Source organism: Silurus meridionalis, chromosome 4 (genome assembly GCF_014805685.1).
Source record: "Silurus meridionalis isolate SWU-2019-XX chromosome 4, ASM1480568v1, whole genome shotgun sequence".
NCBI lineage: Eukaryota > Metazoa > Chordata > Actinopteri > Siluriformes > Siluridae > Silurus > Silurus meridionalis.
Genome location: NC_060887.1, coordinates 8,092,670 through 8,164,294, shown reverse-complemented (window position 1 = coordinate 8,164,294; position 71,625 = coordinate 8,092,670). Strand labels below are relative to the sequence as shown.

General features: G+C 41.2%; 4 protein-coding genes across 8 annotated transcripts in view; 2 read left to right on the top strand and 2 right to left on the bottom strand.

Moving 5' to 3' along the window:
- The first annotated feature begins 2,760 nt into the window (after positions 1–2,760).
- Positions 2,761–6,881, top strand: snai2 (snail family zinc finger 2). The gene is made up of 3 exons (XM_046847439.1): positions 2,761–3,041; positions 5,494–6,027; positions 6,114–6,881. Exons 1-3 carry the CDS (start codon positions 2,963–2,965, stop codon positions 6,293–6,295), a joined length of 795 nt encoding a protein of 264 aa, XP_046703395.1. The 5' UTR covers positions 2,761–2,962; the 3' UTR covers positions 6,296–6,881.
- Positions 6,882–39,256: 32,375 nt separating this feature from the next.
- On the top strand, positions 39,257–57,636 carry sntg1 (syntrophin, gamma 1). Its single transcript, XM_046848605.1, has 19 exons — positions 39,257–39,778; positions 45,265–45,411; positions 45,492–45,541; positions 47,061–47,195; positions 47,280–47,336; positions 47,415–47,472; positions 47,568–47,611; positions 48,217–48,258; positions 48,339–48,441; positions 48,526–48,608; positions 49,601–49,731; positions 50,011–50,140; positions 52,427–52,465; positions 52,875–52,991; positions 54,015–54,086; positions 54,186–54,338; positions 54,418–54,510; positions 55,668–55,778; positions 56,021–57,636. The coding sequence occupies exons 3-19, from the start codon at positions 45,515–45,517 to the stop codon at positions 56,201–56,203; spliced, it is 1,578 nt and encodes a 525-aa protein (XP_046704561.1). The 5' UTR covers positions 39,257–39,778; positions 45,265–45,411; positions 45,492–45,514; the 3' UTR covers positions 56,204–57,636.
- A 606-nt stretch (positions 57,637–58,242) lies between these two features.
- On the bottom strand, positions 58,243–66,969 carry pcmtd1 (protein-L-isoaspartate (D-aspartate) O-methyltransferase domain containing 1). 2 transcript variants are annotated; one of them, XM_046848469.1, is made up of 6 exons: positions 66,751–66,969; positions 61,186–61,630; positions 60,989–61,091; positions 60,730–60,901; positions 59,959–60,082; positions 58,243–59,795 (listed from the first exon to the last, which is right to left on the bottom strand). In XM_046848469.1, the coding sequence occupies exons 2-6, from the start codon at positions 61,490–61,492 to the stop codon at positions 59,407–59,409; spliced, it is 1,095 nt and encodes a 364-aa protein (XP_046704425.1). In that variant the 5' UTR covers positions 61,493–61,630; positions 66,751–66,969; the 3' UTR covers positions 58,243–59,406. The 2 variants fall into 2 exon arrangements, with proteins under 2 accessions (XP_046704425.1, XP_046704426.1); XM_046848470.1 differs by having other exon boundaries at positions 66,624–66,758.
- Positions 66,970–69,278: 2,309 nt separating this feature from the next.
- The window catches only part of st18 (ST18 C2H2C-type zinc finger transcription factor), a 59,537-nt gene continuing 57,190 nt past the window's right edge, over positions 69,279–71,625 (bottom strand). For 2 of the 4 annotated variants that reach the window (XM_046847359.1, XM_046847362.1), the window contains one exon: positions 69,280–71,236. In XM_046847359.1, the coding sequence (XP_046703315.1) occupies positions 71,078–71,236 (159 nt within the window). In that variant the 3' untranslated portion in view covers positions 69,280–71,077. Of the gene's footprint in view, positions 71,237–71,625 lie in introns of all 4 variants that reach the window. The other 2 variants (XM_046847360.1, XM_046847361.1) reach the window with 2 other exon arrangements.

Sequence of the window (71,625 nt, the reverse complement as noted above, 5' to 3'; positions counted from 1 at the left end):
GTGGAAAATATATATATATTTTTTATTTATAAAAAAACGAAACACTCATTTTTACATATCATTTTATTACTATTATTAGAAAGAAATTCTATAAATAAATGGAAATTAACAGTTAAGAGAGAACAGTTAATTTGCAGAAAACTGCCATATGCTCTGATCCAATCTGAAAATTCACAACAGCAGTAGTCATAAGATCCAGTCAGTAAACGTAACAATTTATGGATAAAAAAATCATAATAAAAAAGTAACAGGTGACAAAATAAGCGGTCAGTGGTTACATTCCATCATATAGATATATGATTTATAATAAAGAACAATTGTTCAGAGAAAAATCGTGCCATACATCTGTAAATATACATTTATTGAACCAGAAACAGCAATTATTTTTATTTTACTATCAGTAACCATTTTCAGAGAAACTCTCAATGTTATGGAGGAGCACAAACATGATCTCTTAAATAATCTAATCTTTTTTTGGTTTAAAAAACAACCCTCAAGAGTGAAAGTTGCATGTAAAAGTATAGAAAAATAGAAGAACAAATATATATAAATATTATATATATATATATATATATATATATATATATATATATATATATATATATAATTAATAAAAACTTTTAATAATATTTTTCATTAAATTGGAGGTGAAAAACATGTTTTCTTTTGTGTGTGTGTGTGTGTGTGTGTGTGTGTGTGTGTGTGTGTATATATATATATATATATATCCTATACATCCTATATTTATACAACAAAATTTGAAAATAGGATGTAAAATTATATAAAATCATTATTAATAGATATTGTTTCTATTATTTTGTATACATTTATAACAAAAAAAATGTATATATATATATATATATATATATATATATATATATACACACACACATACATACTGTATTTACACCCTTTAGAAACAGTTATGAAGTTGTTGTTTTTTTCGTTACACTTTATTGCCACCAGATGGCGGTGTTTGCTTTGGAACCAGAGTGACTTCTTGGAATAAGCAGGGAAAAAGTCTTATAACATCACAGCTCATTTGCATGAGAAATTATTAAAAACATTAAATTTTTTTGTGATTTAGATTTTTTTTTTAAATGGCATATGAATTGGGATATGCAAATGAGCTGTGATGTCATAAGACTTCTGCCTTTTTCCAAAAAGTGAAAAGTCACTGTGGGTCCTAAAGAAACACCTCCATCTTGTGGCGAAAATGTGTAACGGAAGAAAATCTAAACGTAACATTCAAACTTGTTTATGTGTGGAAATATATAATTTATTTTATTTATATAAAAAATCTGAACACACATTTTAACATATCATCTTATCACTAATATTAGAAAGAAATTCTATAAATAAATGTTAATTAATAGCTGCACAATCGTGCAGTGCAAAAATAAATAAATACAAAATAGAAATTAATAAAAAAATAAATAAAATGACATCAAATCAATACAAGAACCTTGTAAACAAACAGGTCTCAGGTATGGAAATCCCAAGAGGTCATGCATTGACTTAATTTTCTTTGTGATCTCGGCATAACAAATATTGTTTCTGTACTCAGAAAATCCCACAAAAAATAAAAAATAAATTAAAAACAGAAAAAATATAATGCTGCTATCAATAAAGTGGTGAAACATTACAAATGAAACAGAATCTGCAGTTTTATTTTGTTCTCCTGGTTAAGACATTGGACTTTTGACCAGAAGGTCATGAAGCACCAAACTAAGCTGCCACTGCTGAGCCCCTGAAACCTGGATATGATTGGATTTAATGCTACAAATGAAAGGAACCTTTTACATTTAAATTTAACTGCACTATTTCTGTATAAACCTACAATTTTGTGATACTGTCTTCATGAATGTTTTAGGCGTTTAGTGTGTGTTTGGTATATTTGGGGGTGTGTTGAGCATGTTTTGGGTATTTAGACGTGTTTGGGTTTTTTTGGGGGGGTATTTGGGATATTGGAGTGCTTGTGGTGTGTTTGGGGTATTTGGGGGTGTTTGGGGTTGTTACTGGTATTTGGGAGTGTTTGGGATATTGGCATGCTTGAGGCGTGTTTTTGGATATTTGGGAGTCTGGGCGGGTTTGGAGGTATCTGAAACCGTTGGGTGTGGGTGCGACCACAAGAGGGCGCCAATCCACCGTAATTAACAAGCTCCACTGCTTTATGCTTTATCACAGGAAGTGATTTGGGTTTTCACAGTTATTTATGATTTTTGAAGCGTTACAGGATGAAATGTGGAGAAGAATTGTCAATTTAATATTATTAATATTAATATTGTTGATATTAGTCTGTAAAAGTTAATACATACTGTTTTTTCAATTTTAATTGGAGATTTGCTTATGAAGCTTTATGAAGGAGTAAAAAAAAAACACGCATTGCGTTCAAACGTGTAATAGCGTCATCACAAATGGCAATAGTAACGCGTGTGAATCACGTGATCACATGGAACGCAAATAGGCTTTATATTAAATAGTGACAAATGAACTGTCTTGAAAATCACCATTAACAGATTGTTTTTATTTGTTTGAACTCATCAAACTTCTGAAAAAACAACAACCGAAAAAAACACCTGTCTGCCTCTTCGCAGTGCACATTAAGCTCCTCCCACTGAGCATGACGCGCCAATAGGAGGATCAACAGCACCGTTATGCAAATTACTTCCGCAATACAACCCCGCCCTCAGAGCGTGATTTGACAGAGACGGGCATGGGGTTATGTAAATGAGATGAAGCCCCGCCCTCTGCACCTGATTAGGGAGTATTTGATGGGGCTGTAGCGGTTCTGGAGAAGTTTTTCCGCCTGGGATGTAGGATGTGTTTGTGTGTGTGAGTGTGTGTGAGTGTGTGTCGGATTGCGCTCTGAGGATTTAACCTGCTGTCGGGGATTTTCAGCTTTTTTTTATTTCTTCTTCTTTTTTTTTTTTTTTCTTGTCGTAAGGAACCAGGTCCAAAGATGCCGCGCTCGTTTCTGGTCAAAAAGCATTTCAACTCCTCCAAGAAGCCCAATTACAGCGAGCTGGACTGTCCTACAGGTAATCAGCACCATCTGATCTTTTAATCCATGATTTCCCTTTGGAACCGATCTTCCAGAACGCGCTCGGAACGCGCACTGGTCACGTGACCTGTCAGGACCACGTGAACAGCAGTGGGCCAGGGTTCCCGAATGAAACCATGAAACCAAAACTCCATGCAGAAGAGTTCTCCTGCTGGAAGCTCTTTGGGAGGGTGTAGAAATCTGGTGTGGAAACAATCTTCACCACTCAGCAGGTCCACTCAGAGCTCACCTTCAGTAGGACCCTGTTCCCCAGGGAACCTGGTGCACCTTTGATCCCTGGTCTGAGACATTTCTGGGTGAAAAAATGTTGGTAAAAGTGAAGTAGTGCAATGAGAGAGACCCTTCATTTAAATACACAGGGGAAAAAGACAGGAGGACGAAACCCCTCACTGCTGCTGTCCTGCACCTTTAATGAGAAGCTTCTACCAGGAAGATTGAGGAGTTAGTGTATATGGAGTAAGGGGTTAGAGTGTGTAGTGTGGAGTATAATGTATAGTGTATATTGTGTGTGTAAAGGGTATAGTGTGAGTGTAAAGTTTATATTCTGGGATTCATCATGGAGTAAGAACAGGAGCTTTGAGGATGGAGTTGGACTCAGGACTACTTTACGCTTCTGATCACCGTCACTGTACCCCGCAACATCATATATCTGTAATAAATGGACATTTAGTGAAACCCAGATGAGGACGGGTTCCCTCTTGAGTCTGGTTCCTCTCAAGGTTTCTTCCTTATGCCGTCTCGGGGAGTTTTTCCTCGCCGCAGTCACCACCTGCTTGTTCATCAGAGACAAACTTACACATAAAGAACATCTTATTCCTTTTTATCACCACGTTTGATAAACAACCACATCTGTGTCTGCTTTGGGACAAGCGCAATAGAAATAAAATTGAATTGAATATTGTGAGTGTACAGCATAGAGGTATAGTGTATATTGTGAGTGTACAGAGTGAGGGTATAGGGTATAGTGTATATATTGTGGTGGGTATAGTGTATATTGTGAGTGTATTGAGTGGGGGTATAGTGTATAGTGTATAGTGTATAGTGTATATTGTGAGTGTATTGAGTGGGGGTAAAGTGTATATTGTGAGTGTATAGTATATGTTGTGAGTGTATATTGTGGGGGTATAGTGTATATTGTGAGTGTATAGTATATGTTGTGAGTGTATATTATTGGGGTATAGTGTATATTGTGAGTGTATAGTATATGTTGTGAGTGTATATTATTGGGGTATAGTGTATATATGTGAGTGTATAGTATATATTGTGAGTGTATATTGTGGGGTATAGTGTATATTGTGAGTGTATAGTATATATTGTGAGTGTATATTATTGGGGTATAGTGTATATATTGTGAGTGTATATTGTGAGTGTATAGTGTATATATTGTGAGTGTATAGTATATATTGAGTGTATATTGTAGGGGTATAGTGTATATATTGTGAGTGTATAGTATATATTGTGAGTGTATATTATTGGGGTATAGTGTATATTGTGAGTGTATAGTATATATTGTAAATGTATAGTGTGGGGGTATAGTGTATATTGTGTATAGTGTATATTGTGAGTGTATAGTGTATATATTGTGAGTGTATATTGTGGGGTATAGTGTATATATTGTAAGTGTATAGTGTGGGGTATAGTGTATATTGTGAGTGTATTGTATATGTTGTGAGTGTATAGAGTTGGGGTATAGTGTATATTGTGAGTCTATAGCGTAGAGGTAAAGTGTCTATTGTGAGTGTATAGCATGGGGTGTAGTATATAGTATGAGGTTATAGTGTGAGTGTATGGTGTATATATTGTAAATGTATAGTGTGGGGGTATAGTGTGAGTGTAGTGTGAGTGTATGGTGTATATATTGTAAATGTATAGTGTGGGGTGTAGTGTGTGGGTATAAGGTATAGTGTGAGTGTACATTGTGTGGGTATAAGGTATAGTATGTGTGTATGTATGTATGTATGTATGTATATATATATATAATATTGTAAATGTATAGTGTGGGGTATAAGGTATAGTGTAGGGGTATAGTCTATATATTGTAAATGTATAGTGTGGGGGTATAGTGTATATATTGTAAATGTATAGTGTGGGGGTATAGTGTAGGGGTATAGTGTATATATTGTAAGTGTATAGTGTGGGGGCATAAGGTATAGTGTAGGGGTATAGTGTATATATTGTAAATGTATAGTGTGGGGGTATAGTGTAGGGGTATAGTGTGGGGGTATAAGGTATAGTGTGAGTGTATAGTAAATATTGTGATTGTACATTGTGGGGGTATAATGTACAGTGGAGTGGGTTAGAGCAGCTTCACGTTGGAGTGGTACAGCGATGAAATGTCATACAGGTGTTTGCTATCTGCATCCATAAAATAAATCATGTTCATTGCTAAATGTTGATGCACACGTTTTTTTTTTTTTTTTTTCCTGCAGCGTTCGTGTCTCAGCAGCTCCTTAAAAGCCTGGTGATGCCCGTGATCCCGCAGCCAGAGGTCCTGAGCCCGGTCATGTACAGCCCCATCACCATGTGGACGGCGAGCGACTCTCCCCCTTCGCCGCTCCCCACCGACCTGTCGCCTGTGTCGGGATACCCCTCGCCCAAAGACGGCCACGAGATACCGAGGAGCGACGAGGACGAGCACGAACATGAGCACGAACAGCCGGCGTCCTTCACCTTCACCACCACCACCAGCCCGAGTGGCGCCTCGGACGTGACCGAGAAGTTCCGCTGCGCCCTGTGTCACAAGTCATACTCGACGTACGCGGGCCTGCTCAAACACAAGCAGCTGCACTGCGAGGCGCATGCACGCAAGGCGTTCAGCTGCAAGTACTGCGAGAAGGAGTACGTGAGCCTCGGCGCGCTCAAAATGCACATACGGACACACACGCTGCCGTGCGTCTGCAAGCTGTGCGGAAAGGCGTTCTCGCGACCGTGGCTGCTCCAGGGACACATCCGCACACACACAGGTGAGGGGAAACAAAATATAAGGGGAACGCTAATCAAAGTTTCAATCCTTAACAAGTGTGTGTGACGGTTGCGTTTTGTTTTTCAGGCGAGAAGCCGTTCTCGTGTTCCCATTGCAGCAGGGCGTTCGCCGACAGATCCAACCTCAGGGCTCACCTGCAGACGCACTCGGACGTCAAGAAGTACCAGTGCAAGAACTGCTCAAAAACCTTCTCCAGAATGTCACTCCTGCACAAACACGAGGAGTCGGGATGCTGCGTCGCTCACTGACGCCCCCTAACCCCCAAAATAAAGTCCAACCTACACAGACTGCTCTGGGAAAAAAAAATTTCATGGTGCCTTGAAACCAAAAAAAAAAAGCAATATTTGTCCAAATATTTTCACACGCAGTATTTTTTACCATTTTTTTTTATATGATCATGCGCTCCATCATGTGCTTCCTATTTGTACTTTTTTTTTTTTTTTTTGACCTATAATTTTTTTTCCTTCCTTCTGTGTACTGTAAGAAAAGGAAAGTTTACTCAACACAGGACGAAACCGCCGAAACGTCCCGTATCCGATCCCCGTACTGGATGTGTTTAGAAACCAAAGACTTCTAGGATCAAATAAAGCCATTTTCTCCAGAGGGAACAAGTGCAAAGTATTTAAAAAATTTACAAAGACAATCAGCGTTTTTTTTTTTTTTCCTTTCAGAGCTCTGTAATCGTTTATTATTTTTTAAATACATATCTGAATGTACGTGTGACTGAAATGATTGTATATTGTTTGTACGTATACATTTAAATGGAATGGGTGATTTATTTTTTGTATGTGTTCCCTTTTTTATACACTTTCTAAATAAAAAAAAAAAAAGTTCCTTGCGATTTTTAAAAAAATGTTTTACACTGATGTGCTAGAAGCGCCGAGTCGCGTACTAACGCGCCGCCTAACCGAGGCCTTTTCCGAAAGACGTAAACCCCCGCAGAGGCGTCGAACCCTGGCGCGAATTACAGGTGGTGTGTTTTAACTTGCTGTGACAACGCTGGCGCTTGTGCTCTCGTTTCCACGGTGGTCACGCGACTCACCGGGCGTCCACCCGATTCATAAGGTAGAGATGTTGCGCTAGTTTTTCCAGGTTCCTCGTATGACTGTGGGGAGACGACTCACGAGGAGTCGGGACACATAGAGGAAGCGATCGGAAGCGATTCTGGTGAGTATATAAAAGGGAAGCATTGTGTAGGAGACGTTTTGGAAATGAGTTGGAGTTTGCCGATTCAGCTTTCTCTCTCTCTCACTCTTTCTCTTTTTGAACCTGTTAGCAGTCGCCAAAAAAAATGTCACACTTCCTCCCTATGTAGCTCTCGCTTCCCTGCCAAACGCCCCAGGCCTCTTTTTTTTTTTTCTTTATTTATTTTTTTATGTCATTAGGACATCTCAGGCAGAGAAAACAAAAACCCCAGATGATTCGATTAATAGCACGTGCTCCTGGTCAGATCTCATGACTTTCTCAATGGCGCCTTTCACGCGAATATTTTTAGAGCTGCTATGAATGAACACTTGTGTCGTCGCACCCTGGGGTAGGAGCGTACGGAGAGATTTTAAAGGGGCATGACTCGAGGTGATGAGGCGCACGATGCAGGTGTTCCACGGGACTTCAGCTCGTCGACTCCGCGTATGCTAACATGCGGAATCGATGCTAAATCTCCGGTTTGGTCCGAAATATCCGGGAAGAACTTTCTCCTTGTTCACCTGAACCGTCCAAACTCTTAATATTGTTAAGCAATACATATTCCTTAAGTGATATTAGCATGCATGCTAGCTCTCTGTCAACCTTGTTACACGCTACTGAGCAACTTATGCTAATGATCCCTCTGTAAAATGTTTCTTGAGATACTTTCGAACGCCCGTATTTTTGAACTCGAGCCTTGCTGTATCTCCATGCCTGAGACCTCGTACTCGTTAGCATTTCTCTAAGGAACAGACTTTTACTATCTCTCTTTCTCTCTCTCTTTCTCTCTGCCTGACCACAGCGTGATCTGGCGAGTCGAACCCGATGAGAGAGCCGATTGTTTTTTGTTTTTTTTGTTTTTCTCCCCCCGAAAAGCCTGGAGGTTGATCCACTAGTTTACGCAAGTCAAACATTCTGCTTTCTCACAGACCTGTGAGCTTCTAACAGCTGCTTCTCACATCTTCGTTGCTTGGATCAAAAACCGTTGACTCATGAAACCCTGTAGAGATCTCATTTTGGAAACTTTTCTGTCAGAAAAATCCTTTAAAAACGTGGTAATGCGACGCAATTGGCCTCGAAGGCGCATCGCTTTTGTCTTACGCATAAAAACTGGTCCAGCATGTGACCAGGAAACGAAAATCACATGCTCGATCATCATATGCTCCTTTGCTCACAACTCCCTCTTTTTTTTTCCTGAATACTTGAAATGTTTTCGCTTAGAAAAGCTGGAAACTCGATTCTGGACTGAAGTAGGATCATGAAGCTACAACATATTCCTTCTGGAGTCCATGTTAATGTACCGGTGCATATCAGCTGTGAGGTGTCGCTTCTTTGGAGATGGTTTTACCTCAAACCGAACGACGTTATGAAGAGATGTTTCTGGTTTAATATGAAATCCTGTGGAGTCGAATCCGGTACTAAGTAATGGCGATTTATCAGGAATTAAAAATTCTTTCTTAATATAGCCTAGTGTCAGCCATGATACAGTACAGTGTTAAGGGCCTTGCTCAAGGGACCAAAAATGGCAGCTTGGCGATATCAAGCCTCAAACCCCCTTACCTTCCTATCAGTAACCCAGAGCCTCAACCACTGAGGTACTACTTCCCACTACAGGGCATCTCTGAAGGAGGAGAAGCTGCTCACAAAACACTTGTAACCAGGACAAAACCAGAAAACGTTATGGTTGTGTTGGATCAAAAATTGACTGTACTGTGCAAGCGTTTTTCAAAAAGAATAGCTTCCAGGTGATTTCCAATTTTTTATTTATTTTTTTGACATATCTGTGATGCTTATTTCTTTTATTTTTAATTATAATTATAACATTTTTTACTTTTTTAATTTGTATTTTTTTTATATTTTTTTTTATTTTTTTTTAATAATTTTATTATTATTATTATTATTATTATTATTATTATTATTAATAAAAAAGACTGACACATTGTGGGTGAAAGGCCAAAAACAGAGAGGAAAAAAAAAAGTATTAAAAAATAAAATAAAATAAAGCATCTTTAAATAAATAAAAAAAGTAAACAAATACGTTCCCTGGTCTGATGAAACCATAAATTGAAATATTTTACATTTGTTGTAAGACAAAAATGTGAAAAGCTAAAAAGGGGATTACATTCAGATTTTTTTTTTTCTTTTTTTTTTTTCTAAGCAAAAAAAACAAACCAAATCCAATCCAATATCTGGCTTTTAATTCTCAGCTAATGAATGAAACATCCTTTATTTTGTAAACACACCGAGTAAAAAAAAAAAACACCACCACGCCAAAGAAAATTTCCCTTCCAGCGATTCTTTGAGGCTTCTGTTATGCTAGATCGATGTCAAATCTCACATGAAACGAGACCAGGAAGTGATCGATTTACATTGCGGCCCAATTAAACCGGCGCCTGTATTTACTTGTGCGAGCTTTATCAAGAGACACAAAAGGATCCTTAAACAAACAGCAGGCCCCTGAAAATATTCCTTACATCCTGGCATTGTAGTGGAACGAACATGCCTGTGCAGGACTCGTGCCGGTACACGAATCTCAGGCCGGCATTGCAAAATATCAGGTGTGCCCCGTTCACTTCAGGATGTGTTCGTACACCTCGGCGCTGCCTCGCTATCTGCTCGGAAACAAAAGCATCGGGGGATAAAAGTGCCGGGTTTATCAATCTTTTGAGATTTCTGTGCTAGGACGAGCTAGCATTTAAGGTTTGAACCGTGGGGGCTTCCTCTGTATTTGGTGGGTCTGGTGGACGCAGTTTCTGGTGGAGCTTCAGCCTTCCAGACCCCTGGGTTCAGTTTAACACATACTGTAGCTCAAGGGCTTTTACGACAAGGCGAGTTTTATGTTCCGTGCAAAAAAAAAAAAAAAAAGTAATTTTGTCGTTCCAATGCAAAAAAAAACGTGCAACATTGACCAAAATAATACATTTGACTATTCATTTAAAAAAAGTATATTTTATATGTATCGAATCAAAGCGTTCTTCTGGAGTTAGCATGAACACTAGCGTAGCATTTAGCTAATCTTTTTTTTATTTTTTTTATTTTAAGCATTGGGTTTTAAATTAAAAAATGTATTTAAATGATTTACTTTCTTTTGATTTTTGTCCGATAAATACTAGTTTATAACACTACTATTCGTTGTATTTGTTAATTAAAGATTAAAAAAATTGCTTCATTATTCGATTTTTTACATTTATTTTTATTTACGTTTAATTTAATTTTGGCGTGTTGATCTGAGTTGATGCATTGTTCTGGTGTTTCATTTGGATTAAATTCCCACAAATCGACCCCTTTTTAGCTTTTCACTAACATGGGCCTAACAAGGTCATACTTTTACTTAGTTTTTTCTCAAATCATCCTTAATATTTGCCTTCAAAGCGCCTTTCTCAAAACACGTTGTATAAGCGGCACAACACAATGGATTTCCTGCAAAAGCCTGTGTTTTACTCAAAATCCTCAGTCCATCTCTCAAAAGTAAATATTTGTGTCAACGAATATCTCATTTCCATCGGATTTGAAAAGTCCCGTCAAAATGTTTAGCCGTGTTTTTAGTGTGACGCTGCACAGTTTCAGGATTTCTTGCTATAAACTACGGTTTGGACTGAAAATGCACCAAATGGTGCTTTTTGATTCTTTTTGATTTGATCGCATATTTGATTCATATTGATTGCAAGAGACCCGAACAGGATCGACACTGTCTGGATTCTGTCTGTATTCACTCTCCAATTGAAGCTTCACAAGATTGGACCTGTTTTACAGAACCGGTTGATCATTGGTCGATCCGATAGCGTTCGATTGCCTTTGTCGCTGACATCCAAGATTCGTCTTTCAGATGAAAAGATTTTAGACGACGGATTCTGACAATCTGACAAAAAAAAAAAAAAAAAACGGTTTAACAATTTCGTATGCGATGAAGTGATGCTGAGATGTTTTCAGGGGGAAAAAATATTCAGGTGAAACGCTCCGAAGCCACTGAAAAAAACTGTAATGTATAAATTTCAGGTACTCTTTTCAAATCTGCCTTATTGAGAATTAGAAACACACCCCATGCCTATGTTTCATACAAGGTCTTTGATTCAGACAAGGTGCATGCTTCGGACATGGCTCATGATTACACAAGGTCCACGATTTAGACAAGGCCCATGCCTCAAGCAAAACCCATGATTCAGCTATTCACACATTACTGTATGTGGGATATTGATCGTAAGAGACTGGACAGGATTCACACTTTTTTATTGGTCTTTTAATAGTGGACTGACTGAAAAATTACAATATAATGTCATTGTGATAAAAAATAAAAAGACACAAATGAAAATTCCAAAAGGTAAACATAGGAAATGGCGTACTATACAGTGCAATCAGTCTCTACCCCCCAGACGTCCCAGTCTGTCTGGCCACAGATTTTCATCCACATCACAACAGATATCATCCCATGCAATACCATTGTGAGGCCATGATTGACAACATGGTCCAAAATAGTGGCTCTAATTTCATCTGAAATGTGTCTATGTCTCTGACCTCTTCTTTCTCTTCCTCTAATTTGCCTCCTTACCCTTCCAGCATTCTTCGGTGTACAGTGTAACGGGTGAAACATGTTGTGGCTCCTTTAAGAGCAGAGCGGCATTTTGGGAATAGGCTGCCCGCGCATTTTTCCGGTATTACTGCATGTGTGCAAGACCAGGAAATATGTCCTTATTATTTTCTGATGCTCATTTCTAAGTTTCTTTGACTAACCCGTAACGCTGTTGCCAAGAAAAATAAAAAAGCTTATATGATTTCTGTTGTAACTGGAGTTAGCGAGCTCTCCCTTCACCCAGACTCCACGCGTTACAACGGCTTGTATCTAAACAGTAGCCGACCAAGAAAGTCATTGTTCACTGTCTTCCTCCTTCCTTTCACAACTATTTCTCTCAGGAGTTTTTCTTTTGGCATCGTCGTGCGTTTAACAAAATGTTTTTACTCCCAATGCCGTGCAGCTCAGAACACAGGTGAGGTGCGTTTTTTCGTTTCCGTTCGGAAATTTCATAGGTCTAATGTGGGTAAAAACCCAGGAAAATTTCATAAATTAGCCGCTTCGTTGTTTAAGCCGCGGGGTTCAAAACGTGGATAAAAAGTAGTCCGAAAAATACGGTAAATGATGTACAAAAGCATTCGCAATTTGATCAACGAGAAATGTTCTTATGTTGAGAGCAAATAACTAAACTAAAGGAGTTTGAACAAGTAGTTTTGAGAATTTCATTTCTGATCTGAGAAACGCTCCAAAGCGACTTGGAAAAACTGTAATTAGATTCAGTTCTTCTAGTTCTAAAACACTGAACGTTCTAATCGCTGGAAATCGGAACCCCCAAAGCAAAAAACTCTGTGTTTATTTAAAACAGGTTTTCCAAACAAAAAAAAAAAAAATTATCGTATTAGAACGCTCGTGCCTGAGCCTCATGGCACGTTTTATCACCTTCCGTCCATCTGATTGTATTGTTCCTTCCAAGTATGTTATCTGATTTTACACGCATTCACTTCTTGGCCGTTTTATTGAAATATAAAAATAAAGGGACATGGTGCTTAGCAAGATTTCCTATGATGTTTCTCTATTATTCACTCTGTGGAAGGAATGTAGCACAAGCAGTATAGAGCTGAACCAAGATCTTGTGTTCACCTTTGACCTACTACACACACACACACACACACACACACACACACACACACACACACACACACACACACACATGGAATGTCTATTTCCTTCAGCATTGCTGTGTGAAGCAGCAGGTGCTCACTCAGATGTGTACATCAGTATGAGTGTACTGATTGTACGGGTCTAGAGTGTGTGAGTGTGGTGTGTGTGTGAAAGGCTGAGATTCAGCTGGACGAGATCTTACTCATTAGGATGTGGCTCAGACATCGCTCCTCATTGGAGCAGCTCTTGCTCAGACACGACAACGGGGAGCCTCCCACCATTTCTCAGCTTTTCCATGAGGAGCTATGAGTCAACAAGTTTTTTAAATCTGAAGTAGGACTAGAGAAACAAATTCGCAATGACAGAAGGTACGTTTTCAATCCAGAACCCTTGAAGACCTCTAACGCGGGGACTTCTGGAGAACGTGATGAATCCGTCCATCTCGTGTCCTGCTAAAACGCCTCTCAGTCATCGTATAAACACGCCTCAAGGTTCCACCGTTCCAGTTTCCGTCTTTGACACTGCAGAAATGCGAACATAGCAAAAACCTTCGTCCGGATACCGTTACTGGTATTGTGTGGAGGAAAGGCAATCTTTTGTGAAAACACGCGACGGCGCCAAAAATAGTAAAAAAAAAAAAAAAAACTAATCTGGGAGATGAGATTCCTAAGTCCGGAGAAACTCTCTCACAGAGAAGGCAACGATGCTGGATGCTGAGTTATCTGTTTCTCCTGCTCAGGAAAGCTGAGCATGTAAGGAATGAAACATGACAGGGCGTGTATTTATGGGGAAAGGTTTTTAAAACAAAGCTTTGTTTCCAAGAATAGTATACAACAAATTGTTATAAAATAGACTTGCTAGCTGGAGATCTGTAAAGATTCCAGTTCTGTTTAGATTTTCTTAACTTACGAAACTTCTTAGCTAGCTAGTTTTCCATTGGCTGCTACGGATCCTAAGAGGCGGAGCTCTGTGTACACCGGTTTCTTCCAACCTCCGATTTTTCCTCAGTTGAAATTTCCAACCTAAAGCTTTTCTAACACCCATGAATAAAGAACCCTCTCCACTGCTAAGTACAGGAGAACCCATTTCGGAAGCCACCAGGGTACCATGCTTTTGAAGAACACATTGTATAGCAGTAATATTTTAGTGCGCTTGCGAGACAGAGTGGCGAGCGCGTGGTCTGGTTTTCCGATTTGCTTTTTCACTGCTCGCTACGTCCTTGACTCGAGGATGCACCGCGATGTATTGAGGACATAGACAGATGTTTCTCCGGAGGGCTATATAACCTTTCCTGGTTAGCATCAGCTCGCCAAGCTGTGACGCAACACAGATAACGTCAAGCGGATTTGTGACTCCAACCTCTCTCCTCACGGAGTGGTCTTTCTTCACAGAGGAAACCTAAAATACACGGCAACGACGCCATCAATACAAGAAACATCACCCCGCGGCTGGAAAAGACCTGATTTCTAAAATGTTGTTTTGTGTTTTATGGCCTTGGAAATGTCTACTGGAGACTTCAAAGTGTCTTTCAAGTGATATCAGTTGTGCGTTTCTCCTTAATCTCTCGTCTTTGGAGTTTTCTCTTATCGTCGGGAACTTTTTCATGGTTGGAATTCCGGACGTCTGATAATCTTGGCCGTAAAACACAAAGGACACTTGTCCAGAATATGGCGAGAAAACTATTTTGACATAATAATTTTACAGGTGTGAACTGTACAGGTGCTCTAAACTGGAGATTTCCTAATCTGAATCTATTATCAGACAAAACACGTTCTTATTTGTCAACAACGATGTCTCGTTTCCCATTCCACAGTAGACGAACCCCAGTTCTGAGCGCGAAACTCTTCGTCTCTCGATTCTCTCTTCGAGATCTGCTTCTTTTCTATGTTTCTCGCTGCAAAACCCCCTGAAAAGCGGTCCAGCGAGGTAACATAGCCGTATGGTTGGAGCTGAAGAGCGTCTGACCTTGTCCTGGTTGCTGTGGGTCTGCGGGATCTGGGCCTGGGACAGGAACTCCCAGCACAGACACTGTGTCTGCAGGCCCACAGCTCGCTCCACAGTGGAACACTTTGTTCGCCGCCACCAAGGAAAACTTAAGACAACAAAAACACACACATTCTGGAAAAATGAACATTTGAGATGGGCCCCCTCGACTGTTACCCCCACCACACACACACACACACACACACACACACACACACACACACACACACACACATACACCCAAGCTCTCGTTTAAATCTTGTGCTTGGCTTTTGGACAGTAAATAATATTCCTGTCCTCTCCAAAGGGGTAACATTAACATAACTTTCAGTGAAAAGTGCCTCCAGATAACGGAGCAGCAGCAGCAGCGAATTCATAAATCACACAGGACCGAGTTCCCAGTGCGGTTCAGTGTGTTATTCTTCTTAATTATCTCTTTAAAGACTCAAAACATTTACTGGGTAATAAACTTTTCCAATTTTCCATTTATATATGTGAAGAATATATATATATATATATATATATATATATATATATATATATATATATATATATATATATATATATAACTGTGAAGCCACATGTTAACGCCACAATTCAGTTTTATTTCTAGAGCACTTTTAACAATAGACATTGTCCCAAAGCAGCTTTACAGAGATTTAGTGCCTATAAGTTTATCCCTAATAAACCAGTGGCTCACTAAGGATTCATGAAGGAAGAAACCTTTAGAGGAACCAAACTTAAAAACTTCATCAGGTTGGTAACAAATGCCGATTTTCTAATATTTTTTTTATCATTTTGTTTAAGTGAAAATCTGTTCTTGCAAACTGAAGTCCTGAGGTAAATCCAGGATAGTTTTTGAGTTGCTCCATAACTTCATAAATGTTCATGTGGAATTGGATCTTTTTTTTTTTTTTAACAAGATACATCGAATAAATGTATATATGTATATATGTATATATACATTTTTCATTCATTTTAGATTTCTAATAAATCCTGTGGAAAAATATGAATAAAAAATAAGCAAAAATAGACAATAAAAATGCGAACAATTCAAATGAAATAAAACGTCCATGCAAAAAACTGATTTGCTTCGGGTCACGTGTACAAACGTGACACGTATGAAATACGCGTGTAACGTGTTAATGGCTCTATGAGAAAAGAAAAAGTCGGGGGTGAGTGTGTTCTTGCAGGGAAGTGTGTGTGTGTGTGTGTGTTTGTGCAGAGAAAGGTGAATGTTTGTGCAGCAACATGCCGCTTATTGTGATGTGAAATAGACAATAATTACAGAGATATCAAAAGTACACTGTCCACACCCAGGCTTTTAGAAAGCCCTAAAAAAACTCAGAAAGAACAAGGGAGAAAGAGCGAGAGAGAGAGAGAGAGAAAAAGAGAGAAAGATTTTTATTCCCCCAGGCTACGGTTATCCATCTCCACCCAGTTGTTAGGGCGGGTCCTACCTAGATGTTGAACTATTCCAAAATGGGAATGCTAACATTGGCTCGAAACGCTTTTTTTACATCGACACGTGCAAATGCGACCCCCCCGTTGTCACCTCCTTCGCTTGACACTTTGCGTTTTCGGGGGATTTTTTTTTCCATGATGGAAGTGAAAAGATTTTGCTGCATTCCATAGCGAGTCATGTGTCAGAAGAGATGTGTGGGGAAGCAGGTTACCTGTGTATGGCGTGCCGGCACGCGCCCTGCTGCACCTGATCGTCTCGCGCTGCATTCCTTACCTGTATGCCACGGTGTCGAGGCAGATTTGAGGAAGGAGCTCGGGCAGGTTGGAGCACGGCCCACCCAGACACTCATACACTTGTTCTGCGGGCTGCAGGTGTAGCCAGGAAAGACTAGCTATTAGCGCTTTTAAACAAAAAGCATATCTAGATCTCAGGGGTGCAACTGCACATTTTGTTGAAGGGTATGTGAGATTGCCATTAATGTTGCGCCCCTTTCCTTTCAAAAGAGAGGAAGATGCAGTGGTACCCCCATGCACCATTTGCGCCCCAGCTGCCAATTCTGATTGGCCTTGAGTCACACATATTTCCATACAGTACACTTTTACTCCTGTACTAACCCCTAGCATGGGGGGTGAAGGTCAAGGAGGACTGCAAAATACTCTGACCCTCATACATCCATCCAGAGAGCTGCGAATTCTGATTGGCCTTGAGTCATGCAAGGGTGGTGGTGGGGGGTTAAAGGTCAAGGAGGACTCCAAGGAGTCTCCAGTGAGGTATAATCGGGTATAGACACCCCGGATACTCTGGGTCTACATCCTGACCCTCATACACTTGTTCTAAGTGCTGCAGGTGTTGCTAGGATCGACTACCTGGTGGAGCTCATTCACAAAAAACATATCTAGAAATGTGTCCATCTAGAGAGCTGGGATTTCTGATTGGCCTTGAGTTGTTTCCACACAGTACATTTTCACTCCTGTATTAACCACTAGCACAGGGGGGGCTTGGGTGTGGGTGTGTAGGTCACATTGCTCCAAGGAGTCTTCGGTGCACAGGGCAAGTGTTTTTGTCCCAAGAATGAAGGGTTTACATGGACCCCTCCCTTGTAATATAAATAACATATAATATCATAGGACAGTCTTCGACTCCGTGGTTGATTCTTTGGCTTTCTCTGCAAAAATGTGTCGTCTGTACACACTTCAGGTATTCGTCACCGCCGCAAAGACGGCGGCCAAAGGAAACTGGACTCGCTCTTTCCTCGACACAATGTGTACATTTTCTTTACCACGACTACAGTTTCACACCTCCAGGAAGAGATAGTAATCTGCATCGCATTCCTGAGCGCCTCTTTTCCGTCATTTACGCTTTGCCTGAAAAACGACTCCGAGTGACCCCACCCCGACTGACCGTTCGCTGACAGGATCTCAAGTGCTGTGGCGGAGAAGAAAGAAAGAGAAGAAGGACTATAAACCGAAGTGGATCTTACATCACTGACTCTGGACAATAGCTCCCGAGAACTCAGCCTGCAGGCTGTAGGGACCAGGGATTACAGGACAGGTTGTTGTTTTGGCAGGTTCAGACCTGTGTGTGTGTGTGTGTGTGTGTGTGTGTGTGTGTCTGTGTGTAAGAGTGTGAGATAGAGCGAGAGCACTTGCCGTGGCAGGTGCACAGAACAGACCTACAGATTCTCTTGTAGAGGTAAAAAGGAATCCGGACCTGCTAGACGCCACTGGGGCAAGTCCGAACTCACACTCATCAGATAACTGATCTGCCATGTTCACTGTATGTAAGCACTTGATTTCTTCACATACTTACCATATAAACTCGCGCATTTGAAAAATTTAGGGGTTTTAGACATTCGGACACAGCTATGCATTTGTATATAGGGATGCAGGCTACATTCCAATAAATATCTCTTGTATTTACAGAGTGCGCATATTTAATTAGGTTGCGTTCCCAGGAATTGGAGAAAAATTACAAGTAGAGATTACGATATGAATTGCATTTTGGGTGTCTTGCTCGAGTTTTGTAGGAACAAACATTTCTGCCGGTCATCTAATCTGTCCACAAAATTTGATATAGTTCTTCAGGAAAAATACTTATCCAAGTGTGTGTTTTGTCGCGTCTGCGTACGAGTGTGCGCACACACACACACACATACACACAAGCTCCAATCTCGTCGGTATGCAAGTGTACGTGTCTGGTCCTGCATCGGTGGCCCCCTGTAATCACTCCCTGCTGAAAATCACCTGTGTGTGAAGGCCAATCAGAGTCATCAAACACGCTGAAATCCAAAGCGTGAATCATCCCGCTTCGGGGCTCACGCGGGAGGACTTTTTTTTCCTGAAACGCAGTGGGAAATCAAAGGAAATAAGCAGTCGCTATTTGTTTGTTTGTAAAATGCTCTTAAAGGAAATTATTTGAGATTAAACCAGAGCAAGGGGTTGTGTCCGGGATTCGCATTTCCCCGGAGATTAATTCCCTTTAACAACCGGGAAAACGAACTAAACGTATTCATTGCTGACTTTCTCAAAACACTGTTTTGTTTGTAGCTACAGTATAAGCAGCGGTAAGGAAGGAAAAGTGCGATACTTCTGTCACATTTACACCATTTAATGCCGAAGTTTGTTGGTTTAGTTCATTGTAGAATGTTTTGTCTATTTGATTCAATCACATAAACTGATGATCGTTTACATTTCCACTCAAAATCAGTAATAAAAAAAAAAAAGCAGTGGTGGGCCATCAGGGTCAGAAGAGCTAATTGGCCTATCAGAATCATTGACTTATGTTTTAATATACTTTTTGTCCATGAATAAATAGTCCAGTCCATTCTTTTCGTAGCATTTGACAAAACAGCACTGCGGGCACTTAGATTCAAATCTATGTTGCTTGAAGCTGTTTCTTTAACCTATCAGACTGCGATCTGGTCACTCCGAGGCCTAGCATGCGCCCAGTCACGTCAAGATTTTAATGCTCTCTGAGTGGACGGTCAATGAGCATGCGCTAGTCAGAGCTCGCAACCCGCAAACTGCGCGAGAGGAAAGTGATTTGGTTGCAAGGACATTTACAGGTTGGACTTTTCAAGAAAAGCTGGACATCGTGAGGAAAGGTTAGCTCTAGATTTTTGGATAAAAGATACGTAGTAGTTAAGGAAAAGTTTTAAGTACCACCTCTGGGCAACCAATTCAATAATACTGATGTCTACAACATGATGCGCCCTCTACCATGCTTCTTAGAATGAGGAATTTTTTAAGATTGCCATCTTTTCGTAAAGTGTTTACTGGACTGGATCAGGAAACCTCCCTCTTTAGACCAAATTAGATGCATTTCTTCACTGGATCTTTTATATACTGAATAGCTTTTTCTCCACCAGGTGTAAAATAAAAAAAAAAAGGAAAACAAAAATAATACATTTGTGTCTTGATTTTATTTAAAAGATGACTACATATATGAAATAGGTGCAGGTGGTAACTCATTTTCTAAATTGCCTTTTGCAGAGATTGTTTTTGGGCTCGGGTGAATTAAACCGTGTGGTTTCACATTGAAAGGACCTGTTTGAACCTGCGATGATTTCAGCCCACTGTAGAGATACTGGACCCACATACTGACAGATTATAACATGCATAGATAAGGAATGGACAGCGCTGTCGTATACGGCTGTCGGATTTGACTCTTTCCCATCTCTTGCGTTAGAGTTTACCCCCACCTTCGTCACCCACCTTTGGAGTTTGCAGGAAAATAGTGTGAACCTTTACTAAAACCACATTTCGCTGCAATTACAATTGCAAGTCTTTCTGCATATCTATTAGCCCGGATAGATTTTTTTGGACCCTTATTTTAATTGTAAGATTGCTCAAGCTTTGTCAGACTGAATAAGGGCTCCTGGGAAAAAGGAATGTTCTGTGAAAGTGAAAAGTCTTGCCACAGATTCGCAATCGGATCGAGGTCCCGGGCAATTTGACTAGGCCAAGAACGCTTTCAGTAACCACTCTAGTAGAGCTTTGGCAGTGTGCTTGCGGTCGTCTGAATGATGAAGCTCTGCCCTCTGCTCTGTAACTTTCTTGCAAACTGGAAGAAGTTTTCTTCTAGGATTCTCCTGTATTTGGTTTTCCCAATTCAAAGCATTCCCAATCCATTATGGCAACACCACCATTCTTCAATGTATACACAGTGTTCTCAGGGCACGCAGCAGTGATATCTTTCCCAACAAACATGGCACTTTCAAACAAGATCTTGTAATGCGAAAAAATGTAGAAAAAGTTGGAGTAACCAGAGGAAGTCTGTGCATTCATGCGAAACCACCGTGCACTGGGTCAGGTATCTGCGTAGCGTGCTTGCTCCCAGAGCCGAAAGGTTAAAGCCAGTGTTGCTTATCAGCAGGCATCAGAACATCACCTGCAGCGGTCTTCCACAATCCCCTGCTGCAGGCCAAAGCTTTTGTTTTTACAAATTTACTTAAATCCCTCACCACACAAGAGGTCATCGGAACGAACTTCCTTTCCTCCCAGATCTTTCCATGTGTAAGTCGTGAGCATCAGCAAGGCATCTTCGACTCATGGACTATGACTTAAATTCAATACCCTTTAAACACTTTCCTCTCCTTGGTTTTAGAAGGAACTTCACACTGGCGTTGAGCTTTTGAATGGGTTTTTGATTTGGTTTATCGGAATAATTATTAATAATGTGCCCTTGAAATGCGTTTCCATAGTAAAACATTTACAGACAGAATCTCCAGCTTTTGTACAGCTGTAATGTCACAGTTTCCACCACAGGAACCTCCTCCACTATGCTGTACCTTCAAATTAAGTGATGACTTCAGCACCGAGTGATGTGTGCAGCTGGAATATACGCAGAGATAACCCGACAAAACCTGAGAAAATCTGATGGAATATCCCTTTTTAATGGGAGCAAGAAGTGGCATGTCTGGCGTCGTCCCTGGGACGCATGTATGTTCAAATGCTAATGCTTCACGTTTTAGCGTAACAATCCGGACCAAGGACATGTGAAAAAAAAACATTTGTAGGTTATCATCAGTAAACAAACCACAGCGCACACAAAAGCTTGCTTGTGAGAACGCAAAAGGGAGAGAGAGAAAAAAAATCTTTTGTATATATAAACAGAATAAGTGCTATTTAGCGCAGGACACAAACCGCAAAGACAAACACTCATTACTAATGATGATCATAACGCGAACATGCGAAACCCTCCATTTGCAGACTCCGGCGCAAACACAGCCGGGGTGTTCTTCATGGCTTCGTGTGAGTGCTCTGCTCTAATGACAGAGGAAAGCCAGGCGAAGCAACACACACACGCACAAAACACAACTCACATACACACACATACACATACACACCCATCGGCTTGTGACAAGCCTTTTGCATTCCACAGCTCCAAGCAGCAAAACCCCAAAGCAGCGCGGACCGCAAGTTAAAACACGTCGTTTCCAGTCACGCCGTTTTCTCTCTGCGCTTGTCGAAGGCATCATAGCTCCGAGGCTGAAGTAAAGGCTGTGCGGTTTAGCTGACGTTAGCACAAGTGGATGGAAGGGATGAGGTGTGCACCTGTTTGAGTTAAGCGTAGGGAACCAGCGGTGGACGAAGTACACAAAACATGTACTGATAACAGAGATACAGTAGGTAACATGTGACTCCAGTAAAAGTAAAAGTGACCCTTTAAACTTTTACTTGGGTAAAAGTACAAATGTTTTTGCCTTCAAATGTACTTAAGTACCCAAATACTATGATTTGTTGAGTTCGAGTTCCACTTGCTCTTGAACCGTCTCTATACCGTATGTCCGTGTTAAGTAGATACCACCAAGTGCCAATTTGGAGGATTTGGAGACCTCATGCATACACAACTTTATCTTTTGCACGTTTCCCCTGTTGTTCTTCCCCTGGGCTCCTGAGGGTATAGAGCTTTTTTTGTCATCCATGACATGAGTGAGGGAACTTCTCCGGGGGGTGGGTGCACACTCCGAGTCATGACCTGGTTCATTGACTGGGACATGATATAATAATTGAACATGCAAATAAGCGAGTAAAAAAAAATAAATAAAAAAGACGGGGACGCCCCGTGCCGAGGTTCCCCTTTTCAAATCTGTGTAAGTTTTTTTTTTTTTTTTTGACAAAAATGCCGTTTACAAACTTATCTGGATGTGTGTAGATGTAGGCTGAGATGAAAAAAAAACAACAACAAAAAAACGTAACTGCAATGTGAACGTTCATTTTGTGGCAAAAAATCCCAGGTTCCCCTATTTATTTGATAGTGTGACCTGATAAAGCATGACATCAGTCTTATAACTATGGCGACAGAGGAAATTCTAAGATGTCCATATTTTTATTTCAGATAAAATATCGCAGCAATAAAGAAAACCAATGGGTGCCACGCCAAACCCCCCTCTTTTGGGCCCCTGTGCAAGCCTTTTAAACCCATAGGTGCTTAGTTGTATGAACAAGATCGGTTTAAGTCACTCCAAATGCCATAAATGTAAAAAGAAATGGACTCGAAATCAAACCATGTGGGTCACCGAATTGAACTGAACCAATTTCAGACATTCATACAAGGAAATAAACTATTAAGAGATAAGACTTCAGTTGAATATAGTGTCAGTAACATGCAAAACAGTTTATATAGATATTTACTGTACTGTAACAATTAGCCACCTCCATTAAATCTAATTCTAGGAAGCAGGGGAGAACACTTGTCCAGAAAAACACCTGCTTCCATTAACACACACACACACAAAAAAAACTTTCACACAAGTATGTGTGAAAGAAATATTGAAAAAGGGGGGAAAAAAAGAAAGTGTGAGTGTGTGGGGAAAAAAACTAGCCCCTGTAGTCACACCAGAACGTAAGGACTGAAGAACATTCCTCGTCTTCTAGAGAGATTTTTTTCACCATAGCCTCAGGCTGAGGTTCTATCCGAGAAACTTCTCCTTTACTCTGAAGTGTTTGATTTCTTGTATGTTATATATGAATTCGCCACATACATTTTTATTTCCTTTTTCTCTCTTTTTTTAAACGATGAAGTTGTCCTGCAGACTTTCCCGTCGACTTTGTAGATGCGATAAACATTCGACATAGCCGTAGTGAGATCTCTGTGTCTTGATGCCACCAGCCACCCATGAGGTGTACCTGCGGAGGAAAAAAACAAGGCCCCAGTGTGAAATTGCGTAAAAACAAATCACTCACGTACCGAACGGCTCCGGAGGAGCAGGTGGTTGAAAAGCGAACATGCTCCGAGGGTGTGAACGAGCTACATTGTGGACAGGAAGTGTTAGACAGGAAGGACACTGCCCTTACTCTTCCTCTGCCTCTGCTGGCATCCTGGTTTCAGTGGACCCTCTTGATAAACACCACTTATGTGTTTAATGAAATTTTGATGTTAATTTTTTGTTTTTATTTTTATTATTATTTTCACACGTACGGATTCCAGGGTGAACTTTTTTTTTTATTTTGAGAGAGAGACAAAAATGCTAAAATGCTAAAATAGCCGATGTAACCATAAACCAATTGTTTTTTTTTACAATTTTTTTTCTAGCCATAAAAGATTTTATTTGAGCTGTTTTTTTTTAAATTTATTAATTATTTAATTTCTTTTTTTATTATTATAGTATTATTTATAACTGTTATTTATTTATTACGACAACACGCATGGACCGTGGACACGATCTCGATTTTGTTTTTAGTTGAAATGCTTTATTATTAATATATATTAAGGAGGAATTAAATGGAATGGAATTTTTTTTTTTTTTTTTTTTTATCTTTTTTTTTTTTAGTTTGTATCTTCCTATGATCCTAGCTAATGAACCCAAATAAAAAAAAAAATAATGTATATCTCAAGAATCCTGAAAAAAATTCCCAAAAATGTACTGGGTATAAAAAGACTTTATTTATTGAAATGTATTTAAATTTTATGCTAATTAATTACTGTTGTATTCAAATGTAAACTAGTCGTTCGGTGGACGCGTTTCCTGTGAGGTGCGAATTTAGCTTCGGTTTTCGAACATTTCCACGCATTTCATGGTCAAATCAATGCACAGGAAGTTGTGTTTCCCAAATTGAAGATGTCTTTGTTTGGAATTCGAACAATTTGTTCACATGCTGTAGTTCATGCACATACTTTTTCTGAATGGTGCATGTTAGGTGGGTTTTTTTTTTCTTTTCTGAATGGGGAGTCTCAGGTCTTCCTGCTTGGCACCGACACAGAAAGTGTGAAGTCATGCAGTCTAGCGTCCATGCTACAGCTGTGAAAGTGAGGATGTGGGCGTTTGTATGCGAAAGCGATCGAAAGCTACCGTCGCTGATGCTGAGACTCCTGCACTTTGTCCGTTCATACAAATGCGAAGAATTCCCAGATATACCGAATATACAAAGTTTTTTTTTTTTTTTTTTGGGATGCAGTTGTTGCTTGGAACAGGGCCCTGGCGTCCCCGTGGCCCGACCGCGGTGTGTGCGCTCGGCTCCTCGGCGGTAATCAGGCTCTCTGTCGTGCTCTAATTGTTTCCAGATTTGTGTGGGAGGTCAGGCCCCAGAGAGCGCAGCCCTGCCAAGTTTATAAACACTGCAACGTTTCCAGATGGCCACCGGCTCCAGGCTGGCTAGCAGGTTGATTGGGTCCAGAATAATAACAGGTGGAGAGCAGACAATGAATTCCTTGACACTTTAGTCCTTGCTTACACTTTCTCTCTCTCTCTTTTTCTTTCTATCTTTCCCTCGTATGGCTCTCGCACCATTTCATTTTCCCTTACTGCCTCGCGGTATGTCTTCTTTCTCTCTGGCTCGTTTTTTTACTCCGCGGGTTTAAACCGCTTTCATCATCGTCCTTACATGAGGCCCTTACTCAGCACTCAGCTCTCTTGTTGCTCAACCAAACCGTCATCATATCATTTCGCGTTCAAACGTGGGAAAATGTCATCGCTGTAGGTTAGAGTTGGATCGAATCATTTTCCATTTCGAGTTTTTTGTATTAAAAAAGTGCGAGAGGTTGCGAGTTCAAATCCCAGCGCAACCAAGCTGCCACTGCTGGGCCCCTGAAGCAGTGCCCTCAACCCTCAACTGGATAAGGGCGCCCTGCTAATCTATGCTAGGAATCTGGGGGGGTCAGAGTGCAAGGACAGAATTAAGGGCCTTGCTCAAGGACCCAACAGTGGCAGCTTGGCAGTGCTGGCGCTTGAACCCCCTCCCGACTTTTCTCTTTCTCTCAGAAACCGGGGGCTCCATCCATAATGGATACCGAGAAGCAATTTAGCATGTTCTAATATGTCTGTTGCAATGCAATGTATCCTGTGATGCTAAAGACCTTCTGGCCAATCAGAATCGAGGAGGGAGAGTTTGCGAATCAGGACGGAAAGGCGAACGGAGGAAGGAAGGGATCGTTTCGAAGATCGCGAAAATTGTTTTGTTATATTTAGAGGAAAAAGTCCAACTTACAGAAATAGAGTAGCATTACAAGAACACATTCGAAATGTTTCGCGTATAAAGTCGGAGCGTCACGAGACTAAAATAAACTTTAATTCTGTAACGTTACGATTTGTTTCGCAAAATATTTTCGACTTTAAAGTCGAAAACTTTAAAAGCGATACGCAAATTCGTAGTTTTTCGCCGCGTCAGCGCGTTCGAACTAGTTAACATACAAATTCATTCTTGCAAGTTTGACGATTCTTTTTAAAATATCACGACTTTATTCTCGTATTATGACTACTTTCGTCACGTGATCGACGTGGCACTAAAACGAAAATTAGGGATGAACCTAAAATAATAAGGAACGAACAAAAAAACTAGTCTTTTATTCAATTTTAGATCCTTTTTTATCTTTTTCTACACTTCGGTTCGATGTGTGACCTGGAAAAAAAATAAAGAAAGAAAGGAACGAAAAAATTCCCAGTTCAATGAGGCTTCTTAGCGATTCTGAATGCGTGCTCTCAGAAGGAGGACGGGACGGAGTGGAAAAGGAAGGAAGGAGGGATGGGGTGGGATGAGATGATACGGCGCTCGCTTACACTTGCTGTAGCCAAAGCAGTTCTCAATGATACCCCTCAACCCCCACCACACTTCTCTCTCCACTTCTCTCTCCACTTCTCTCTCTCTCTCTCTCTGTTTTTTGCTCCCTTTGCTCGCTCACACTCTCCCTCGGTCTTTAGTCGACTCCAGATGTGCGTTGGCTCCAGCGTGGCTGACATCGACGCTAAATCGCCATCTGAGGGCTCGTCAATCTGTGGGGTACTGACTGATCGAGCCCCAGCGCAGGAAAAAAAAAAAAAAAAAACGCAGGCCAAGTGTGGGCCAAATGCCGCTGGCACAGAGGGTAAATTGGACAGGAAGGAGGAAAGAGAAAAAGACAAAGCTATAACGCTATAAACGTTACGTTACGTCCATGGTTTTAGCAGCCACACCTCAATCTCAATTTGTGTTTTATTGTCAATAAAGTAAAGCAGCGTTTAAATGGATATTTTTCCAGATTAAGCGAAAAAAAACAACAAAAAAACGCCTAATGAGCATATCATCCCGAAATCGAAAAAATACTATGAGTAATAAAGCGTTTCCATAGTAACCATAGTAACCCCCACACACACACACACACACACACACACACACACACATCCCCCACCCCTGCCAGATGATTTGGGACAGAAGGAGCCTCCAGTGTCAGAGTTTCGGAAAAGTGCGAGAGTTTTCTGACCTGCAGAACAAACGTAATGAGGAGCACGAGGATGTTTCCCGTAAGAAACGACGATGCTCGAAATCCCCGCCCCAATAATGGACATACCAAGAACGGACGTTTTAGGGAGGGCAGGATTTTACGCGGAGAAGCCGTTCTTGAGCAACGGCGGGAAGAAGGTGAACTCAGTCGTGGCTCATGCGCCGCTGACGTCAAGAAGACCAACGGGAATTCGGCGAGCAGCGTGTTTGTTAAATGAGGGCATATTTATGAGAAGGGAAAGGAAACAGGAGGGAGGGAGCGATTGCTGCGTTGCGTAGGGACATTTTGCGGCCGTGTGTGGGTGGGTGTTGGGGGTGCAGGTAGCTAAGAGTTCTGATTTCATGAATGCGTCCGCTGTATCTTATTCGACTTTCTGTGGTTTCCATGAAGCTCTCGCTCGAACCGGGGGAGGAACAGAATGTAGGAGGAAAGTCTAACACACACACACACATCGAGACACACACACAGATAAAACACACAAATACAGTTATTACAACAGTAGCACCAGTAAAAGAACTAAAAGGATCCACAGAGATTTACAAGAAAAGAATTGAGAGAATTGGAATTCGAGTGCAGGCGTGTGACAAAATCACTTTAAAATTAAAAGTAGCGCTTTTCCTAATCCCACTCACATCAATCTCACCTCTCATCTGATCTCATTTTACTCCAATCTCACCTCTCATCTAATCTCAACTTTCACCTAATCTCACTCAACATCAATCTCACCTCTCATCTAATCTCTATCAACTCAAATCTCACCTCTCATCTAATCTCACCTCTAATCGATTCTCACTCAACTCAAATTTAACCTCTCATTTTATCTCACAACTGGAATCTCACCTCTCATCTAATCTCACTCAACACCAATCCCACCTCTAATTAAATCTCAATTACCTCAAATTTTACCTAACATCTAATCTCACTTAACACCAATCTCACCTCTCATCTAATCTCACCTCTAATCAATTCTCACTCAATTAAAATTTCACCTCTCGTCCAATCTCACTCAACTTCAATCTCACCTCTTATCTAATCTTACATCTCATCTAATCTCACTCAACTCCAAGTTTTGTACTCTTCTATAATATTTTCTCAATATTATGTTCTGTTTGTCTTCTGTTCTGAAATAGCTAAATGCGTGTGTGTGTGTGTGTGTGTGTGTGTGTGTGTGTGTGTGTGTGTGTGTGTGTTAATACCAGCTGGAATATGTATAACATTCTGGCATAGCATTATAAAAGCCTATGGAAATCTTATACACGATCACAAGACTTTCATGCGTGCGTGTGCATGTGTGCGTGTGTGTGTGTGTGTGTGTGTGTGTGTGTGTGTGTATGAGAGAGAAAGAAAGTGAGAGAGAAAAAAGAGAGAAACCAGTACAGGCGTCAGCAGCATGATTATTTTCACTGATCCATGTCTGTCTCCTCGGGGACGACTGATGCTGACATTGTGTGTGTGTGTGTGTGTGTGTGTGTGTGTGTGTGTGTGGGTGAGAATCGAATCTCCCAGTGACACACAATAATAACTTGCATATGCAGAAAGGGTGAAGAGGGGGGGACGAGCGAAAGCATTGAAAGAGGAAAACAGAACACGATGGTAAAAGTTACAAGAATTGGATGAAGGAGGGGAAAGTGGAGGATTGGAAAGGCGAGGGAAGGAGAAGTGATGGAGGGAGGGAGGGAAAGAGAGAAAAAGAGAGAGAGAGAGGGAGGTAAAACACACAGCGGCTCCAGCGAGGCGGCGGGACTGGGCAGGTTGATGAATGTGCTGTGCTTCAGCATCGTTGCCACCCCTGAGTTTTCGAACCTTCACCACAATGACTTACAGTCTCCTGCCACCTCCACACGCCAGCCCCCGAGCCCTAATCTCTGCCTTTCCTCTCACTCTATCTCTGGAACACTGCACGTCTATCTGCTAAAAACGGTGGCCCAATTCTCCCATCTGATTGGTCCGAATGTTCTTTAATGGCCTGCTTGGAATAAAAATTGGTCAAAAACCACTGATTCTGATTCGTTAGCGAGAAATCCGTCAAGGTTTTTTGCGCAGTAGCCCAACGTTCGCCTGACGAAACTGTAATGCGAGCGAAAAAACGATCTTCTGAGGAAACTTCTGAGGCAAAACATTTTATAAAAACGCTCTCAAAACCGGAAAAACACTGTTTATGTGTTACGTGTTCACCGTTAGCTATGCTATCAATCTAGCTTGGACGCTAGGATGTTTGTCGTAGCCACTGATCTGGTTGCTGCGTCGCTACGTTTACAGTTTTTCCCACTCGCTTCGGAGCGTTTCTCAAAACTACTTGTTCAAACTTCATATGATTTAGATTAGATTAGTCAACTTTATTGTCATTGTGCATGTACAGAGCCAATGAAATGCAGTTAGCATCTAACCAGAAATGCATAAGTGGCCTATTTACTATAAATAGCATTAAGATAAAAAGGGGTATGAGGTCCATATACGCAAGGATGAGGGTGATTAATGTACAGAAGGTGCAGTAGGTACATTCATTTATTCGATTTTGATGTTATCGTTTGTTTAGGTCTTGTCGATCAAAATATATTATACTGGTTTCACCTGCACAGTCGTAACCCCCCAAAACATCTCGGCATCAGTTCATGGCATAAGTCATTGAATGCAAAACGGGTTAAACCCTTTGTCTGTCATCTAAAATTTCTATTCAACTTTTTTTTTTCTTTTTTTGGAAATGTGACTTGAAATGCGAAGTGAGCCGATCAACCAATGATCAACTAGTTCTCGAAAATAGGTCAAAGGTGGAGCTTGTGAACCTTTTATCAACATTCACAGATGCCAAAACTGTGTGTCGATTTGCATATATTAAGGATGATTCTAGAACCGCTCTAAAGCGACCGTGAAAAACTAGTTTTATTATTGGTTACATTTGACTTTTTCTTCTGTTCTATACGTTAGCTTTAACTCGAGCTGACCCCGCTCAGCTTGGATCAAGGGGACGCTCCATGTTGATGGAGCTTTAACCGTGAATCGTAACCTGAGACGTGGTGGACAGGCGTTGAATCTTCTGCCAGTTACGCTGCACAAACACAAAAAGCAGTAAAATCAACGAGTGCTTTGAGAGCAGGATCAGCTCCACTACCAACCCCCCAACCCCCTCCTCCTCCTCCACATCTCCACCCATCACATCACACCATCCCGCTGTCCTTTCCCTGACTTCCGGTCGCGTCCCCATCCCCTCACGCTGGGACATTCCTGAGCGTGCTCTGAAACACAGTCTTGTTGTGTAGAGGACTGGCAGACTCCAGCACATTTACAAGCGCAATCCTGAAACCCCCCGCAGAGAGTCGGTCTCCACTGCCTCGCTCCCAGGTGACTTATAAAACACTCTCGGTGCTCGCCCCAGACCGACCATTAACGCTTTCTAATTGCAGAGAAGTGGAGGCATCTGCGATCGAGGCTATTTCAATAATTGAGGCTAATTGAGGTTTTATATTGCGCGCTACGGCGATCGAGGGTGGATATGCAAGATGTGGATAATGAGCTCTTCGATACAAAAAGAGTCGAGTCTAGAAATTGAACCCTGAGGGAAACGATGGTTTGTAAACTGCGAAGCTAAAGTATGAGAAAAAAATTCTCAAAATTAGCATCTCTATCTATAAACTCCTCTGCTGGTAATTGGTTACATCCATGGCGATGTTACTCGGACATTTTTTGGGGGGGGATTTATTTTGAGCTTAGGAAATGTATTAAACGGACAGTACTTTGTTACTTTCCCTTACTGGTTCTAAGACTTTCTATCCCCTGGAGATCCCTTTAGCCCTCCTGGAGATTGTGGCTCCCCCCCTGCTTTAAGTATCCGGATTCTGGATGCCATTAGGATGTGTTGTCAATAGAACAGATACCCCAGGCCGGTTGTGTGATTCTAGATCTTGGCGAATGTTTTATATTTGATTAACTTCACCTATGACTATCCTTAGCCCCAGTCCATTATTATATGTAAAGGATTAGATCCAGGAACTTTCGCCTTGTAAATGTAATTATAAAAATGCAATATGTGTGTGTGAGAAAGGGGAAGAAATTGAGCGAGTATACGCAACATGGCCCATTCTCTAGACACCCAGTAAAACATGTAAATCAGACATTGAATGATTCCTTTTATAGCCATCCAGTTAGACAGCCACAGAGCGACTGGCTGCATTCCCAGGCTGCAGTGTTCATTTGGATTTTTCTACGCAACATCATCGACTATTTAAAGCGGAGAAGCTGTGAGGGCGACCTTTTATCGGCAAAAAGGGAATGCCGGCCAACACAAGCCCGTGCCAGTTTTGACTGGGTGTCTGCTGCTGAGGCTGTATTAAACTGGAGCACCACCCACGGCTAGGCTCTATGCTCCTTCTTCCTGTGGTCTTGGCAAAGGTATTTTACATAATAATGGAGAGGAATTGTGGAGAAAATTGTTGTCAGGAACAATATGCACAAATATCCGGTCAGAACGGGAGGGAATAATAAAACGGTGACATGGTGAGGTGACATTTTTTCCACTTGTGAAACCCAATGCGATTATCTGAAAGGCAGATCAGTGGTTAAGGCATTGGACTTTGGCTTGGAAGGTTACAAGTTCAAATCCCAGCACCACAAAGTTGACACTGCTGGGCTTTTGAGCAAGGCCCTTACCTCTTAGACAGCTCAGTTGGTTAAGGGGCATCTGCCCAATGGCGTACATATACCACATATCGATTGCATGCTAGATCTTTTACTACATAACGACAATTATCGGAAATTCGTAAATACGTCAATTCACGTCCGAAATTCTTTGTGCTAGAAAGAATCCAAGGTTATAGCGAAAAGTTTGTCTACACGCCACTGCGATTTGCCAAAACGACCGCCTGCACAGCTCGCTACTTCTTTATGCAAACGCCTGTACTTTTCTCAAATTCTTTATGTCCTCCAAAGTAAGCATTTGTGCGACACGTCCTTTCGTGATTTTTTTGCAAACGAGATCGGTAAAATTTCTATTCAACTGTGTCTTGAATTGATGAATTGTGCAGATGAATCTTGAATGTCCCTAAGTGTATGGCATCAGATCAACCAATGATCAACTAGTTCTCTATACCCGGCCAAAAATTTCACTCTTCAATCACTGTAATCCAAACCATAATTTACATCAGTAAACACTGAACCTGTTAACTAATGCTGAGAACCAGTATAATATATCCTGATCAACATGACATTCTATGCAAATTCTATGCAATAAATTCAGTGAATGTACCAATTGTGCATCCACAATTGGTTCGAAGCGACGAGAAAGTGCTTTTGTGACCCGCACAAGTGACTCCGTAATGGCGGAGAAAAACCGTACCGTGGCTTGGACGGATCGGAACCGGTGGTGAAAAACAGAATTGCAAGAATGAGGTTGATAAGATCTAAGGAACTTTAACGCTACTGGGAGCGATCGGCCACTTGTCCTAGTGTGGAGATGGGTTTAGCCTGGAGTAGAACTGCTGTATGAGTCTTAATGCGAACCAGATGTTCAGCTTGTGTCCTCAGAACAAATGGGTCTATTGGGAAGCTGGGCTGAGTCTCAGGGGACATTCCTCACACGGCCTGAGCTGATTGGTCTGTGCTGAAACAACATGGCCAAGGTAAACGCTGATTTGTGTGTGTGTGTGTGTGTGTGTGTGTGTGTGTGTGTGTTTGCGAACTGGACTGGGGGAGGGTGCATCACTTTTGGACAGAGGAGCCTAAAATAAATCGTTTGGGCTAAAGGAGGAGCTTAGCTCATCCTCTAAGGAAAACAGAGGCTCTCGCAAGGGAATGACATGCGTGATGACTGTGGCGCCAGACGAGAGCCGACTGCGGCCTACTTTCTAGGGCTTCATGGGAAACGGGGAGCATCAGGCAAAGCCAAGCTTCTTTCCCACTGATGTCACACAGAGCTGCATGGTTTTTTTAGTTTTGTTTTTTTTTGCCAGTGCATTGTTTTTACCGCTCGTATGCGGTTTCGATGCTATAATAAGCATAACACCGCAAACGATACTTCATTTATTAAAGCAATATGTCAGGAAAGTCTACCGCCTCTAAACCAGCGCAGTCTTGACCTGCTTTATTCAATATGTTGAAGACCATCTCTACGAGTTCAACATCATTATCGAGGTTACAAAGCGCTGAAACCAGAGACTCCTTCCATTTCCACCTAACGATTTTTCGTGTGCGATATTGATTCCTTTCCTTACTTCATTCTCTATGAGTCTCCATGAGAATGTCTCTAACATCAATGTGAGTCACAAACCGGCTAGTTTTTGCTTTTAGCAGTCCGTGAGCAAGTGATGTTTCTCAATTTTGTCTCATATGTGGTCCATTTTCTCCCCAAATAAGTAATGTATATGGGAGTGAGCAGTTCCATTCAGAGAGCACTGAGCACTGAGGAAAGTCAAATAACATTTTTTTTGTCTTCCTGTGTTTCTTGCAAAGGTTTTGATTGTGGATTAAATAGTTGTAGAGGGACAATATGCACGAATATCCGCTCGGCCAATCAAGGCGGAGCAGCACAACGCAGAAAATCATGCATCTAGAGCAAAATATTTTCACCTCAGGTTAGATAAAGATGACTTTAAATATCAGAAAAAAAAGGCGGGTGTAAAGAGCGATTATTCTGAATTGCAAATTACGTATTTGACGCATTTTTAAAAGGAGATCAGTGGTTAAAGCATTGGAAGGTTGTGAGTTGGGATCTTAGTACCGAGGCCAGCGAGGCCCTTGACCCTGGAGAACGGCATCTGCCAAATGGCGTGCTGCTAAATTAGAAATGGACTTTTGGAAACAGGTACGAATTTAGAAATCAAGTCGAGACATCATTCTTACGTTTATTTATTATTTTTTAACAACCACGATGTCTAGGGGTCGACCGTCCTCTTAAACAGCAAACCGGCCTGAACATAAAATTCAGCCCTGCAACTGTATTGAGAAGCAAATCACAGTCACTTGGACTTCATCAAAGAGAATTCTTGCAATTTCCTGGCTGTGTCCCCCCGCAGCTCCACCTGCACCGCTGTCGTATTATTGGCCCGATTACAGCGCTCGCTATTAGAGCTGAGTGATCAGCACAAGGCTTTTCCGTGTCCAATGCCACATCCGGTGGCTGCCGGACGCTCGCCGCTACAAAGCGACGGTCTAAATCGAGAAAGCGCCGCACCAAGCACAATAGGTGGAAAGCAGGAGCGTGGCAAGTTTTTCCTCTGTCCATGGGGGCGGAGGGCCCTGTTTTTGTAAGCATTCGCATCCTGTGAAAGTCCCCTCGTCCAGACGGGGACCTTCACCTGCCCATCAGGACGCAATCAAATGGATGCTGATCTCGAAGCCGTTTTCTTTTACCCCAACTCTGACTGCGCTCAGAAAATCACAGCCTCACCCCGAGGGCCTGTACCGGCTCTCTTTCGCTCTCTCTCTCTCTTTCTCGCTTACTCTCTCTTTCCTCCATCCCTCCCACCCTCCCTCCCTCTTCCCTGGGCTGCTCATTTGACTGGCGCCAGTGCTCAATGGGGCCTGCACTTTGATTATTTGTGTTAACAGTTAATTTAGCACCACAGACACATGTGCCAAAGTTGCCTCCGCTTCCCAATGTATCACCAACAAATGTGACTTTTATGAGTTTTTTTTTTTTTTTTTTTGCAAAGAAACCCAGACTTCACTTACACACACACACACGCACTCATTTTCCCTCCCGCTGGCGTCGTTCTAAGCCTCTGCTGACCGACAGCCTCCGCAAACACCGACCGATCCCCCCTCTCACCCCCTTCCCCATACACAGAACCTTAATCTTTTCCACATCTTGCATGAGGGAGTTATTTTGGTCTGCTCTGTTCTTAGTGTTTGAATTATCAGGGATACATTTCATGTCAGAGAGCTTGCAGCGCTGCAGAGGAACTCGTATCCCTGGTGCCCACACGCTCACGAGTAATCGGAGGAAAATCTCGCCTCATTTGCCTTCACGGCGAGACGTCGGAAAACGGGATTCGGATATCTCGCAAAAAACGTGGCGAACGCGAACCGTAAGGTGATTGCATAAATGTCGAAACAACACAACAACGACAGAAAACATACACACACACACACACTTTGTGATTATCCATGTGTGATGCTTTTAGGATTCTGTAAGCCAGAGAGAGAGAGAGAGAGAGAAAGGGGGAGACATTAATGAGAAAATGGCTTTGGCGTCTTATCGTCTCATGCACTGTATTTTCACAAAAGGCAATCCCAGCATGCTTTGCGGTGCCAGCTATAATGATGCTTGTCGTCAGCGGTCTGATAAAAGCGTCTCTCCTGATGGAAGCGGACCTTTTTTTTTTTTAATGTACATTTACATTTATATACATATCTGCCTTGAATTTTGCAAGACGGCCGATGTCATAGTGTCCTATGTGTTTTTTTTATGTAATGGCATTTTTTTTGTCCGTTTGTTAACTGAGATCCTAAATCCAGCGGTCCCTCTGTGGACACAGTGGCATTGGTCATGGTGAAGATGGCCAGAGCGTACAGGATGTAGGACAATACAGGGAAGGAAAGAGGAGGCAGCTCTGCAGCGCTGGGCAAGGTGAACCTGTCAACCTGCAACGCCCCGACATTGACTCTGCAGCCAAAACCAGTGTGAAATGAAACGTCTATCTGAGCTGCACCGAATCCCCAAGTGCTATTTTTCCCGAGAAAATCAACAACGGAAAATGAATCCGTTATTCAAATGAATACATTTACTTTCCATTAAATATTCATTCAATATTCATTAAAAAATCTTTTTTTAAGTCTAACACTGGACAGCTGCGGGGTGAGTGCTTGGACCCTCGTTCATGCATATTTTTTTCAACGAATTGTGAAATTACCGGACATACCATTTCAAGGGTTCTCATAAATAGAAGAGAGAGCAAGAGAAAGAGAAAGAGGAGAGAGAGAGAGAGAGAGAGAGAGAGAGAGAGAGAGAGAGAGAGAGAGAGGATGTTTCCATGGCTTCTGTGGCCTTGGAAGAACATAACTGTGGTGTGAGCTCATCAGTGCAGCCGATTTCTGCTTTCTCAGCATTGCTTCCTCCCAGACTCAGAAGTCCGGCTACGGCGTCATGAAACGACGCCCCCCCACCCCCCCTACTTCTCCTCTTCTCTTCTCTTCTGTCTCTCTTTTTTGTTCTTATACTCGACATGAAGTCAGTCACTTTTTGGAGAATGATAAAACGAACAATTCGAGTCGGACTGAACTGCTGAATTGATTTGAATTGTGAAAAGAAACACTGCGTTGAGGGAATAGAAAGAAAAGATCTATCTATCTATCTATCTATCTATCTATCTATCTATCTATCTATCTATCTATCTGTCTATCTGTCTGTTTGTCTGTCTGTCTGTCTGTCTATACATTTATAAATCTATCTATCTATCTATCTATCTATCTATCTATCTATCTATCTATCTATCTATCTATCTATCTATCTATCTATCTATCTGTCTGTCTGTCTGTCTGTCTGTCTGTCCATACATGTATAGACAGAGATAGAGATATGTCTCTATCTATCTATCTATCTATCTATCTATCTATCTATCTATCTATCTATCTATCTATCTATCTATCTATCTATCTATCGACTCTGAGTCGAAGGAAATTCTCTGGAATTCTCTCTCTCTCTCTCTCTCTCTCTCTCTCTCTCTCTCTCTCTCGCTCAGGTGTTTTACTTACTAACTCGTCACCACTGAGCAGAAGTTTTGAGCAGATAAGAAGGAAACACTGGGAAACTGAGTTCAGCTCACAGGAGAAGAAACGCTGTACACAGCTATAATTACAAGAAGATGAATGAAGGGACACTGAATCCATTTAGTAGGTAAATGAACCTGATCAGAATTAAAGTTTATTTCCGTTTTAGCTTTAAAAAAATAAAACTATTGCAGTCACACATTAAGATTTTTTTCCATTTTCTGTTAGTATGCGTTAATGTCTCCATCTGGTGGTAAAAGAGAAAATGACAGCCTCTTTATGACCTCGAAATATGTTTTTTTAACTCTTGATCTCAGCGTTTAAACAATTCCTTCCTTCATTACAAAGTCTCAAGAAAAATATCAGAATATCAGATTTTAAGAAAACAGAGTTTTTTTTATATTTGGATTATACATGAACAGCTATGGTTAAATCCCAAAGGAAAAACTATTAGATCATTGTAAACTTATTCCTTGTGAAAAATCATTAAATTATATGACTCTGCAATCTATCTAATAGTTATATTTTCAAAGATTTAGTCCAGTGATCGTACAAGGAAATCAATATAATTACTTGTATGATAGAGTTCAGCACCTAAAACAGCAATTCAGAAGCATCTCTGGAAATAAAGCATCAAACAACAGACATTGCCATTAAAGAAATAATGTAAAAACGTGTTATAGGATGTGTTTTCTCGCATATTTACGTTAAGATTCACAAAATTCCTATGAGTCTCTTCAGAGCTTTAGGAAACACCGCCATCTGGTGGCGATAAAAGTGTAACGGAAAAAAATCTAAACCTTAACTTTCGTAACTGTTTATTAATTGTGGAATTATTTTCGAAAAATAAGAACACACACACACACACACACACACACACACACACACACGTTCTTACATATAATTGTATCAAAAATATAAGAAAACATTCTATAAGTAAATAATTTTATAGATCTTATTTTCCTGCTCCTCCGAAACAGTTTTCGTGAAAAAAAAAGAAAAAGACATGAAATTTCACCAAAAATATCAGCTATTGTGTAACAAAAAAATCAACAAAAACAACAACAACAAAAAACAAAAATAGAACAATATAATTTTTTCATTTCACGTTTGCTCCACCAGATGGCGATGTTTTTTTCGAGTGACTTCTTGGCATTTCGGATAAACTTTTTGGAAATAAGCAGGAACAAATATTCTCACATCACAGCTCATTTGCATATCCTGATTAATATGCTAATATTTGGGCTATGTCCCATCATTTCCTCATTTGCTGTTTTTTATTTTAGCCATTAATTGTTACTTTTAATGACTGGACATTATGTCTGCTGCAACTCATGAATATTCAGAGAATTCATATTCCACCACAGATCTTCTTCATCTTTCTACACCCTTCTGTCCTTCTTTGATGCTTCAACCCAGAGATGCCCAAACTAGGAAACAGTGAGACAGTCAGTGAGACAGAAGTGAGACAGTGACTTCCTCCATATTCCCTGTGAATGTGTGAAACTCTGAGTCAGATGGTGACTCATGTCATGTAGAACAATACGAGAATCTGGTGGAACATCCTTCAAATTGTGTAGGTTCTTGTAGCCGGCGCTTGAGACTTGAATCTTAAACAAACCAAAAACGTAAGGATTTGTTAATATGGTGTGTTTGAGTTTCAGGAAGGAGTTTCCAGTTCCGGTTTATAGAGCCTCGGTCCTCGGAAACACTGTTCTGATGTCATTGCCTTCATAGAGCCTCGGTCCTTGGAAACACTGTTCTGATCTCACAGCCTTTATAGAGTGTGATATGTTGCCAGATATATGATATACAGGAATTATTGATGCAGCAAGGAGAAGACAGGATGGATTTATTGAATAATGCTGATTTTTTTGGGGGAGAAAACATTCAAAGGAACTTTTCCTACAAAGACTTTTTTTCCCCATGGTTATAAAAATGAATAAATAATTTTTTTTCTAACCCGTCTTCATTTTGTGTTATTAGAATATTGATTATTGAGGCTTGTAAAATTTATAATCCATAAAAAAAAAAAAATCCAGGCCATTTTAATTGACTACATCTCAGGTAAGAGGATATGGATCAGGTCTGACTCCACCTTCTGGATGTTGGCTCCACCACTGGAGATTTTCAGGTAGGAGGATATGGATCAGGTCCGACTCCATCTCCTGGAAGTTGGGTCCACATCTGGACAATCCATTCGACTTTGTCTCAAGTAGGAGGATATGGATCAGGTCCAACTCCAGTTCCTAGATATTTGACTCGAACCACTGCACACTTGGCTTGAATACGTCTCCAGTAGGAGAAGCTGGAGAAGGAGAAGCTGGAGAAGGTTCGCCCTCTGCACTTTATGTTTAGCAAGGATGGGTTTTCGTTGCTAAATTTCGCCATTAATGTAAAAATATATATATATATATATATATATATATATATATATATATATATATATATATATATATATATATATTGCACAGAGATTTGGGACCGAGCGCGCGCGCGCGTGTGTGCGTGTCGGCGTGCGTGCGCCCCGCGCGTGCGTGTGTGCGTGCGTAGCTCTGCTTCCGCAATCGGGAGCAGCAGCGAACGCGTCTCGTTCTCGGCGCGCAAACCGCGAGAGATTGTCCCCTGAACATCTAGAGAGAAGGACGGCGAGGACACGAACCTTCTCCTGCTCCTCCTCCTGATGTGGTGGGGGTAGAGGACGCGCGCGCGCATCACTGCGGAGAATGCTGTCCGATGTTGCGTTGGGGAGAGGGGGGGTGAGAGGGGGGGATCACAACAACCGCTACCGGCCCGTTAATGTCCACTGTGTCCACGGATGAGACGCAGACCACGCGCTTCCGTGTAGCCTCGTGATGGAGAATGTCTGAGGATTTCGGTGCGTCATTGCGGATTGGACCGTGCCGTAGTGTCCGCGTGCATCTCCTCCGTGTGCGTGCGTGCGTGCGTGTGTGTGTGTGTGTGTGTCATGGGCTGAGACGAGCCAACGAAGAGGGATCGAAGGAACCAAATTAGCACCTGTTAACCGAATTGGTAAGCATTGCCTGTGTGCGCGCGCGCGTGTGTGTGTGTGTGTGTGTGTGTTATCAATCTGCGATTTGTGCACGGAGACACATGCACGCGCAGCTTCCATACACCCATGGTACAGAAAGAGAAGGAGGAGAAAACCCTTTTGGTTTGCGTGTGCGTGCGTAATGTGTGTGTGTGTGTGTGTGTGTGTGTGTGTGTGTGTGTGTGTGTGTAATGGATTGTGCGGGGTGGGAGGGGGTTATGGCCAAAGAGAGCAGTGCAAAGAGACCGAGAGAGGATTAGTCATGCTGTCAATCAAATCTGTGTGAAAGAAGGAAAAAAAAAAGGATGCAGGTACTAAAAAAAGGACAATAAATAAATGCCACTGGAACTTTTTAGTGGCATTCGTTCCTTCACTTCTGGGGACCGGCATGCGTTCGATGTCTACCCTAACAAAAAGAGGTTGTAGGTCAAATATGTAAACATAAATCATGCTTCATAAAGAATTATTGCTATTGACTTGACATCCTTTTATCATTCTTCTCATTTCTTTTCTGTCGGAAAAGTTCGGAAAGTTCCTAAAGCTCTCGGGTCGTCTGGGAACTCGTACATGTATTTATACGTACACACAGATACAAAAACACATTGATTAAGAAAAACAGACAGGAAGGAGTGTTCATAAACTGAAGGGCTGAATATGTGTTTTCACACACACACACACACACACACACACACACACACACACATTATCTGATTGGGCAGATGGTGTGGCTTTTTAACAGGATCGAGTCCAAAAGAATGCAGTATGACTAAAAGTGGTCAATATCTAATTACTTTATACCACGACGAGTGTTTGCGAATCGGTCAATGGTCCTGGCTCAGTTTCAGACAAACAGCTCCAACGTTCCAGAGAATAAATCAAATCTGCCTTCTGACTTCTTAGATAAAAGTTTTCACCGGAAAAACTATGTTTCTTGTCATCGACTGTGGAAAAAAAACGTGGAATATTTGTAAACGGAAAATGTAAATCTTGCTATACTGTAGGTGGATTGTAATTTATGTCCTTGAAAGAAAAGAGTGCAGGCAGGGTGGAGTGGGTGGAGAAGAGTGATAGCAGGAGTGATTTGTGATAGAAGAGTATCTGTGAGAGTGAAAGGGAAAGTTTATAGGACTGTGGTGAGACCTGAGATGTTGTATGTTTTAGTGACAGTGGCATTGAGTAAAAGACAGGAGGTGGAGCTGAAGATGTTGAGGTTTTTGAGACGACGATGGACAGGATTAGAAACAAGTTTATTAGAGGGACCTTGCATGTAGGATGTTTTGGGGACAATGTGAGGAAGGCCGGAAGGCTTGGACATGTGCAGAGGAGGGACATGGGGTATATCAATAGGAGAATGCTGAGGATTTTTGCCACCAGAAAGGAGGAAAAGAGGAAGGTTAAAAAAGGAGGTTCATGGATGTGGTGAATGAAGACATGCAGTTAGTTGGTGTGAAAGAGGCAGATGTAGAGGACAGCGTAGTATGGAGACAGATGATTCGCTGTGGCGCCCCCTAATTGAAGCAGCCGAAAGAAGAAGAAGTAGAAGTATCCATTATATTTTGATAGTATATTGAAAATGAAAACATATTGTAGATAAAAGTCAATTGTAGATAAAATTATTATATAGATGTACATCATCTACAATACACATTATCTATACTGTAACACTTTCACACATTCTAGGTCTAGTGTATTCTAGATTTCTCACAGTAAAGCAGAGTATTTTCGTAAAACCGAGTAGATCTCGAGTAAATGTAGCTGAGGTTGAGAAACAGAGCCAGAATTACTGGTAGGGGGATTTATCAGTTCAGGTTACATCTACTTTGGGTCCGATTCCAGATCCAGATAATGGTGTTGTGTAAAACTCTTAATACGTGTCCTCTAGATGATTGTGTTTCTCTTTTTATTTCCTAAGAACGTTTTATCACTGACACCCCCCCTGTGGGTGTTTTATAGATATTTGGGGCCAAAGTGACTGGTAATGTATGCTTTCTCATTTCGCTTGGACCAACACACATACACACACACAGGGTTCTGTATAAATATTCATAACAATACTCATCAAAGACAGGCCCACACCCGCCTCACTGTATCTTATTATGTTTCCTAATAAGCACCAGTTAATTCTCTTGTCAACAAAATTTATTGCGTTTTTAATTTTTCCCTCCGTTACCACTGGGAGTCGAGCGCGTTTGCTGGTAAGCGGCCGGCAGTCCAATATCAAATATCGGTCTGGTTTTCATTACCGTGCCTCTTGTTTCTTTTGGGGGTCTCTACTTGTTTTATTAATCCACCGCTAGAATAATAAAGGGGTGGGTAAACTGTTTCTGGATTATTTGTTCAGGCGCCCTGACACTCGAAATTCAGTTCAGGTGCACCCCGGTTCCACTGATCATCTTTGAGATGTTTCTACAACTTAATTGGAGTCCACTTGTGGTAAATTTAGTTTGTTGGACAAGAGCACAAAACCAAGCCATGAAGTCCAAGGAATTGTGTGTAGACCTCTGAGAAGGGATTGTATCGAGGCGCAGATCTGGGGAAGGGGACAGCCAAATTTCTGCAGAATTGAAGGTCCTAATGAGCACAGTGGCCTCCATCATCGATAAATGGAAGAAGGTTGGAACCACCAGGACTCCTAGAGAGAGCCACCCGGCCAAACTGAGCCTGAAAATAGGTGTGCCAAGCTTGTAGCATCAAACTCAAAAAGACTAGGGGCTGGAATTAGTGACAAAGGAGCTTCAACAAAGTATTGAGCACGTTACTTACATTTTTAATAAATTTGCAAAGATTTCAAACAAACTTCTTTCACGTTGTTATGGAGTATTGTTTGTAGAATTTTAAGGAAAATAATGAACTTAATCTTTTTTTAAATAAGGCTGAAGCGCTGTGAATACTTTTCCCGGATGCACTGTACATACATTTCAATATTCCCATAGGCAGCAGTGGCGACTCTGTTCCAAATATAGCTATAGTGTGTAAATGTGTCAAATAAAGATTTATTCTTTTTTCTACATGGAACCAAAAGAAGGTTAGAATAACTAAAGGTAAAAGAGTGCAAAGGTCAAAGCATTAATAACTCTAAGCCATGTGTGGAACTAGGTAACCAGTTCTAAACAAAGCAGCAGGTAGACGGTTGGGATCCTTTATTAACTGGAGGTCAATGGCACTGGAGCAACTTCCTGAACTAAGGCCATGTCCACACTGATAATTTTTTGTTTAAAAGAACATATTTTCCTCCGTTTTGGCCTTCCATTCACACTGAGATGGCGTTATAGCATAAACATGAGGATGGGGACAGGTTTCCTTTAAAGTCTGGTTCCTCTCAAGGTTTCTTTCTTATACTATTTTAGGAGGTTTTTCTTGCCACTAGCTTGCTCATCTCCATGAAGCTGCTTTGGGACAGCGCTCCACAAATCAACCCGAATTGCATTGCATTGCGTTAATTTATATAATATAGATTTTACAGTATACGATCATGTAAAGAAAATCCATCAGAGCCTTGCTTATTATACCGCACGGGGAACGTTCGATACGCCAGACGTAACATGAGCGTTTTTCAACTCCTTTAAACAGTTTACAAGAAAAAAAAACATTTTGCCGGGTTGTGAAACTCATCAGTGAAAACTCAACTCTTAATAATGTGCCAGTAATGATTCCAGCACTCTCGCACCAAGAGGATTGATTTCCTCAAAATTCTCAGTAATCCGCTTTTCAGTCTTTCAGAAGAATGGCCTGAAAAATGCGAATACTTACAAATGTCACTTTGCTAGCTCTGAAATGCTAAAACCAATGATGCTTTTTGTGAAACAGTTTTACTTCGCTTATCCCAGATTATTAGGAAGATGTGGTCAGAGCGCAAAGTTGATGCATCACCCCTGGACAATAAAGGGTTAAGGGCCTTGTTCAAGGGCCCAACAGTGGTAGATTGGCAGTGCTGGGACTCAAACCCTATCCTTCCAATCAGAAATACAGAGCCTTAACCATTGAGCCCCCACTGCCATCAATGATGCAGTGATACTCACTCATTATTCTTTTTGAGGTTACCATGGTTACAGCCTGTAGCCATGACCGAAGCTAGGTCTCAGTGAGATCATTTTAACCATTTAGATGCCCATGACGACATATTTTTATCGTTTCAAGTGATTGTTTATATATTATTTATTTAAACATAACGCGGCTTTAAAACAAGCCCCATGTCACGTGTGATTGCATATAAATATGCATAGCGGTACTGCTATGAATATTAATGAACAGTTGTTAAACACAGTGTCGAGCTCTGTTCCAGAGTCTCAGAAAATGGATCGTTCGTTACTTATGCAGCTGTGGTTGTCTGAATCATCTCAACATCTGGGACAGACTGAAGTCTTTATCAAATCTGCCATTTGCTTTGGGGGAGTTTTTAATATCCTGGTAGACGCGATGTTTTCTGAGCCTATTCTTTATTATATTGGGATGCCGGGTCAAGTCCGCGCACCATGGAAACACATTTAATCAGATTCAGCCAACCATCCATTCATCCATATGTGGACAAATGGAACAGCATGCATAACTCAACACATATAACTTCAGCTCTGGACTTGGAAGGAGTTTCACTACTCATCTGAGCAGCTTCTTCTAGTCTGAGGGAAGTTGTCCGGATTTCACAAAAAGGTCAAGAATACCCGTTCCTTGGATAGCCTCTTTAAGGGACAGGGGAAAGTGGAATCTTTAGAATGTTACTAGCCCAGAGACAGATAGTAATTTGGAGGGGGTAACGATCAGCGAATGTGTGAGTGGATGGGGGAGTCCTTAGCTGTGACTTTCCTGGTGGATGAATGAATAGTGCGTCTAAGACCTCCATCTCTGTTGAGAGAAGGATTTTTTACCCTGACAAAGATGGCCTAGTCTTTTCTGTCCAAGATGTGGACCTACTTTGAAGGTACAAGGCTGGTTCTGGTCCTGGGTTGTTGCTTCTTCTGTGTTGGTAGATCCTCCAATGTAGTGGTTGTTTTGTATCTCCAATGTACATTCTTGCCTGCAATGGACATAGCTCTTTTTGTGTTTTGGGGTGGGCAAGTCTCTGTCTCAGTGTGTTGGTGGGTTTAAAGTGAACTTGTATGTGGTGCTTGCCAAAAATCTTCTGGCCATGTAAGGGAAGACCAGGTTTTTCTGTTGGTTCTGGGTTTCACTTCCTTCTTGTCCTTCTTTTAGAAGCTTTCTTGTTAAAAAACTACTCAGGATATCCTCAGGATAGACCTGGGAACCTGATACACCTCTTGATACTTGTAGTTCAGGCAATCTTCAAGACCAGCAGCTTTATAAAACGCTCCCAAACCTGGTCTAGATGTGGGAACTCTGTGTTTATGTAAATGTTTATGAACTTTTTTTATGCCCCAGCAGATCCCAGATCTAATTCTAGTTCCAATCCCAGGATGTTGCAAATGTGCCAAGGATTCTGGAAATGTTCAACAAGCTTTTCTTGTGTCTCCAGAGTTGTCCGGAAGGCTGAGAGACATGTGAAAGATCATCTTCAGCCAAACGGGATCGGCAAAGCTCACATTATGTGACTCCTCACACATCACGATATTCCTAATGGATTAATATCCATGCTCACCGTGCTGTGGATTCTTCTGTGGAGGTAAATCCGAACCGTCTTCCATTCCATTGACTTTCTGAGGCATCGGGACAGTCATTTATTTCGTTCCATTTTCTCTTAAGTGTATTCCCCCAGACATTGGCACATGGATTTCAAGACTTCGAAAGAAGAGGTAACAGATTCTTCTGTTTATAATGTTTACTCAGGAAAGTAATATGCTGAGGAAATTGCATTTATGTATTAAAAATTATTTTTATAATTGTTAGGTTGTCCAATTACTTTTGCGCCTGTTGTGGTGGTTTACAGAGGCAAAATGACAGAAAGTGCACAGATGTCCAAATCCTAAATGTGTATCAGATGGTGTGCAGGAAGTTCACACAGCCTACAATGCTAATCCTAACCTATGACCCTAATACTAAAACCCTAAGACTAAACTCTAATCCCAACCTTAAACCTAATTCTAAATTCTAATCCTAATTCTAAATCCTAAACCCCTAATGCTAAATTTAAACCCTAACCCTAAATCTTATACCGTATCCCTAAATCTAAAACCTAACCTGAAACCTTGAATCTAAACCCTAACTCCTAACCCTAAATCTGAAAACTAACCCCTAACTATAAATCTAAACTCTTAATCTCTAAACCTTTTCCTAACTCCTAATCCCTAATCATTAACCCAAATCAGTGACCCTACCCCAAACCCTGAATCTGAATCCTAACCCAAACCTTAATCCTTAACCCTAAACCAAAAGGTAAACTCTAAATCACTGCTAAAAACCCTATATCTAAACCCTATCCCTAAATCTACACCCTAACCCGTAGCCCTAAACCTTAACCGTGAATTTAAACCCCATTCCTAAATCTAAAACCTAACCTGAAACCTTAAATCTAATCTTTAACTCCTAACCCTGAATCTAAACCCTAACTCCTAACCCTAAATCTAAACTCTTAACCTCTAAACCTATACCTAACTCCTAATCCCAAATCAAAATCCTAACCCTAATCATTAACCCAGTGACCCTACCCCAACCCTAAATCTGAACCCCAACCCTAATCCTTAACCCTAAACCAAAACATAAACCCTAAATCTGAACCCAAACCCATATCTAAACCCTATCCCTAAATCTACACCCTAACCCGTAACCCTAAACCTTAACCCTAAATTTAAACCCTATTCCTAAATCTAAAACCTAATCCCTAATCCCTAAACCTAAATCTAACCCTAGATACAATATAGAGGTGGAGGGGGAATGGAAGGAGAGACGCTTCCTAAACACCTTCTTCTGAGCTGCATTTAAATAAGTGATGAACAAAAAGTGATACTTAACTGAAACAAGCAAAAACTCAGAACAAAGCTTTCATGTCACGTTGTCCCCCACATGTCATCCATAGCAACATAACAACCAACATGACAACAAAACTTTTTATGTTTAGCAAAGGCTTAGTAAATAGCATAGCTATGTTAGCAGGTAACATTGCAGCATTTCAATGACTAGCTAAAGCCTGCTGGATCTGAAACATTTCATCTCATTCGAAACAAATTGTACTTTTTAAAACATTGATAGAATAAAGAACTGTAGAAGATCGAAATCAGAAACATGAACATATGTTTGCCTTGGAACAGTTGAGAATTTCGTGGCTTTAATTAGTCGTGAAAATGACAGATGTCTTCGTGTTCCTTCTGCTCGCAGACAAAGACGGGGATTTTTCTACTGCAAGATGGTAACGAAGAGCCCTTCAACATCCGACTTCACTTGTCCAAAGACATTCTAACCATACAAGAGCAAGACGTCATTTGCGTCTCTGGGGAACCGTTCTACTCCAGCGTAGGTTCCGCAGAGATTTTGATGATTGTTTACTGGTTGTATTTGGGAAATCATACTGATACTTATACTCAGGATTTCTTGTAGGAAAGGACTGTAACAATACGACGGCAGACGATTGGGGGATTTGGGTTAAGTATAAAGGTAATTTGCACACATATATAGTTTGTACATCACCTCAGCTATGACCTGGTGAGAAATAACTGTGAGACTCTTCCACAGGGCGGCGCGGAACACAAGATCCCGATCGTGATTTCGAAAATATCAAAAGAGCAGAAGGGTGAGTTGCTTCTGCCTTCAGTGTTGGAAAGTGTCTGTTTGTGGGTTTTGCTGTTTTCCGGTTTAACTTCCATTTGATCTTCTTGTATCCAACAGCCGAACTCTCGGGTCTTCTGTTCATAGGAGATGGAATTCTCCAGGTGAGTATTTTGCTCAAGGCTTGAGCTTGGTCACATTGACCACCTAGTCATCAGCACTATGATGATGGTGAGAGAAGTCAAGTCAAGAAGCTTTTATTGTCATTTCAACCATATATAGCTACCACAGAAGCAGTAGTGGTTCAGTTGTTAAGGGTTTCTGAGCATAAGGTTGGGGGTTTAAGCCCCAGAACTGCCAAGAAGTCACTGAACCCTATCTGCTCCAGGGGTGCCATACCGGAGAAGCTGGGATATGCCAAAAGTGGTATTGTAGCTCAGTGGTTATTGCTCTGGGATACTGATTGGAAGGTCAGGGGTTCAAGCCCTAGCTGCTGCTGCCACTGTTAGGCCCTTGAGCAAGGCCGTTAACCCTCTGTGCTCCAGGGGTATCATGGCTGACCTTGTGCTCCCCAGCATCCTAATATCGCTGGGATATGCAAGAAAAAAATTCATTGTTCTGTAATGTATAAGTGACAGCATAATGCCCCTTTACTTCTGGTCCTAAACTGTCAAACAGGATAGTGTTCTCCAATAAAAGGAAGTGGACCTAGAAATACGGAATATTTCAATCCTTGCCTTTACTCTAACTAACGATGCATCATCTTTAGATAAACGGGATCAACGTCAGAAGTTATCGGCATGAAGAAGTTGTAAGTGTACCTTTAATAATTCACCAAGCAATTCTGGTGCTACAAATAAGGTCACCACAGATACCTGTTCTCCTCTTCAGGTTCAGGTGCTACGGAATGCGGGGGAAGAAGTAACTCTGACCGTGTCTTTTCTGAAAAGGACGCCTGCCTTTTTAAAGCTGTCGCTCTGTGAAGACTGCACATGTAAGATTTATTTTTTACTTCACCACAATCATTACCATTTGTCGCACGTTAAACTTCTTACACCATATGTATTTTCTCCTTCAGGTGTACCGAGTGACCACAGCAGTGGGACATCATCTCCGCTGTGTGACAGTGGCCTCCATCTGAACTATCACCCGAACAACACGGTGCATAATATAGCGTTAAGATCAACAAACTCTCGGGATCCTGAGTGGCTCAACACAAAATCGTTTGCCCCATCGCTGGGGGTCTAACGGCAAATTGGCCATAGGATCATGTATGACGAAGAACAAAAAGAGGGCACAGATCGCTGTCCTTCGTGTTTATTTAGCTGCCTTGTGATGTAGTATGAGCAGCTGGATGTGTTAGATGACCTGCTAACCTTCACCTTCCCCAACACACCCCAGCAACCATTTGGATCACCCTAGCAGCCACCTGGAAACAGGTTCAAACTGCAAAAAACACTGCTTGAGTGCAGTTTACATGAGCACCTGTACTCATGAGAATACATATAGGTTTTTCTCATATATAATGTAATATAGTTAAAATAGTAGATTTTATCATATATAATATCAAAGTAGTCCCCTTGCACAGCAATACAGCTCTCCCAGCATTCCTGACACCTCTGGAAGTCTTCTTTTCGAAGCGTGATATTCAGCTTGGGGAAGAAGGAGAAGTCTGCAAAAGCCAAATCTGGCGAGTAGGGTGTGCTGACAGCTTTTGGCTTGTTACAAAGCTAGTGATGCCACCTCTCATAATGCAGCGCCATGCAACACCCTCTGGTATAAGCCTAGTTGTTTAGGGGTTCATCCTAAAGCAACACAACTCTAGGCTGTTCCAGAATTACCTTAGAACTAAATAAGAATATGATAGGCTTCAAACCATGCGATAGCCAGCACAGTCTCCAGACTTAAACCCCATCGAGTTGGTTTGCAATGAAATGGAAAGAAGGGTGTGAAGCAAAATAACAGCCAAGTACCCCAAAGCAAGCAAGCAAATTTCAATAAAAACTCAGTATAAATATGTAGTTAATCGTATCACTTTTCCTATTCTAATTACGTTCTTTAAATTGAGCAGCATCTGGACACTCTTCAATTTGCTTTTTAATCACTCCAGTTCAATGACCATACAAAAAAACTTTTCTCTTTCATCCAATCAGGACACGTTGTCTTGCTCGTCTTGGCCCATGTCCCCGGCACTGCGCTGGGAGAAGCGATGGGTGGATCTACGCCTCATCCCTCTCCTCCATGCTCGTCTTTCAAAGTACATCCCTGGCTCTGATATCTGCAGGTGAGCAAATCAGTAAAAAATTCCATAAGACTTCTGCGTGTGTTCACCTTTGGCACTTTGTTTGTGAGCTTCATGCTCTATTGATTTCATAACTTTAATGTGGTTCCCTCAAGGGGAGCGTGGGACCTCCGTCGTCAAAACACAACCAGACACGCAATTCCGTTACAACTCGACTTCAATTCAAGCTTTCGGGATCATTTAAAAGTGCTGCCATTTGATTTGACAGTAAAGGCTACGTTTGGTTGACTTTCTTTGTCTGCATTTCTGGTATCTCCTCAGGGAAAATGCGTTTCAGGTCATCGCCGTAGACGGGGTCTGCAGCGGAATCATTCAGTGTCCTAGTGCTGAAGAATGCACCGACTGGCTTCAAGCAATAGCATCCAATATATCTGCTCTCACAAAGCACAATGTAGGTATCTCAGCAGCTTCTCTTTAATACACAACGTCTCGAGTTTCTCAGGGAACTCGGGGGAGAAAAACGTTAGCGGAAAAGTAACATCAACAACATCAACTGCTGTCACTCTTTATTTCCACAATTTACGCAAAATCCCATTTGTAGGTAATGCGTTACTCCACGCAATGTCGACCGTGCTGCCAAGTCCATTAGAGCGTTGGGAAAGCGCTGATGCTGCTGCACACTTTTGTGGCACGGTTCCAACACAGTTTAGAGCAACAGATTTTTATGATCTTGTTGGCTCGGTGTTTGCTAAAATGATTAGTTTCACACTCAAATAAGCCTGAAATTAATTGAGGTGGTGTAACACGCTTGGCCAACAGTCAGGTCTTGTTCAGAAGTGCCGAGAAAAAATACCTAACATTCACCTGTGCCATTTCTGTTATATTTTCCACCCCTTTGAAACACTACTGCTGTCAGACAAGAACAAGAATCTGGCACTAAAGTAGGCTTAGACTCCCTCATAATGGGCAGGTGAAGATTTGATTTTCCACAGATGTCTCTCAACAAGAAGGCTATTCCAAACCATAGAACTGCTATTCGCTGGACGTTTTCCTCACCATTCTGGGTTATGCATGAAAATCTCAGTAGATCAGCAGTTTCTGCGATTCTCAAACAACCCTGTCTAATACCAACAAGGTAGGAGGTAGGAATACATCTGGGTTATTTGTCCATGAAACATAAGGGTGGTTAGCCAGGCCACCTACCTAATGCCATGTTTTTTGGGTGGACAAAGGAAACCAGAGAACCCAGAGAAACCCTTGCTAGCCAGTAACCTAAGTTCTGTACGGATGCTGTAGTTGTGAGGTAAATCCCCCCCAAGGTAACTGTCAATCAAATCAAAGTTCCAAGAAAATATCACACTAAACACAGACGCCGAGGTGATTTCCTAACGTACAATGAGCAGCTGGTTGAATAAAAGTTCCAAAGCCAAAAACTGATAAGTGAAGCCTTGTGGCATGTGACGGAAACTCTGGCGATCTGTTTTCAAGAAAGGGCCGTTATCTAGGTCCCTGGATAATTGGGGTGAGATATTGCAAAGGTCACTTTGGGAAAACCGATGTGCAAATCGTGTCTAATAATTAAACCTAGCCGCTGCACAGATTCAATCGATCTCAGGAGTTATTCAGGGGTACAGAATACAACAGAACTGTAAACTGTAGGTCAGTCAGCTTCAAACACACAATGGAAACCATGAAAAGATGATGAAAATCTCTATCTCAAGGTTTTAGATTGTAGTAAAGGTCAACATAAGCATTTCACCCCTAGGCTTTCAGTGGTGTCCATACTTGAACCAGTCCACCACTTAATATCATAATCATGGCACCACAGATATACAAACCATCGATACTGGAGTACAGGTACGACATAGTATTAAAAAAATTCGAGACTAACTGGAGCTATTCTGATGACGTGCGTTACCACAACCTTCAATTTCATCATAGACGGCAAGTGAAAACAAAGGGGTAACGTGAAAATCCTGAGTGAAACTGCTCGGATCTTCCACAGAGACGTTTGACATACGGCCATGCTGCAACGAGTCAATCGAGGTGTTTCGAGTGGCACGCATGCTTCAAAAGCGGAAGATTATCATGAGAGTTCAGGAAGATCTTTAACAAGCCTGGAAAATATCGAAACCATTTGGAAAATTGCGCATGATGATCGTCGGAGAACAATCCACGTGATATCACTTCCACACCCACCCGCCTCACCAGAATTGGCCCCTGCAGTCTTCGCCCTCTTCTCGAAGATGAAGATCCAGCTCAAAGGTCGTCGTTTGGACACCGTTGCGGAGATTTAGCATGAATCTGAAGATGCTTGGCAAACTTAGAAAAGAAGACTTCCAGGACATGTTCCAGAAGTGGCAGGAATGCTGGGAGCGCTGTATTGCTGTGCAGAGGGACTGTTTTGAAAGTGATAGTTTGTAAATACAGATAAATAAAGTACTTTCTTGTAAACAAAGCTAGTCTCTAAACGTTTAGTTTAGAAGAAGATTGACTCAGGAGAGACACTGCTGAAGGCCTCAGTATGAAATCAGAGTGATTTCAGAAACGAATAAAATATCCAGAACAAATGCACTGAATTTTTGATCTACTAGCACCTCGATCTCATCACTTACATGTGAAATAAAGTGTGAAAAATCTTGCGCTAGGACCAAATCTGTAATTTGAGTTTTGAGAAGAAATTAAGGCACCTGGGTAATGCTGGACTAATGTTGAAAATGTGTGTTCTTGCTTGCAGGTGAAGAAGATTAACAGAAACTTTCCTGTGAATCAGCAGGTAATGCATTTACATGTAACTTTTGGACGAGGAGAGGGAAGTAGGAGGCTCGTCTTAGCAGAATGACAGGCTAGGATGATGTTTTTAGACAATATTAATGCTAATTATTGATAATATTTTTACCCGTAACCTTGCTAGCTTGTACCTAGCTTCTGTCGCAGCTCTAGCTGGAATCATGACGTCAATATAATTTGATATCCACCCATGAGTGGTCCACTCCATGACAGTACTCTGGAGACGTGCTAATCATCGGTGCTAGTGTTGCTCCACCATGAAGCCGTGTAATGCCAGATTTCCTTGTTATAGTTTAATCTTTTAGTAATAATCAGGAGAAGCAAACATTAGCATAGACAATCATGTTGACAAGCTAGGTTTAAGGTTTCCAAATATGTGTCTGTCTGTGTTCCAGATTATTTACATGGGCTGGGTGGACGAGAAGGAGCAGGACTCGGTTCAGGATCGCATGTACACTCCGAAGTTCCTGGCATTACGGGGTTCCTCCCTTTTCAAATTCTCAGCGCCTCCAGTGAGCACTTTCATATCGCCACTTGCTAATGACCTCACCTTTCTGTTTACCTGAGGGACTTCCATTAGTGTGGGCCGCGTCTCCAAAAACCCCTGCCGTGGATCACTTTGGCCCTGTGCCCAAGATTTTTTAATCCCTGTCTTGCTGAAATCCAGTAGATGGACCGAAGTCCAGCAGGACGTGACAGAAGTGTAGACTTTCAGCCCTTTAGGACATTATTACAGTCCCAAAAGTAATCAGACACCTGACTGATAAGCCATGTAAAGGCCGGGTGTTGTTTATTTTCCCGTTATAAAGGAAGGGAGCGTTTCTTGACGATGCTGATAGAAGGAGCAGGATGGATTCCGAAGTGTATTTGTGTAATGAAATGGTTCATCTGGTCTCAACCTAACTGAGCTGGGTTTTTTTTTTTTTTTAACTTACTGAAGATCAAACCAAGGTCAGATAAATCCACAAACACCCAGCAAAAAAAATAAATGAAAAATAAAAAACCCTGGCAAAAAATCGTTTTAAGGGAGGAACCTCGGGTCTAGTTGTTGGTTCTCACCTTCATACTTAGGATATGGTGTGTTTTCCACCTATTAAGCGGTCCGAGTTTATATAAGTTATTATTCACTTATTATGCTGTAACAAGTTACGTTATGAACAATGAATCCTCACTGTTTCCCCGCCCCGCACGGCCCCTGCGCTTCCGTCGACCTTTTCTGAGACCCGGGAGTCCATTAAACTCCATTTAATCGGCTGTAATCTACATAAACTGTCAGCAATTGCTCTTACGGAATCCTACAGGATTATCAGCGCTTTAACGTGATTTTTGATTAAAGTGTGGATGTCGCAAATGTGTTCAAATAATGCTGCCTGAAGCTTCGGACCAGCGTATGTGATTATTAAAATTTTTTTTTTAACTCCTTTGTGATGTGACGTAACGCACAATATTAAGTTGCCGTGTTGTGTTGATCCTGTTTATGAGCTAACATTATTATATAAAAGCATTTTTTCTGTTCTCATTTTGAAACGTCCTAGGTAACGACTTGGGACTGGACCCGGGCGGAACAAAGCTTTACCATCTATGAGATCATGTGCAAGATCCTAAAGGTGGGACATGAAATGCATCTTTTTAAACCAAGCTCAGACCACTAATTTCCTGAATTACCTTCAAAGAGTTGTGCCTGTTATGTGCTCCATGTGTTTCAGGACAGCGAGCTGCTGGACAAGCGACGGCAGTGTTTCAGCGTGCAGATGGACACAGGCGAGGACACGGTGTTCAGCGTAGAGCTGGAGAGTGACCTGCTGCTCTGGGAGAAGGCCTTCCAGATGGCCACTTTTCTCGAGGTGGAAAGAATACAGGTAGTTAACACACCTGCGTATGCGGAAGAACACCGACACACGGCGATTTGAGTCAGAACTGTTTTTTTTTTTATTCCAGAGCAAAACGTACGCCTGCATTACCGAGAGCCACCTGATGGGGCTTACCATTGACTTCAGCATGGGCTTCGTGTGCTTCGATGCGGCATCAAAGGCGAGTGGGCCAGTTTTTAGAAACACTTCCCAGTGATATCAATGGGTATATGTTAAAAGAACCATTGTCTCAGTTGAGCGCGTGTTGCTCGCATGATGCTCAACGTTTGCAATGCGAGTCCGCGCTCGTAATGCAAGTTCAATTATAATACAATGTTTCGCTCGTCCTGCAAAGCATTCGTAAAAGCACGTTACTCGCAATCCAAGGTTCCACTGTACGTTTCCACACGGACGGTTTTAATTCGGTTTTAAGTCTTTGGTGCTTGATTTTGGACTTGGCGCATCAGTTTTTACATTTTTTTATTTTACATCTGAGTAAAGAAAGGACGTCGTTAATAAATGCATGTTGCATTGAAGGTTTTAATTTCGCCTCTTTTACATTAATTTATTTAATCAAAATAGTGAAACAGAAATGCGCGCTGCATTAATCGCTCGTTTATAAAATTTTTGATGTTAAAATCAATCAATATATATATAACAAATCAATATATATATAAAACTGAAATAGCACATGCATAAGTATTTAGACTCATTTGAAACAACACTTAAAATGAGCTCAGGTGCCTCCCAGTTCTCTCAATCTTTCCAGAGATGTTTTTACACCATTCCTAAAACCACAGTGGCCTCTATAACTCTCAAATGGAAGAAGTGTGGCACAACCAAAATTCCAGAAGGATAACAGTCACTGCAGCCCTCCAACGAGCTGGGCATTATGGTAGAGTGGCTAGACAGAGACCTCTCCTCGGTGCAAAACCCAAGGAAGCGAGCTTCCATGGGTTTTGCCCTGAGAAGAGTCTTCCATCTTGCCACTCCGTCAGGGCTGCATTAATGGTTGTCCTTCTGGAACTTTTCTCACAGGGCATCTGCAGCTCAGTCAGGGTGACCATTTGGTTCTTGATTGGGGAGTGTAGATTAATAAGGGAAACAGCTCAATTTGAACGAGCATAGTATTAGGCTGCTACATAAAGTTGTAGCAAGCCAAGGGGGTCTGAATACTTGACCGAATGCACTGTACAACTTTGGAAGGAGTTTTTGTTGGTAGTGCTTCACTGTACCATGAGGGCTTTCAGCATGAAGGTGAGCTTCTTGTTAAACAATCAACTTCAGGGTGAGAAGGGTTTAACTCTACATGAAACAGTCTGTTAAATGTGTCTGCAGGTTGTGCTGTGGAGGTACAAGTTCTCTCAGCTCAAAGGCTCCTCAGACGATGGCAAGAGTAAGATCAAGTTTCTCTTCCAGAACCCAGACACGAAGCTCATCGAAGCAAAGGTAACCGACGTCGATTCAAATTACAGACCAATGCACATCAGAAAATTCTCTACACAGCCGCTGTACTTCAATTAGAATCGATCCAGAAGGTTAACGGATCTTGTGCTTGTGGCTTAACTGGAAATCATAATCGAATCACGCTTTCTCTCACAAGCCGTAAAATAGTTAGGATTGGCTGTATCTGTGGATTTGATTCAAGCTAACAAAGAAGATTTCAATTGATTCTAGTTTTTGTTGTTCAGGAGCTGGAATTCTCCAACCTGTTCGCCGTGCTTCACTGCATCCATGCGTTCTTCGCAGCCAAAGTGGCATGTCTGGATCCGATGTTCGTGGGCAGCCCAAATTCCGCAGCGGCTACATCGGGGCCCACGCTGACTTCAGTCACCTCCCTGGGCCAAGCTTCCAGGTTGAAGTACTTGAACTGATTGACATTTTCGGCAGCGGAATTCCATAAGACAGACGGACAGACAGAGGAACAGATAGACACTCTGCTGCGTTGCTGAAGAATTTCAGCAGAGTCACTCTCGATTCTTTATCAGACCAGAGGGCCTGCTTATATGAAAAGACTGGTATAAGTCAGGTGTGATATATTTTGAATATGGAATGTGTGTGTGTATACACCTTATGTTCGCAACCCTCTTCAGCATCAATTGATAATACAAACAAAAGCGAGGACCTGCGATTTTTGGAGAACGTCACAGTGCCGTCCTGCATAAGTATTCAACCCCTTGACCCTGCGCCCCCAGACACACACACACACACAAAAAAAAAAGCTCCTCCGCAACATGAAGCTACCACCACCATGCTTCAGTGTGGAGGAAGGCGTTCTCAGGGTGATGAGCAGCGTTTCGGTTTATTCTAAAATCACATGGCACTTTACCTTCCACAGGAAGTGGACTTCCAGCTTGTCCTCGGAGAGGGGGGGTATCTCAGCAGTTAAGGTTTTGGACTTTGAAACAGACGTCATGTGATCAAATTCCAGGACCAACAAGCCCTTGAGCAAGCACCTGTACCAACTCAACTGCTGAGTTGTAAGTCGCTCTACATAAGGGCATCTGTCAAACGACGTAAATAGAAATATTCTTCTCCAAGAGGGTTTACGAGCCCTGAATACTTTGCACAAGGCACTGTACTTTTCAGTCATTTTATACACAAAAAAGAACCGTAGAAAGAATTGGAACGACTCCCAAATAACAATTCCATATCGACGACCTGAGATCCAGACCGTAGGGAGGACCGTGACCCATTGTATAAAGTCAATCTAGTTTTATACCAATGATCTGTACATACTGGTTCTTGTTGAGTTTTTTTTTCCCATTTAGAGCATGATGCTTTACCATAAGAAGCAAATCCATAAGGAGTTTTTTAGCGGGCCGAGTATGTAGCGTTCTTCATCTCAACACCAAGCGTTTTTTCCGCCCGTTTCTTCGTTTCCAGGTTTAGTAGAAATGCCGGTGTACATGTCGGTGAACGTAGGTTAAGTTTACATAAAAGGGTTTTTATTTTTCCTTCGTATTTTTCACCACAGTAGGTTTGCTTGTTTCTTTTCTCCGGCGAAGATGCTCGCAAACAACAACTTCAAACCTCCTAGACCTTATTACTACTGCAGTGCACTTTAGTCCAGCAGTTTACCCGCGCTAAGCGGAGCGTGTTCGGCGAAAAAACCTTGGCGTGTTATCGGAGATCCCATTAGCTCGATCCGAGTTGTTGGGAAAGACCAGGAAAAAAGAAAGCAAAGAAGACAATTCGCGCTTGAAAATATTCCGCAGCCTCGCAGAGTCTTCAGAAGGGCGAGGTTTCTACTGATCCTTTTATTTTTGCCACCTGGTGATTGTTTGAATAAAGATGTATAAATCTAGTTTGTGGCCAGTGTGGTCAATCCTTAGCATTGAATAGTTGCCAGAACTCACAGGTCTGGTTTTTGATACCGCAAATATAGAGCGAATCCTTTGAACCTCAGGTCCTAGGTTCCAGAGCTGGAAAGGAGCGATTCATTTTTACCTGCGTTACTATAATTGAGTAGCTTCTTTTGTGTACGTCTACTTTTTAAAGCAGTTTTTGAAAATCTGATTTAACTTTTAGCAGGTTTCGTTCGACGTATTGCACTTATCTACATTTGAGGTTCTATCCGTTACTGAGTAAAAAAAACTTAAATACAAATAATGCAAGGGGAACAATACCGCAGTCTGGGATCTACCGCACTGATTGGTCAATGTTTGCCCGAGGCGACTGACGTGGCAGCTAATAAAAACTCGACAACAAACCTGTGCAAGAATGTTGAGGTAAGTTATTAATACTTATATCTTAAGTTGACATAATTGTTGTGTTTTGTTGCGTCACTGCGTGACATTGCTAATGTTGGTTGGCACCAGGGCTAGAAACAAACGGCGACTTGGGGCAATTTTTGACGTTCGGATTCTGCCGTGTAGCATTCGAAATCAGAAAACAGTCCGGGACACGAATGTTCACAAACGTTAGAATTTATTAGAGAGAGTTTACACCCCATATAGTTTGTACATAGATCCAGCAGATAATAGACTTAAATCCTGTCTTTCAAAAGTGACCTCTGTGTAAAATACTGGGAAAAAAAATTCCACAATGACCAAGTTCTCCAAAAGAGAAAAAAAAAAACCCCTCAATATTCAATTTCATAATATACCTCAGCTTATAAGAATCTAATATCGGTTTTGTGATATAGAGAAAACTACAAAGCTTGAAGGTAGCCCTGAAACCCGAAAAATCTGAAGTGCATGATATCTATACAAAAAGAATACTTACCAACCTTAAACCCGACAAAATTACAAACGATTTCCGGATACACAAAATACATTATTTTCCACAGATTTTCTTAAAAAAACAAATTCTGAAGCCGTTAATTTCTGTAACGCGACACCTCTTAGCATCTAGCATTATTATACCTATATACTACACGTGAAATCATGAAAACACGGGGTGGAACACGGTGACGCACTGCACGCCAAAATTGTGACTTTATACCGCAAAAAAAAAAAAACGTGATGGGGTGGAGTCAAGTGGTGAGGGGGCGGGGACGGGTGGAGGGGAAAAAAAGGCTCGAGATGTCAAATCGATTAGTTGACTAAAAAGATGGTTAGGTAGAAAAAAAAAAACACGAGTGAAATTTGGTCAAAGCTACGACTGGATGGCTGGATTTGAAATCGTAAACCCATGAAGCCTGCTTCATACTGTACCTCGTAGGGGGACCTTTCCTTGAAAACTTTTTTTTTTTTTTTTTTTTATCCGATCATGCGCATATCCCACTCGGAAGATTATCCGAAAAAAAAAAAAAAAAAAGAAAACCTTCTCACAAACTGTCGAAACGTCCTGGTGCGGGACTTCCTATAGGGAATATATCGTTCCGGACAAGTCGTTATATTCGACGGATAAAGTGCCAGGGATCGCGGCCGAGAGCGAAAAACAACCTCGCGATTTGCCCCGGAGTTCCTCTTCGAAGGGTTTTCCGAAGCAGATCGTTTTGAGTGGCAGGATCGCGAAACCGTATATCCTGCACCGGATTTCAATGATGCTACATTACGGTAAAAGGATCGCGAGGAAAAGAAGGACAAAAGAAAGAAAAGAAAGAAAAAAAGTCCATTGCTTCTTAGAAATCTCATTTCTCTCGGTAATACAGCAGGTACGCCTTGAGCGACTCGGGCAGCGGTAATCTCAGCACCTTGTCCCTTAGCAAGTTGACCTGAGGCTGCTCGGGTTTGTCCTTGTCTGCCTCTTTGTCTGCCTCATCCTCTTTGCTCTCGTTGTCCTCATCGTCGATCCTCCCGTCGTCCTCGCTCTCGATCTGCTGCGGGATCAGCTGGTTGCCTACGAACACCAGGGTGTTCATGTGGTGGTGCGGGACGCGCCGGCAGCGCCTGCGCTTGCGCTTCTGGGGCACACGCGGCCCCGTCGACTTGCTCGCCATTTCGGCGTTGGTCAGGCTGCGCAGCGTGCGCCGGATGTAGACACGTGCCAGGTCCTGCAAACTCCTTACCGAGAGAGGCGCTGGGAGGGGGTCAAACGAGGAAGCCGTTAAACAAGCAGCGCTGCGGTCATAGTCCAGAATTGTGAACAAGTGTGGGCAACCTTGCTGTTTCTCAATACATTCTTACTCTAGCCTGTTTACCTTCTAATGGGTTTTGAAAATTTTGTGCATGTGTGTACTCACGCAAGATCACGTTGCCCGGTTTGCCGCCTTTGCTTCGGTTTTGCTGGACCAGAGGTGCAAAGGACACGGCCAGGATGTTCTTGCTCTCCCAAGAGCTCTGACCGGTTCTGGTGATCTGGGTCAACTGTCAAGTCGGAACAAAAAACAAACAGTGAAAGTCTACGTGGGGCTTTTAATCTCTGTAGTGATACTATGCAGGGATATTGATCATTTGCTACTTTGCAGAATTCCGATATCCACCTCTTAATACCGTCTTCTTGAAAAGTTCTTCTTCTAAAAGTGCCAACAAATTTCTTTCAATACTGTTCAATCAGTTTTCTACAGACGCGGTTTGAAACCCGACTGACCAATCGAAGGACGTAAAAATGCCACGGTTATTGGATCCCTGCTAGATGGCCCCCGGTGTTGCCAGCTCGCAATCTGATTGGTTAAACAAGAGCTTCATTGTTATGGATTTGAAGCTAGAGGCACCTCGCTGATTCGGAAGGCCTCAAGGCTGATTCGTTTTATGGCTGAAATCTGATTGGATAGAAATTCTAACCTAAACATACACTACTTGAAGCAGCGCAACCGAGAGGAACTCAAAGCAAATAGACTATTAGAAATGATGTCATACATATTCACGGACAGAAATGTATTCAAATGCAAGTTGGTGATTCTGAAGGCCTTGCATGTTGGTGATTCTGAAGGCCTTGCAGGGCCTTGCATGTTGGCATGCCAGAGGTAAAATAATGTGAATAGTGGGAATTTTTTATTTATTTATTTTTTTACCTGGTCCTCAATGGGCATGACCAGAATTCCTCCAACTTTGAGCATGACCTTCATGTAGTTCTCGTGGTCTTTCTGAACCCCGGCGCCACAGTAGATGCGATCGTACTGATGGCTGTCGGTCGAGATCTCTAAGCAGTTTCCCACCACAAAATGGGGCTCGCAGAATTCAAACCTGAAATTTCACAAACACACACACACACACACTTATGCAAGCTGCCGTAACATCTATCGGCTGGTCCGTTCATTTCCCCCTACTCACTTGTCAAAGCTGTCGCTGTTTTTTATGAACTCCTCCAGTTTCTCTACGGCGTATTCCACCACGTCCTTGTGGAGCTCCACGCCGTGGTTTACTCCGAATGGACCTGCAGGAAAGGGCGGGAAAGGTTCATTCTCGTTATTCCCTAAGAAAAAAAAAAAACGGAGTCAAGGAGGAAGCAAAACTCGTCTGCGGCTCACCAATGATCAAGCCCACCATGGTGCTCAGATATCCGGTACCGCTGCCCAGATTGAGAAACGAGAGTCCTTGCTGGAGCATCAGCGCCTCCATGACCTCGGAGTAGATGCACGGTGCTGAAAGGTGGATGTTGCCGTGCTTCCAGGCCAAGTCTCTGTAGGCGTTTTCACGGTAGCCATCCAAATAATAATCCCCGCGGTCTATAGCCCGGAAGGCCTGCTCCACCCGGTCCGTGCGGATGTACTGAGCTTCCTTCAGGTTGTCAATCAGGTCGTCATTGTCCTCGCCCGCGCTCACAGCTCCACCCATGGTCCCCTTTTTGCCGGCAAAAAACCCCCCAAAAAACAAGCAGAGGCTCACAAAGACCTCGCTTTATCTCCTCGTGAGAATATTTCTTCCAATCGGACGTATTGGATCCTATGTGGTCACCTTAGATTATCATCACGTCTAGGGGAAAGAGAGGACAAGTGTCAGCACCAGCGATCCGGGCCCTCAAGACTCCTTCCAAAACTTGAAACCATGTCTCAATATTCTTCAGGAAGAACTCGAGTTACTCCTCAGGGAATCTTTACACCTACTAAACTGGGACTACAACATGGCCACAGGTTTAAGGCAAAATTTGGGGATACAACGGATTGCAGACGGAAGCAAACGTTGCATTGATCTTTTTAAGTCACGTGTGTACACGCTAGACGTGCGATGTGTCCTGCAAATCAGCTTTCACGAGTTGGAACAACCAGAATGATTAGGCATCTGATGAAGATACATGGTTAAATAATTATAATTAAATTACATTCTTTAGCATTCTGAGCATCAGAGAAGGAATGAGGTGATTCTGTAAATGGATTCTGCACCACAGGAGTTCTGGCTTCATGACTGATGTGATTATTTTTGTTGGTAATTACAAACACAATCAGATTTGACAGCAGATAACAGGTATGTGTGTAATGGAGTATATAATGGTGTATGTAATGGAATAGTGGAGTATATAATGAAATAATGGAGTATGTAATTGCCTGTAAAATAGAATATAGAATATATATATATATATATATATATATATATATATATATATATATATATATATATATATATATATATATATATATATATATAGTGGAATATGTTGTGGAATAATTATGTAATGGAATTATGAAGTATGTATTGGAGTTTGTAATGGAGTATAAAGTGGAATATGTAATAGAATAACGTAGTGGAATAATGGAGAATGTAGTGGAATATGTAGTGAATAATGAAGTTTGTAATGGAATAATGGAGTATGTAGTGGAATAATGGAGTATGTAGTGGAATAATGGAGTATGTAGTGGAATAATGGAGTATGTATTGGAATAATGGAGTATGTAGTTTAATAATGGAGTATGTAGTGGAGTATGTAGTGGAATAATGGAGTACGTAGTGGAATAATGGAGTATGTAGTGGAATAATGGAATAATGGAGTATGTAGTGGAATAATGGAGTATGTAGTGGAGTATGTAGTGAAATAATGGAGTATGTAGTGGAATAGTGGAGTATGTAGTGGAATAATGGAGTATGTAGTGGAGTATGTAGTGGAATAATGGAGTATGTAGTTTAATAATGGAGTATGTAGTGGAATAGTGGAGTATGTAGTTTAATAATGGAGTTTGTAGTGGAGTATGTAGTGGAATAATGGAGTATGTAGTGGAGTATGTAGTGGAATAGTGGAGTATGTAGTGGAATAATGGAGTATGTAGTGAAATAATGGAGTATGTAGTTTAATAATGGAGTATGTAGTGGAATAATGGAGTATGTAGTGGAATAGTGGGTATGTAGTGGAATAATGGGTATGTAGTGGAATAGTGGAGTATGTAGTGGAATAATGGGTATGTAGTGGAGTATGTAGTGGAATAATGGGTATGTAGTGGAATAATGGGTATGTAGTGGAATAATGGAGTATGTAGTGGAGTATGTAGTGGAATAATGGAGTATGTAGTGGAGTATGTAGTGGAATAATGGAGTATGTAGTGGAGTATGTAGTTTAATAATGGGTATGTAGTGGAATAATGGGTATGTAGTGGGTATGTAGTGGAATAATGGAGTATGTAGTGGGTATGTAGTGGAACAATGGAGTATGTAGTGGAGTATGTAGTGGAATAATGGAGTATGTAGTTTAATAATGGAGTATGTAGTGGAATAATGGAGTATGTAGTGGAGTATGTAGTGGAATAATGGAGTATGTGGAATAATGGATGTAGTGGAATAATGGAGTATGTAGTGGAATAATGGAGTATGTAGTGGAGTATGTAGTGGAATAATGGAGTATGTAGTGAGTATGTAGTGGAATAATGGAGTATGTAGTGGCGTATGTAGTGGAATAATGGAGTATGTAGTTTAATAATGGAGTATGTAGTGGAACAATGGAGTATGTAGTGGAGTATGTAGTGGAATAATGGAGTATGTAGTGGAATAATGGAGTATGTAGTGGAATAATGGAATAATGGAGTATGTAGTGGAATAATGGAGTATGTAGTGAGTATGTAGTGGAATAATGGAGTATGTAGTGGAGTATGTAGTGGAATAATGGAGTATGTAGTTTAATAATGGAGTATGTAGTGGAATAGTGGGTATGTAGTGGAGTATGTGGTGGAATAATGGAGTATGTAGTGAAATAATGGGTATGTAGTGAAATAATGGAGTATGTAGTTTAATAATGGAGTATGTAGTGGAATAGTGGAGTATGTAGTGGAGTATGTAGTGGAATAATGGAGTATGTAGTGGAATAATGGGTATGTAGTTTAATAATGGGTATGTAGTGGAATAGTGGGTATGTAGTGGAATAATGGAGTATGTAGTGGAATAGTGGAGTATGTAGTGGAATAATGGAGTATGTAGTGGAATAATGAGTATGTAGTGGAATAATGGAGTATGTAGTGAGTATGTAGTGGAATAATGGAGTATGTAGTGGAATAATGGGTATGTAGTGGAATAATGGGTATGTAGTGGAATAATGGAGTATGTAGTGGAGTATGTAGTGGAATAATGAGTATGTAGTGGAGTATGTAGTGGAATAATGGGTATGTAGTGGAATAATGGAGTATGTAGTGGGTATGTAGTGGAATAATGGAGTATGTAGTGGAGTATGTAGTGGAATAATGGAGTATGTAGTTTAATAATGGAGTATGTAGTGGAATAATGGAGTATGTAGTGGAATAATGGAGTATGTAGTGGAATAATGGAGTATGTAGTGGAGTATGTAGTGGAATAATGGAGTATGTAGTTTAATAATGGAGTATGTAGTGGAATAGTGGAGTATGTAGTTTAATAATGGAGTATGTAGTGGAATAATGGAGTATGTAGTGGAGTATGTAGTGGAATAATGGAGTATGTAGGAATAATGGAGTATGTAGTGGAATAATGGAGTATGTAGTGGAATAATGGAGTATGTAGTGGAGTATGTAGTGGAATAGTGGAGTATGTAGTGGAGTATGTAGTGGAATAATGGAGTATAGTTTAATAATGGAGTATGTGGAATAATGGAGTATGTAGTTTAATAATGGAGTATGTAGTGGAATAATGGAGTATGTAGTGGGTATGTAGTGGAATAATGGAGTATGTAGTGGAATAATGGGTATGTAGTGGAGTATGTGGAATAATGGGTATGTAGTGGAATAATGGAGTATGTAGTGGGTATGTAGTGGAATAATGGAGTATGTAGTTTAATAATGGAGTATGTAGTGGAATAGTGGAGTATGTAGTGGAGTATGTAGTGGAATAATGGAGTATGTAGTGGAATAATGGATGTAGTGGAATAATGGAGTATGTGGAATAATGGGTATGTAGTGGAATAATGGGTATGTAGTGGGTATGTAGTGGAATAATGGGTATGTAGTGGAGTATGTAGTGGAATAATGGAGTATGTAGTTTAATAATGGAGTATGTAGTGGAATAGTGGGTATGTAGTGGAGTATGTAGTGGAATAATGGGTATGTAGTGAAATAATGGAGTATGTAGTTTAATAATGGAGTATGTGGTGGAATAATGGAGTATGTAGTGGAGTATGTAGTGGAATAATGGAGTATGTAGTGGAATAATGGAGTATGTAGTTTAATAATGGAGTATGTAGTGGAGTATGTGGAATAATGGGTATGTAGTGGGTATGTAGTGGAATAATGGAGTATGTAGTGGAATAATGGGTATGTAGTGGAATAATGGAGTATGTAGTGGAGTATGTAGTGGAATAATGGAGTATGTAGTGGAATAATGGAGTATGTAGTGGAATAATGGAGTATGTAGTGGAATAATGGAGTATGTGGAATAATGGATGTAGTGGAATAATGGAGTATGTAGTGGAATAATGGGTATGTAGTGGAATAATGGGTATGTAGTGGAATAATGGAGTATGTAGTGGAGTATGTAGTGGAATAATGGAGTATGTAGTGGAGTATGTAGTGGAATAATGGAGTATGTAGTTTAATAATGGAGTATGTAGTGGAATAATGGGTATGTAGTGGAGTATGTAGTGAATAATGGAGTATGTAGTGGAATAATGGAGTATGTAGTGGAGTATGTAGTGGAATAATGGAGTATGTAGTTTAATAATGGAGTATGTAGTGGAATAGTGGAGTATGTAGTTTAATAATGGAGTATGTAGTGGAATAATGGAGTATGTAGTGGAGTATGTAGTGGAATAATGGAGTATGTAGTGGAATAATGGAGTATGTAGTGGAATAATGGAGTATGTAGTGGAATAATGGAGTATGTAGTGGAGTATGTAGTGGAATAATGGAGTATGTAGTGGAGTATGTAGTGGAATAATGGGTATGTAGTTTAATAATGGAGTATGTAGTGGAATAGTGGAGTATGTAGTGGAATAATTAAGTATATAATGGGGTATAAGAGTAATAAACACAGCTACTGCTTGCTGGAGGTGATTGTGTGTGTGTGTGTGTGTGTGTGTGTGTGTGTTTGACACATCTTGGCCTGTAGAAAAGCATGCTTTTTGGTGATGATGGTGATGTTTAGGAGAAGTTAGAGGAGGAGGATGATGAAATGTGGTTGCCATGGATTTTTTTTTTCACGAAGAAAAAAAAAAAAAAAAAAAAAAAACAGGAACCGGAAGTCGAATGTTTAGAGATGGCTCGAGGTTTCTGAGTGAATACATTGTGCAGAACAGCTGGATGTGTGCCAGCAGGCAGGATGAACTGTTTGTTTGTGAGCATCACTACTTCCGTATAAGTCGCACTTTCTTTCTTTTTTGTTTTTTAAATCTTTGCTAGTTCTTGGGATTTCTCAATGCTAATAAACGCAATTATAATCTATTGTTATTGTTTTGAAAGCTAATAACCTAGCTCACGAGCTAAACCCGGACAGGTTGCCCCGGTTCATCCTGCAGCCACGGACGGGTGTTGCAGAAACCCGAATCCGGGCCTGGATCTCAGTCTTCTGCATCATGTAAACTCACCTGCATATGTCCATGTTCTGGTCCATAACAAACCTGATGATCTTCCTCCCCTTCTTCCTCATATGATTATTGTTATTATTAGCTTGTGAGCTAATAGCACAGCGGCGCGTCCTACATTTCCACCCACCTTTCTTCTCGCCTGAGCGGAGGAACAATATCCAGAACCCAGGGTCCAGCGAGGACACGATCCGCTGGTTTCCTTCTCTTCTTCCTCTTCCTCTTCTTCTTCCTTCGCCGCAGCAACAATCGCGTTTCTGCACACGGACTCCAACTGGGAGCGTGTAAACACAGGGGGTCACGTGACCCGCGCTGCTAACCCTTTAAACAACACAATAATAATAATAGACATGGCGTAGGCACGAGATGCGCATGCGCGCTCTGAGCCGCTGTGTTTAGGTCCGGACATCTCACACGTTCTCGCGAGATCTCGATTCGCATGTAAGTGAGAATGCTTCCAGATACCCAAATTTATGTTGCCCAATAAACCAAAAATAGAAAGTAAATAAACAGATAATAACAACTAATCGGTTCTTCTAGATTCTATTGAACACGGTTTTTGGAAAGAACTCTTTCAAAAGCCTGTGGGTTTTTCCAAACATTTTGGAGAACGAACCACAGATCTTCTGTGGATGTAGATGGCCTCAGATATCTTCATGTAATCCCACACAGACTCGATGACGTTGAGATGGACCGAAACGACTTCCAGTCCTTGTTCTTCTCTACATTGAAGATAGTCATACGTACAGTTTTAAAAGGAAATCAGCCTGTAGGTTCTATCAAACATATTAGAGACGTAATCAGAGATCTTCTGTGGATGTAGGCTGCCTCAGATCCTTATGTCTATTCATGTTATCCTAGACAGACTTGATGACGTTGAGATCAGAGCTCTGTAGGGGTCTGTAATACTTCCAGGACTCTTGGTTCTTCTCTATGCTGAAGATAGTACTTATTTACATTGGCTTAATGTTTGGGGTCGTTATTTTCCTTCTTTAGAATAAATGTGAAGCCGATCAGATGCCTCCATGATGGTCATGCATGATGGATAAGTATCTGTATTTTTCAGCCTCGAGGACACCATTAATCTCCAACTCCATTTGCAGATATGCAGCCTCGAACTTGCAGGCACCCTCCACCATGCTTCACTTTAGCCTGCAGACACTCGTTATTGTATTGTTCCTATGTTTTTGTGCATAGTTGAGTCGCATAGCCTTGTTTTCATGTCAGAGGTATGTCATTTTGGCCCCAATCCTTCCACGAAGACCACTTCTGACCAGACTTCTGACCAGAGAGTACATGGGTGTACCGGGGTTCCAATGGTTTCTAACAGTTCTTTGTACATCGGCTAATCATGGGGGGGGGGGGGTCCAGGAGCCCAGGAAGTCCTGGAAAACTGGAGGAAGCAACCGAAAAATTCATGCTTCCCCACGTTCCCCCCAGTTCATACCGCATTCAGCCCTTCTTGGTTATTAAAATTACATTTTAGGAAAAAAATGTATAATAAAAAATTTATATATATATATATATATATATATATATATATATATATATATATATATATATATATATATATAATTTCTTAAGTATTTTATAGAAATCAAACATATACAAATAACATGGAATAAATAGAATGAATGCATTACACACTTTTTTTTTTATTATATTGATTAAATTGAGCAACTGATTTAAATTGGCAAAAATTTGAGGGATTGAATGAAACAAATGGGAAAATTGCATTACATCGTTTTTCATTTGCTAGACCCCATTTTGCTAATACAATAAGTGTGTGTTTTACATTTAATAGAAATATTTTTTAATCATTTTTTTTAACTCAACCGATATTTCTAATTAACTCTTATTTCAGCATAACAAATTTCTTTCACACTAAAATACAAACTTGCTAGAATTGAGGGTGTCCAGAATGACCTCTGGTTGTTCCTGTGGGTTCAGAGACTTCACCAAGTGTTAATCTCAGACACGAAGGTCTGAGGCATTTATTTATTTATTATTTATTATTAATGATTATTTATTAATTAATTAATCCGCATGCAAATTAGGCTCATTATTAGGCAGGCGGATCTGATGCACCAAACCGTACGTGTACTGTACGTACTTGGGTTTGCGTGAAAGAACATAACTTTCCCATACCAGCAGGTGGCAGTGGTCTACATTCCGCGTCCAAACAGAGAAATGGGTTTCGACAGAACTGTGAATATATAAAGCGGTTCTGATTCCGCCATCGATATATCTGCCTTGATTTAAAAAATATTGTCATCGGCATTGACCCCTATTAAAAATGCTCTCATCCTTCCAACCTCGGACAGTGGGCTCACAGGAATCCGCAGGGATGATGGTACGGGTTTTGCGCACCTCAACGATGACCCTGCAATCAAGCCTCAGTTCCTGTAGACGATCATGAATATACTTTTCAGACAGATATCCAGTACTCCCCTGTCTAACCAGTGACCTCTGGCCCAGACGTCTGATCAGACTAGACGTCTAGCCCCTACCTGTGACATGACGTACCGTTCCATAGATTGTTCCTACCGATTGCTAGCCAGTTTCAGTTATCTGGTTCCTCGTGGGCTGGTGGTACCATGGAGTTAACTTTGGGACTCAACGGAAAAAACGAGGAAGCACTGGAGTTCCTTCGATTGATGAATTTGTAAATATACTGTATGGCGTTCAGTAGGCAGACATTCTTAGCCTTAGCGACTGAGCAGTTGAAGGTCAAGGGCCTTGCTCAAGGGCCCAGCTGTGGCCACTTGGTGGTGCTGGGATTGGAAATTCTGATCCAGAGGCCCACACCTTAACCACTGAGCCACCGCCTACCACTTTCTGCATGTCCAGTCTTAATCATTTTTTTTCTGGTTGGCTCACAATTTATGTAGCACAGAGTTTGAATAAGACCTGAACATCCGTCGATCCTTAAATAGTTTATTTCTACCATACACAAACTGTACAACACAGCGCATTACTGCTTATCAAATAGGAAAAAAATTGTAAAGAAACTTTCATATAGAAATGACTTCAACTGGAAAAAAACAAACAAACAAAAAAAAACGCTTTCAAACAAACAAAAACCAAAGAAACGATAATTTACAGTACAGCGTTTTATACTAATATAGTTACACAAGAGAAAATAAATAAAAAATAAGAAAAAAAATTCCAGTTCACGTTACAAAACGTCGAATACAAACAGGAATAGTCCTCACAAAAGTTCCTGAGCAAACAACGTGTGGTTGATAAATGAAAGATTTGAAAGGACAAATAACGTAATTACAAGTTCCGCTTTGTTTTTTATTTTATTTTTAGACTTTTTTATTTTGATTTTCCGACAGACGAGGACGGTTTGGCTGTTTTTTTTTTTTTAGTTATGGGCGGAGTTGTCTGGGGTTTCATTTCAAGAAATGCGATTTATGCATCAAACTCTTTTATTTGACATTTTATTCTTAAAAATTTTACTAATTTTTTGTTTGAAAAATCATTGCTGCCCAAGCTTTTGCGTCGGGAAGGAAAATTGGTTCTCCACAGTATTTCGACGTGGTTTGTGCTTTTTTTACTTGGAGGAAACTCATCAATAAAGAAGAAACACTTGATCAATAATTACAACAGTATAATTACATACTCCAAATGGCATATTAAGCGTTAGCTAAACAGAGTTAGAGGCATTTCTTTTCCTTTTCTTTGTTTTTTTTTTTGTTGGTTTTTTTTTGGTAAAAAATAATAATAAATATGCTGTATAATAAAAGGAATCACCATTCACATAATACTGTTCTACCACAAAACATAATATATTCCATGTACTCAATTTACATATAGGCACATAAATGCACACACGCGTGTGCGCACGAAAAGGCAGGTCGTCTTGACGGAATAATAGACAGGAAATAGATTTGAGGGAATAATTCGATTATTTGATCTCCGCAAGTGCATTTGCATGAAGTGGCCAAGGTTTCCAACAAAAAAAAACAAAAACAAAACACCGATTTAACACAATACATTCAGGAATCAATGGTGCATTGGCATGGTGCAGTAAGAGCATGTGGCCACTAGACGTCGCCACAGGATCGTGATTCCTGTTCCTACGGTTCGTCGCTGCGCCACCGATACAGACAATGGAAAGTACGAAATAAAACCAGCACGTGAAATAAATCAAATATATTAGATCAATTTGATAAATGATTTCATCAAGCAAATACAATAAATAAAACGAATCGTAAATATCAGCGATAAGTATAAATACAGAGAACGAACGAGGCAAGCGAGGAAAATAAATATGTGCAAACGGCTAATAAGAATCTCGGCGAAATGATCGGACTCGGCTGGCAATACATGACATAGAATTATCTTTGAGAATAAGTTAATTTCTTGCGCGTCGTTTCAAAGCCAGCCACCAAAAAAACCAAACCGAGCGGCCGAACAAACTGAACAAAAGCTGTCCGTATTGCAGGGTTTCATGGAGAGCAGACGGTTTCTACATGGATGCCCTTGATGGCCTGTCTGATGCTGTCCAGCAAGGCCTTGCATTCCGGCGAATACTCGTGCTCCGAGCTGTTGTACATATCCGTCAACATCTTGATGTAGGTTTCGAAATTCTGCTCGTTGATGGGGCCCTGGAAGACAGAATGATTTGTTTGAGATTCTTAAACGTTAATACCAACGGAAAATGGTGTGACTAGATCATGCTGGGGCAAATTTTTGTACAGCAAATTTCAGATGCTAAAACGTGTATTTCGGGTGTCAAGTCTCAAAATAGATGTCATTTGCATACCCTCTAGTTTGTACCTATTGCCAAGGCGAAGTCTCAAAGTGACCAAACCATGATTGGATTTTGGGTATTTCTTAGCTAATTGGGGTCTCGCTCAGCACTCCAGCTGAGCCCCACAGTTTCCTGACTAGTGGCCAGGTGGTAAGTGTGCTTGCTAACCCCTTTTTTCCCCTACACACTCTGTGCGTTACACTCCTCACTTCCTGCATCTCCTTTGTCTGAAAACAAACAGGC

Coding starts and splice junctions, on each gene's coding strand:
- pcmtd1 (XM_046848469.1), bottom strand. CDS start 61,492: ATGGGTGGAGCTGTGAGCGCGGGCGAGGACAATGACGACCTGATTGAC. Junction 60,902..60,988: donor AACAGCGACAGCTTTGACAA/GTGAGTAGGGGG, acceptor GTGAAATTTCAG/GTTTGAATTCTGCGAGCCCC. Junction 59,796..59,958: donor ACCGGGCAACGTGATCTTGC/GTGAGTACACAC, acceptor ACCCCCTCCCAG/CGCCTCTCTCGGTAAGGAGT.
- sntg1 (XM_046848605.1), top strand. CDS start 45,515: ATGGATTTCAAGACTTCGAAAGAAGAG. Junction 49,732..50,010: donor CCTGGCTCTGATATCTGCAG/GTGAGCAAATCA, acceptor GTATCTCCTCAG/GGAAAATGCGTTTCAGGTCA. Junction 52,992..54,014: donor TCAAATTCTCAGCGCCTCCA/GTGAGCACTTTC, acceptor GAAACGTCCTAG/GTAACGACTTGGGACTGGAC.
- snai2 (XM_046847439.1), top strand. CDS start 2,963: ATGCCGCGCTCGTTTCTGGTCAAAAAGCATTTCAACTCCTCCAAGAAG. Junction 3,042..5,493: donor CGAGCTGGACTGTCCTACAG/GTAATCAGCACC, acceptor TTTTTCCTGCAG/CGTTCGTGTCTCAGCAGCTC. Junction 6,028..6,113: donor ACACATCCGCACACACACAG/GTGAGGGGAAAC, acceptor TTTGTTTTTCAG/GCGAGAAGCCGTTCTCGTGT.